Consider the following 65,746-nt stretch of genomic DNA (forward strand, 5'->3'; position numbering starts at 1 on the left):
GGACTGGGCGGAAGGCGAAATAATATGGTCCAGGGACTGTATCGCTATCGTGATCTCTAGAGGTATGCAATTTGAGCCATCTGAGACAGCGACTCGACACCTGTTTGCACCCATCAGATACCAGTCACTACTGTCACTTCTTCTCTCTCCCAACGAAAACAAATACAAAAATTGTCGGAAGCGTTTATCTTTAAACCTGCTAATTTACTATTTAGATACATGTTTGTCTTTTAAGTACTTATATGTATCTCGTAATCAAAAATGTATTATTTGTATCTGCGATGCTGGTTCAGTTATTGTCGCCGTTGTGTAGCTTTTGTCGAGGTGAGTCTACTTATACACACGTATTCTGAACATATACAGAATTTCATTGTTCATTATTCAAAATGTTCCCGTGAAGATTCGGGTTAGAATAGGCCTTCAGCACCCCATGCTTTTAAGAGGCTACTAACAGGAACGGGTGGTCAGACTCAATGACTTGGTTGAGGCATGTCATCGTATCACAATTGCGAAGGTCGATGCTCTTGATGTCAATAACTGGATTGTCTTTCCATGACTCGATAATTTACAAACCACCGTCATATAGCTGGAATAATGCTGCATGCGGCGTTGAACAACAAACAATCAAACAAAAATTATTTTTGAACACATCCCAACGATGAAAAATGAAACTTCTTAATTCTATATATACTATCCAAAAAAAGAAACGCATAGGTGTTACTGATATGTCAAAACGACAATAATATCTTTTGTATTCATATTATCGTCAAAATATGTATCAATATTGGTAAAAGCATCAATTGACACACTTCCGTTTGCAACGAATCGATTTTGCTTGAAAATGTTGACTTTGATGTGTTTTTTTTAGAATGATTAAGAAATGCATCGCCACAACGCAACAAGTGGCAATTGGGCAGGAAAAGCATGCAGTGTCTGGCAATAAAAAGCAAGCTTGCATTCGGAAATAGGCATTCGTTCAGAAGGTGTTTCCAAGCCAAATGAACATGCCACGTCTTGATGCTGCCACAAGGAACATCGCCATTGGAAGACTGCAGGCTGGAGAGTCCAAATCTTCTGTTGCCCGACGTCTGAATGTTAGCCAAAGCACAATATCACGGCTTGCAGCTCGTTACAAACAAACAGGCACAACAAATGACCGTCCCCGTACAGGAAGACCTAGAATAACCACGCCAGCCCAGGATCGCTACATCCGGGTCCTCCATTTGCGTGACCGTACTGCTACAGGCCAGACTGTACGGAACAGGCTTAGAGAACATGGACCGAGAGCCAGGAGACCCTACGTCGGGAACGTGCTACGTCGTCACCATCGTGCTCATCGTCTCGGTTGGTGTAACAATGTGACTGCCTGGAACCTTCGCAACTGAGTCCATATTCCTGTTGCAGAGACGTAATGGTAGAAACCGGGTCTACAGACGTGTTCATGAACGTTATGCCCCTAACTGTGTGCGTCAAGTGTAGGGAGTGTGATGATGTGGGTGGCAATATCCTACACTGATCGTACCGATCTTGTCCACGTCCAGGGAAACCTGACGGCTGTACGCTACAGCCATTGACGTCCAACGTGAGATTTTCCCGCAGGACAACGCCCGGCCCCACACGGCACGTGTCACAATGACTTTTCTCGCTGCTAATAATGTCAACGTGCTCCCCTGGCCGTCCCGTTCCCCGGATCTTAACCCAATAGAGCACCTGTGGGATGAACTTGATCGCCGTCTCCGTCAGCGTCAACATCAACCTTAAACTCTCCAGGCACTAGCTTCATATATGCAGGAGGAGTGGCGGAGGATTCAGAAGGCCGTTATCCAGATTCGCATCCACTCGATAACAAGGCGTGTGAGAACTGTTCCGTGCACGTGGTGGGCACAACAGATATTGATACTACATTCACGTTTGAGGAATATTGTGAATGCCTTACCTCCAGTTATGGACATCATTGTATAGACATTGGTCTCTCCTAGGCGGATGTAAAATTTCATGTACTCAAGTTCATTTCCTACCAAGTTATTCATGTTTGAATATACAACATTTTCTCAGAAAATACGGGTTATGCGGTTCTTTCTTTCAATAGTATATTTAGTTTTATTTATGAAATAATTAGATTAATAATTTTATCACTTACGTTGATTTCTTGTACGTCACACTATGCACATTTTTAAACCCCTAAACTATAAATATAGTCCCAGCCCAAATGCAAGAAAAGTGCCTATCTTTTAGAATCTCCCAGAAACAGTAAAAGTGTTTTCCAGTAATTTGTATGACATCTCCCACCCTCCAGAAAGTCCTCTTGATATGGAACTAGCCACAGAATGTATCAGGTAACTACAATAAACAAACAAGGTTTCTCTCATTGCTTGACCCGTGTTGGTTGAACATGTGGAGCACAGTCTCTGATGTTCTAGGGTGGGAGTTTTTTTTATGTCATCCAAGTTCAATAAAAATACTGTAGTTAATTTATGGTTGCTCGATTACTTACAGACCGCCGTCATATAGCTGGAATATTGCTGAGTGCGGCGTGAAACAACCAACCAACCAATCCAAGAAGATTGAGTTGGTATACCCATCCTATTCGTCTATTCGCCAAAGGTTGTGTTTTTTTACATTTTCCCGAGGCAAGGGCGTTAACTGGCTATAAACGTTCAGTTTCCACCCTTGCAAAACTAGGGGGGCACGGGTGGCCTAATCCTTAAAGGCGCCGCGATTCGCTGTGCAGAGTTGCGTCCCTTGGGCACGCCAGAAACCTATTATTGTGGGTTCGAATCCCGGTTCGCCCCGATTATGTTTCTAGGTTTATCAGCACCATACCTGTGTTCGTGGGTTTCACCGAAGTGGTAAACCTCTAAGACCTGCATCCCTTCGGGCTTTCCTCCCACATTAAGCTGACACGCCGTGATATAACTGGAATATTGTTAAAAGCGGCGTTAAACCCAACTCACTCACTCACTTGCAAAACTATGCCACCAATCGCTATTACGAGTTATGTCCCTTCTATGTCCCTCTCATTAACCAATCAACTCACTTGAGCACTTTAGTTAAGAACAAGGCGGTAAAATACTTCGCAAATCCTTCAGTCAATGATTTTCAAAATCTGAGCTGCAGTTTCTCGAGAATGAATGAATGAATCAGAGTTGTTGAGGGGGATTGATTCTACATCCCAGATTTCACTATTATATAGGATTACTGGCTCCATTAATGTTTTGAATAATAAGCAAGTAACAGCTGTAGGTTTATCTTGGTTACGAATGGAGACTGAAGCTTGTTGTAGTGCCTTTTTCAATAGAGGTTTAGCTCAATTTTCAAGTTTACCATTTGTTTCAAATGGAGTTCTTAAGTAATTATATCTATCCGTAACTAGTATTTGTGTATTGCATCATTTGTTTTGTCACCATTTATCTTTAGGTCTTTTGCTGCTGAAAATACACTCAGACCATCAAGTAACACTTGTATTTTGTTTTTGAATCGGCAAATAGTAGTGAGTCACAGGGAAACAACAACTGATAAATGTTTAAACCATTAACTGTTATATTATCACTTTCAGATTTGATATAAAGTGGAAGATCATTGAGAAGTTTATTACATAGTGTGGGAAACAAAATGCATCCATGTCTTACCCCGATGTTGGAGTTGATATAGTGATTATAATATTTGTAATACATTTCTTCAGATTTTGTTTGATAATATCTTTGTTAGGAGTAGTGATCTCTCAACTGAAGCAAATGCCTTTTGAACGCCCACAAAGCAACTGTATATTCTTTTTGTTTTACTTTTTGTAGAATATATTAATGTTTAAAGAACAAATACATTATCTGATGTTCGGTATTCCCTTCTAAATCAAGACTGACAGTGGTCTTGTAATACAGTTGTTTTTTCCATGTGTTCCTTGTGTTCCATTATTCTTTCAATTATGAAGTAGCAAAATAGTTTACCATGGCAACTGCTCAGAGCAAAACGCCTGTAGTTGTTTGGGTCAGTCTTATCTCCCTCCTCATGTAAGAATTCATTGAAATAGAGCCAGCTGGAGCTGGCTAGACTTACTTTGTATACATATCTTGATTGTTTGGTTATTTTTGCATAACATAAATATATTCAACAGTCATGATGCATGACTGAACTCTGTGGGAAGTGACTACTATAAGACATTAAACAGTTTAACCAACTGGTCTATCATTGTACAATATATTGATTTATAAAGTTCATAACTTATGTTAACTTCGCCTTGTCTAGAAATGTTTTGTAAAAGTGAAAATTTCATTAGCTATTTTTGGGGATTTTTTAAGACTGTCTCTTTGTTTTAATGTTGTAAATGTTCCTGAAGTGGTTTGTTAGTTTCTCAGGATCAGGATAGATGAATTCTAGTATCATTTAATAGTTTCCAGAATTGGTTCCTGTTTTGATAAATAAGTCTTCCAGTTGTTCGAGCTGAGTTTATTAATTCACATGTTTTCTTCTGAGTTACTTTTGTACTCATTTTTGTTGTCCCTAATAGATCCCTATTATTAATTGAAATTTGTTTTTGTATTGAACTCATGATATTTTCCCTCGACACTATGTTTTGCCTTTTAACATTCAACATCATACCATTGTTCTTTTTAGTATATTTAATTTATTTTTGCAGGGCTTTGTTGATAATTTGTTGACAGTTTGTAAAATAATCGAGAAGGAACGAACGAGTGCTTCACATTCACATTAAGGGCTGGAGGTTTACAAAAAAAATGCTTATGACAGTTTGAATATTTAAGCTAGAAGTAGTTCAACGCATATGTGACTGTTGGAATGCCAGCGCCTTCTACCCCTATATTACATAAAGGTTACATTTGTGGACAAATATGCCAATTATATGAAAACATATAATTAAAGCACTTAATGCAGAATAGAACATATAAATATTATGATTGTACTGTTAATAGACATTTTAACTTTTCATATCTGTCATTCACATTGTGAATATACCCTATAACTATCATTCACTTCGTTTAAAAAGAGCTTCTTACTCTGTGCTGACCATCAGCATAAATTTAAACCATGTGGTCTAACGGAGGCTGACAGGCACTGGTGCTCTATATGGTCCAGCTTATGGTGTGGGTGATATAACAGGAAGTGTTATATTACCTGATTTTGGTGGTATCGCTACATTTTGCGCAGAAGTAAATACTTGATTTTTCACAAACGGTTACGTTAGTGAGTTCCCTTGATCTATTTTTACCTACTCACACACACGGATTAAAATGATTTGTTTGTACTATATTTTCTTATTTTAGTTTATTTAATCCACAATAAGAAACAATAAGTAATAATTCAATTATCACAGTATGGATCGTATCCGTTTATATCACTATCTGATGTTACGCTTTTATTGCAGAAATTATACTGAATTCAAAATGTTTTAATTTGCCATTATTTGAAATGCAATATTTCCCAACATTTAAAATATACATAGTAAAAAAAAAGATTAGAATGCCTGTAACTTGCCTGTAACAAGAAGGAATTATTAGTTGATTAGTCCCTTTTATCAGGTATGTGTTTCAGTAGCATTATTGTATACCTCCAGGTGGATGTATACATTGTATTGCACATTTTTGGGGGATAATTCAACAAGCAACATAAAAAGAAATGTTCTACCATGACGAAATAATACAGAGTATACAATAATTTTGTTCAAATAGAGGTTTCACATCCAATAACATATATCTGTGTGAGGTGGTAATACATAAATCTCTACATTGTGCCCTTGTTCGTGTGCTTTTGTTCTATTCAACAAACAGCCCAAGCCGGAGACACCAGAATATATCCGGTAACACTGACCCAGGCTGGCCCTAGTGGGATTCTCCTAACACGTCAGCTCTTCATGCGATACTGACACCCTTGTATGTCTCCCAGACCATAGAAAAATTGATAAGGATCCAACTCAAGTCAAGAACAGTTTGGCAAGTCTATATTGTCTCACTTCTAGCCCTGAAAGCAAACATTATTCTGGACTCATTTACATTTTATTTTGTAGATACATATTTATAACTACGAAAATTTAATTAGTTTACTGACAATGATACTGCCACGGATAAAGCAATTTATAGCTAGAATAAAAATGTTGAAGTGTCGTCCATTGATGTCAGGATATCATATAGTTATCGTTGATGCTGTGCTGAATATAATAAATATCATAATCAAGTTTACTAGTATGTACATTACTACAATGAACATGTGCATGATCATGCACTTTGTAGTGTGAATGCTAATATTGTATTGTGGGATGAATTTAACTGGATCAGTGGTAACATGTGATATTAATGTTCCATCAATGTCTCTCCTGGTTGGTCTATCCCTGTCAAAATAAAAATAATACAATTAAAAAGGAGCACATAACAATTCGTTATTTCATGCTAGTGCTGAGGCAATATCCATTCATTCTAGACTTGACCTGGACTCCTTTTTTTAATTTATTCTCTTGGGTCTGGGGGACAGACTACATCACAGCTCCAACCACACAATAACAACTCCAGTTTGGCCCCCCGCTAAAAAGTGAAAAGGAGCGGTCGGGTAGCCTAATAGTTAAAGTATACGCTCGTCACGCCAATTCCTGACATGGGTACAATGTGTGAAGCCCATTTCTGGTGTCCCCCACCGTGATATTGCTGGAATATTGCTAAAAGCGGCGTACAACAACACTCACTCTAAAGTAAACATGAACCTAATTATTGAGGAGTCCTTTAGCATCCTTTTTTGACTGTTTGTAAAAATCTGATATCTCACCTCACAGCTGGTTAATATATATTTTGTGCTGAATATTCGAAACAGAGTGAGTGAGTTGGTACTACATGTATGTGGTTCTATTCATATGACTGCAGCGCTCCATTTTGAAAACAAATTGTGTGTGCTGTTTAACGCCGTTTTCAGCAATATTCCATTGATATGACGGCGGTCTGTTATAAGAAATGAATGACACTTGAAACTTGAATCTTGAATCTTGAAAGTTGTAACTTTTTCCGCAAATACGTATCATATACAGTATACAGTATAGCAAATGCAATATACTCTATTCCACATGCAGTATACAGAGTATGTCGCCAGCTCGGCACTTGACAGAGCACACATTTCCCACCCTTCTCCCTCAGACAAACATGGGCGGTCACAGTTCAGGCGTGCACTCCTCAATTGTCTTATACGTCAAGATCTTCCGGACGACCACTGCACTAGCTCAATGTGGATTGCGTATGAGGTACTACCTGAGGTTTAACTCTCTCATGGTATTGTGCGTATTGCAACTGTCAAACTTATGTGTAGTGATGTTATGTAATATGTACAAGAAAACATATTCAATTATCCAGTTGACTTGATTAGAATATACTTGCGTCAGTGTATTTTATTAACGCCCAAAACTGCATTTGTTAAACACATATAACAACAGATCAGATACACGCATGGTGCCTTGACTTACAACTATGTCCTCCAGTGGTGGGAATTTGCTGGGATCTGAGATTGTGGCGTTTCAGTAACCATAGTATTTTCCATTCACCTGCCCCGTTCTCGCACTGACGCTGGACCCATGCCACATGGTGACAGCAGATGATTAGGATGACTAGCAGACTACGCATACATGATTTTTTTTAAAAAGAGAGAAATGAGTACATTAGCACAAATAAATCGACTCATCTTGTAATTAAAAGAGTTTAAAGATACCAAACTGCAATCGAGCATATTTAAGTGTCTGAAATTTGGTTGCATTTAAACATTTAGCTTTTTTGCTTCAACCATATCTACAATGTATTTATTACAAAACAAAAGCAGGTCTCTGCAGCTCAGTATGATTCAGTCTACAATCGCCTACAGTCACTTTTGAGAAATAGTAATGCCGTGTGTAATTTGATAGAAAGTCAAGAAAGAAAAACTTTGAAATAACAATGAGTAGAGGATAAGTAAGACACAGTTTTTAACATCAAGATATTAAAAATGCAACTGATCTAATTAACAACAAATAATTGTAAGGGATTTATGAATATACAACACGGCCTCCTGAGTGGATTCCAATTGTTGTTCAGTAACACTAGATCACTCATCATGCCAAACACGAGGATTGCCAAACGCAACAATCAAGTTAATTATTTAACAGACTTTCTTAATTCAAGATAACATAAGAGGAAAACAGGCGTTAAGTCAATGTGTAAACACAGGTGAATCTACTGGATTTTAATGGTTGTATGTGCAAGGTGTTTGTTGGAACACGAGACAACATTTTAGCAAGAATTAAGACTTTTACATTTTTATCCACTGCCAGAATTTATTTTTTTCTTAAATGGTTGTGAGATATATCTTTCTTATTGAAACTGTGCATTTGATCCACTCGTACCACTTATGCTCTTTTTAAGATGAAATCCTCTCTGCAGAAAATCCAAACATATTTAACCAAACACATATTAATGATATGAATATTTTATTTAATGACAACAATCAAGTACCCACAATAGCTACCGTGTATTTTACAATGTTTATCCATAGAAAATAGTTTTACAAACCATAACTCATGTATTATGTCTCGGTATTTTAGGCCACAACATTTGTACAGTTGACATTTTCAGTTTCATTTGTTTAGTTAAGTGCTATACATGATATATAAAAACTATCTGACAGAGAATATATGTTTCAACAATATGGCTAATGAACGTATAACAGCAGAGTTCTTGGATTTTATAAGACTGATCATTAACATCTTGTTTTTATGCCTTTTGTTGAACATTGGAATATACTTTTCTCTAAGATGTTCATACTTATCACATACTTATTAAACATGAAATTCATCCTCAATTTCTCCTAATCCGCTCTGCAGAAAATCCCACCATATTTAACCAAAACTATACTACTGATATGAATGTTTTATTTAATGACAACAAACAAGTAACCACAATAGCTACCGTGTATTTTTAAATGTTTATCCCTAGAAAATAGTTTAACAAACCATAACTCAAGCTTCGGTATATCGATATCATTTAGTGTGTGTGTGTGGTGTGCTGGTAGGAGGGGGGGGGGGGGGGGGGGGGGGGGGGCATGGGGGGGCATGGGGGGGGGGGGGGGGGGAGGGCGGATGGGAGACTGAAATGAGTCTGGTGGAATGTATTTGTTTTCATATTATTCCGATTTTCCGATTTTTACATTAACATTACTTTGTATATTTTATGCTGTTAACGACATTATGTCTCTCATAACCCTCTCGGTATTATGGTACTTGACTTGATTTTGTTTGGTATTGTATTGGACTACATTTTTACCGGCTGCCCGGGGGAGTCCGCAATGTAACTGAAGGGGGTAAACTTAAAATATCAAAAATCACTGGTGCATAATGTTGTTTTGATAACACTGAAGGCAAAATGCACTGAAGGCGAATCTATACGACGCACTTGTGCCTAAAGCAGTGCACAAAGTCGTTTTGCTAACCCCATAGGCGAACTGCACTGTTGACGAAAGAAGACGACTCCCTCTGTATGGTTTCACAGGAGGGAAATCAAGCTTTGTTTGATTACACAATTCAAGGTCTGGAACGATTGACCAATGCTGCATTTGGCGTTGTAGGGCGGAGAGCGGTCAGGGGGTTGCAGAGAGTGTTTTGGATATTTGATCATGAGTTCAGATAATTACAATTACATACAAAACAAAGTCAATTTTGAGTGAAAGTAGGTAAAAGACACAAGTAATAACAGTTCATCATAAACGCTATAAGCAATATCTCATATTTCCTGACGATTTACCTTCACAGTTCATTTAAGAATTGACTTTCACTTTGTGTGAGTTCATTGGATTATGAACCTTCATAGAGTGAGGGCCAAACTGTATGAACGTCAGAGCGTCCACAAATTGAAAGTCAATTCTTGTAATTTTATACCTCGCAGGATGTAGCGCTAGATCTATACGTTCGACTTCTTGTTTACACCGACAGCCATACAACAAGAAGCTGTATCGCGGAATAAAATATTTCCCCCAAAAGAGAGGTTACATGAGCGTATGTATGCCCAACTTGCTTTTCAGGAACTTCTGTTTTAGTTTGTTTTCAAGAAATGTATTCCGATACCCAAGTACTAGCCCAGTAAGTCAGTCACTACGACAGAGCGTCGTGATACATTAACATCAAGCTCAAGACGTCAAAATGCTCGACACTATAAACGTGACGGGAGGGATTTCCGAAGTTGGTTATGAACCTGTGGCCATTTCAAGCGTTAGTCATGACTGATCAATTGGTCGAATATTGAAAGGTGATTGTAACGATGTGTCAGTTAGATACTAAGGTACATTCATCTAATGCTGTAGACTGTCACAGCGATAGTTCGGATTTGCTTTTCTTCGTTTTGTTTTCTCCGACGTATCCAAATGTATGCTAACGCGCTAAGTTCAAAATTAAATGGTCTAAATTTCGAGAAACGACGTATGTAATTCGTGCCAGGGAATTCCGTCCATTTTCCGCTGGGAAAAACCTCGACGCCTTTCCGGACGCTCTCCAATTAATCAATTTTAATTAATTTTTAGTCGTTTTCCTTTCAATGATCATATACGAAAAAACACAGCATCAACCAAGTCAGCAAGCCTGACCACTCAATCCCGTTAGTCGTCTCTTACGACAAGCATAGTCGCCTTTTACGGAAAGCACGCGTTGCTAAAAACATATTCTATCCCGGATCTTCACGGATCGGGTTGGAATATTGCTGAGTGCGATGTTAAACAAAAAACAAACGAACAAATATAGCTGTAAAGAGCTACAAAAGCTGTATCGACCTATCTGATATCGAGGATCTTGTCACATAATTTCCTTTCAAAAAGAAAATGACACAAATTCGCATTTATAAAATTATTTTATCATTATCTTGATTACAAAAGACATCAAATAAAATAATAACATCGATAAAAGTAAACTTATACATATTCTATTATTGGTATGTGTTCCTGTGTTACCATGCCAGGGAGAATATTAATTCTACAAAAACCCAAATCTAATCAAATATTGCATTTTTAATTGTCGTTTTCTTAATGCAAATGGAATCTATTTATTTGTAGACGGCTGCGGTATATTCAAACATAAACCTCCTACTATAATTGCTACTTTTTATTAATCTCAAACAAATCTGAAACTCTAAGTGATTTCTAATTTGGTTATTTTTTCGTGTTCAAGTCTTTATTGGAATCCGCCGTGATTCATGAAAACATTGAGCAACCCGCAGTTTTGCAGGGAAAATGATTGATCACTGCTGCATTGACACGTCTATGAGCACTTAGTCAGACGTATTAAAATCCCTCGGACACAACTGACAACATGTGAATAAGGCTGTTTGTGATAGCATACTGTGAGCACGTGGCTGATTGTACAATTCTCAGGAAAAATATGTTCATCAATTGCGACACAATATCCTTTGGGGTAAACTATATTTAAACAAACAAACAAACGAATGTCCTCCATCTGTTTCTACATTTTCAGGGAAAATACATAGACAGTAAACCATGTAATCACAATAACTAGAATAAATACATTAGTCACAGATTACATTTTACAAACTGTAAAGGAATGAGTGATAGTTAAATAGACACAATCAAATTTAACAAAAGTTCTTAATTACATAATAACTCGGTATACTTTATTTTGCCCCTCAGTTTATATACAAACTCTCTCATTGTCGCATATATCCATTCAACAGTGGGACAATTGTCAAAAGAAGCAGCTTCATTCACCACCACTGCTTCAGACAGCAATACATACTGCCAAGAATTCCAGTGAGAGAACCATGACCTTCAGTTTCGTGAACAAAATACATCCTCATCATCAAACCAGATAAATGCGCCTTGCCTCTAACTAACTAAAGGAGCAAATTATACGCATTTGGCGCTTATGACATCACTTGTTTCCAAATATCGTGACAAATATCGTGACATAATTTTCGTCTTGGGTAAGCACAATGTTAAATAAAAGATTGCTATGCCTCCAGCTATCTGAAATGAATGGTGTACACACTTCTGTTTGAATGGTATCACTTCGGTTTGGGGACACGTATGCACAGTGCAGGAAACGTTTAAATCAGCAATTCCATTCAGCCGCCTTCATAAGAAAGTTTCCACATGATGTATGCAGACTGACTTTAAAATAGTCCCACGCCTTCATTAGTCTGTTTATTTGTTGTTTAACTACGCACTCAGTAGTATTCAAGTTCCATGACGGCGGTATGTTAATAATCGACTCTGTAATTGATATCATGGGCATCGATCTACACAATTGGGATACGATGACATGTATCAACCAAGTCAGCGAGCCTGACCATCCGATCCTATTAGTCGCCTCTTACGACAAGCATAGTCGCTTTTTACAGCAAGTATGGGTTGCTGAAGACCTAACCTAACCCGGATCTTCACGTGAAGCCTTAAGAATGAAACATGTAATTTCGATTTGGGAAACGCATGGATGTTGGTTTCATTTGTATTTGAAAGTGATTAATAAACACATACTTATGATGTCGGGATCGTACTAAGAACAAAGCAGGTTTCTTGTGATTATGAATATGGTTTTGTCTTTTGTACTTATAAGTATTATGCCTCCCACTACAGTACGAAGATATGTACATGCACCTCCGATTGACTCACTTCCTTTGGTTGTTGTTGTTGTTGGTTTGTTGTTTAACGCCGCACTCAGCAATATTCCAGCTATATGACGGCGGTCTGTAAATAATCGAGTCTGGACCAGACAATCCAGTGATCGATATCATGAGCATCGATCCACGCAATTGGGATCGATGACGTGCATCAAACCAAGTCAGCGAGCCTGACCACCCGATCCCGTTAGTCGCCTTTTACGACAAGCATAGTCACCTTTTACGGCAAGCTTGGGTTGCTGAAGACCTATTCTACCCCGGAATCTTCACGGGTCCACTTCCTTTGGTAAACATACATGACACATATATTAGTACAGACTGTAACATACCTCTGCCTATATTAAGAAGAAAATTATGTGCACTATATGTTAACAATTGATTACATCTAGTTAAAACAGGGGAAGTAGCTCTTATAACTTGTTACTTACAGAGGTGTTGATACAGTAAAGCCGAACTACAACACGAATGACATTTTTTCGGTGTGTAGCCTTGAGAGTGAATCTGACCTTCAATATCAAGGGTCATCTGGTAAAAGCTCAAGAATGAAAAAATATCTGCATAATACGTCATTTTAGAGAAAACGGTCAACATAATTTATGAATGATCTTGATTGTGGCCTTGACAGTATGCGTAGGTCACTCATGACATTGCCAAGCCTAGGGCAAAAGGACGTGTACCAGGTTCCATTTATTACCATTACACCTTTCTCGAGTAGGACAGTAAACAACTTTTGTATAGCCTTGAGAGTGAATCTGACCTTCAATATCAAGGGTCATCTGGTAAAAGCTCAAGAATGAAAAAATATCTGCATAATACGTCATTTTAGAGAAAACGGTCAACATAATTCATGAATGATCTTGATTGTGGCCTTGACAGTATGCGTAGGTCACTCATGACATTGCCAAGCCTAGGGCAAAAGGACGTGTACCAGGTTCCAATTATTACCATTACATCTTTCTCGAGTAGGACAGTAAACAAACTTTTTTTTCAGACTGTGACTTTGAGGATGACCTTGACCTTTGTCATGACAAATCAATGTGTCAAAAGATGACACTGCAGTCAGCGGTGGCCAAATTCTGACAAAGCCTTAAAGCTTTTCCGATTATATGGGTCTGCCTAATGAACATGTTGTTAACGTGGACTGTATATAAGGAGTTTTTTGTTTGTTTGTAGTTTTACGCCGCACTCAGCAATATTCCATTATATGACGGCGGTCTGTAAATAATCGAGTCTGGACCAGACAATCCAGTGAATGACGTCAAGAGCATCGATCCACGCAATTGGGAACGATGACATGCATCAACGAAGTCAGCGAGTCTGACCACCCGATCCCGTTAGTCGCCTTTTACGACAAGCATATGGTCGCCTTTTACGACAAGCATGGGTTGCTGAAGACCTATTCTAACCCGGATCTTCACGGGTCGAGTTTTGTTTTAAAAAAATGGAATAAGAGTGGTCTATGGCTAGGTTGTAGTAGCATACACAAGAATGTCCTTTACACCTAGATTTGTAATTATTATGGCATGCAACTGGCAAAGTCCCAACAATCAAAGCATCAAACAATATATCCAATAATAGTGTAACATTAGTTGAGTCGTCAACGAAAAGTACTCACTGTACACATATAAATCTCATATCTCCTGACAATAAGTCTTTTGGCAGAAAATAATCATTCACCATTTTTGTAGTATACATTATGTGGGGTTAATTCTACATCCCGTGGTTATGTCATTTACCATTATATCCCATGCTTCAACAGTGTTATTCTGCTATGCTACCTCAATAAGACCAACACTTTCACGATCTGAATATAATTATTCCATTGCGTTAATCAAACATTTTTTTTTTCATTTACACAAATATTTGCTTGAAGTACATCACCAAGAACCTCCCCATGGATTGCCTTAGATGTATAACGAATCATCAGTGCCAACTTGTACAATGTGCTGATTGTGAAAAGACTATCATAACATATACTCAACAACAAAAGTTCCTGTGACACCAATATTTTAGTGTCTTTTTCAAACAAGTAAAGTTTGGTATTCAATATTGTAGTACATGTATGGAATCAAGTCACAAAAACGCAACTGCTACAGAAAAGCATGCATTCCATGCAAAAGTTGACTTTTATGGAAACCTCATCCATTTCACTACCCAAGAATGGGTATAAAAACATGTGCGTTAACGGGATTCCATACGCTTTGTTTAGCATCGTGCTGACAACAACCACTCAGAAAAACAACACAATTACGCAATTATTCGACATTACGAAATGCCACGCTTGTCCGAAAATGAGCGTCTCCGAGCCATTGGTATGGTTGAAGCAGGATCGAGTCAACGTGATGTTGCAAGACAATTTAACGTCCACAGAAACCCCATTTGGTGTTTATGGCAACGTAGGCAACAGACGAATGCAGTCAGAGACCATCCTCGGAGTGGCAGGCCACGCGTAACCAATAATCGACAAGACAACTGGATTCGAACAACACACCTACAAAATCGATTCCAGCCAGCCACATTGACTGCAAGAAGCATCCCCAAGAAATTACCAGTCTCAGCGCTAAGATAGCTTTAAGGCAAACCTGTGCACAGGACTTGATTCAACAGGCGCTAATTACGATGTTCACAACAACGCTTGGTAAATAAGAGATTTCTTTTTCTCAGTCATGGTGATGTCCTCGCCGCTGACCAGTTTCATCCTTACACTGTAGAAATCCGACTCCGGCAGCACACTTAAAACTGGGAAGAGAGCCTCTCTGAACTCGACATCAAACTTGGCAAGAACAACCTCCCTGTCCAAATCAATAAATGCGAGTCTCTTTCTTTTCACATCCAGAACAATACCATAGTGGAGGGTGGCCTGGTTGCCTGTTGTGTCAGACATTGTTCTAACCCAGCAGTTACCATCTTCCCACTCTTTATGCACCCGGGTACAGATCTTTCCTCGGTGTCTATCACAGCTCCTGACACCAACACACCAAGAGCGGAGCTGATGACAAAGCCATGACTCACTATCCACTTTGCCTGATTCTGCAAGCCCCATCTCCAGAATCGGCTTACTCCAGTCTCCCCTGCCTACACCCACGTTTGAGCATGTCTCCCAGTATTGAGTTATGCTCTGGAATGGGGTTTGTATTGGAGGGATGGGGAAAGGTTTGGAGATACAGATGCCATTAAACTTGTTCAGCCTTAGTCTTCTTCCATGTCCGGAGGCGCGTGGAGAGTTGACCAGCTCAGCGCCTTTAGTTACATGGCACTTGTTTGTGTTGGTTCGAGCATCATTCAGATAAAGTGAAGGACCTGGAATCAAAGTATCTGTACATCATAACCGTTAAAATGTGCCTTCATATTTTCAACAGTAAGTAGCTAAACACTACCAGGGTAATGATACTACTACTACGACGACGACGACGTAGTAGTAGCAGTAGTAGTAGTGTCACTATTCCCGCTACATCAAATATACAATAACAGCAGAAAACTGAATTCGATATCCTAGCTTTTCCATATTGATATAGATCATAAACATCAATGTTTGTACAAGGTTTAAGTCTGACTTCCAATCATTAGTTACACAAGTACTTGCTTAAACCACAAAACGCTTAAATTCGATGGAAGATCACAGATAAGAAATTATGCCCGAATGTCATATCTGAACGCAACGTACTTCATCGTATTACAGGGGCGGTCGGGTAGCCTAGTGGTTAAAGCGTTCGCCCGTCACGCCTAAGACCCGGGTTCGATTCCCGACATGGGTACAATGTGTGAAGCCCATTTCTGGTGTCCCCCGCCGTGATATTGCTGGAATATTGCTAAAAGCGGCGTAAAACCGTACTCACTCACTCACTCACTCATCGTATTACATGAGGAAACAGGATCATCATAAACAATACATTTTCTATCAAATATTCAAAATACAGGTGTACATTTCTTGTCGTTTTGTTGACATATCACAATATATAACTTACGTTTACTTCAAATGACACCTTCAGTACAAACATTTAACATTTTGTGAATAATTTGGTAAATCACATCAATCAGAAACGACATTTGAAAACTACTCACAGATAAACAATCTGAAATTGGTTGATCCTATTGTATATATCCTGTCGGGAGCCACTGAAATGATATTGAATACAGTTGACATTTCTGTTCACCATTTGGTAAATTATTTTTCCTACATTTATGCTTCTTTCAGACATCCTTTTAAAAGGTAGGGTCACAATAGAAGACTGGAATGCCTGCAAGACAAACTTTTTGTGTGTCTCCGATCTTCAGTTCAAACTGATGCTACCTTAAGATATTATCTCTGGCACTACAGGGTTTGTATGATACAGTTACATTCTTAATTTACTGCTACTCGGAAGGAGATATTAGATTTCGCCTACCAATTGTTTTCACCTTGTTCCATCTCTGTTCTTGTAATGAAATCAACTGCAGAGTAAAATAAAGGATGAGAGAATGAATGTCCAATGAATAGAATGATCTGTCTCAAAACATATGATGAAACAACACAACTTCGTAATTTTGATTCATTAATACCATTGCTTTGATTAATGTTTGTTATACAATAGAAATATATAGCATGTATACATGTGTTTACAGGTTTCTCAACAGTGTGGTCCTGCACAAGTTAAAGGGCAGTTTTAATATATATAAAATACTAATATCCCATCGACCTCATCCTTTGCTTTGAGCATTCCTCTCAGTTCAGTGATTTCCTCTGACTGCATATTTCTTTTCATTTGGAGATCTAACAACACAAAATAGAAATATGCTAAAAAAACGTTTGGATTGGTAATATATAGGAAATATGTCAAATCAGGAAATATGGGAAATCCTTGAAATTTAATATAGCAAAATATATATTTAATATAATCCCTAAATTTTTGTGTGAAAGATTTTGTTTGCACAAAGGAGTTTTGACAAGGACAAATGACCGGACTCTACATATAAGCAAATAATGTTTCTTTAAAATTAAATAGAAACGTATACCTCCAATAGTAGCCTGTGAATCTGTTAAAGATGTATCAGCAAGGCACGTGACCTGGGTCCCGAATGTGTCTATAAGTTCTTCTAGGGCCTTCTTTCCTTGAAAGTAGAGCTGAAAGTTCGGGGGAGGTATTCCGACATAAGAGATTTCTGATGACTTCAGGTTTTCTCCCATTTTCCACTGCAATGTATCACTGAGGGCAATGAGTTCCTCTTGTCTTGATGACCTCAGTGCCCTTTCGGTGTAGTCTATTGTTGATTCTAAAGAAGCCTCCGCAGATTGCAGTTGTTTTGTGTTTTCTTGAACCGTAGAAAGTGGGTCTTTAAGATTTTCGGTGATTTCTTGCAAAAGGTGAGTATGTCTTCTTTGGAGCCTTTCAGCAACAGACTCATACACCGAGAGAGCTTCAGCTTCACGTTTGTCCCTTGTTTCAGTTAACATATTACAATCAGAGGTGACTGTTTTCATTTTTTCTTTGATATCTTTGAGTTTTAACTTTTGCTTCTCCAGGTGATCACCTAGCATTGTCCTAGTCTCATCATAAAGACACTTCAGGTCATCCTTTCTGTGATTCTTGTGGGCCCCATACAAACAAACAACGCAAATGGGTTTCCCACAACTGTGATCATACAACTGCACTTCAGTGTCAGAGTGGTCTGTACAAAATGACTCGCCTAGCCAGTTTTCAATAGGGAGATCTTCTGTTGAATTCATATTTCGGATTCGGTGCTTGCTATTACATCTGATGGTGTTGTGTAGGGTGAAACATTTTGAACAGAGATAGCCATGACAGTCATGGCAGTAGACTTTGGCAGGATCATCATGATCTCCTGAAAGGAACCCACACTTCTTTTCTCCCACATTGCTCGCAACATAGGCAGCTTCGTTCCTTCTGACATGATCAGGTGATATCTTCTCCAAGTCAAATGCTTGACCACATGGGCAATGGAGAACAGAGCTTCTTTCTTGTGCTGTTTGGTCAATGCATGGTTTGCAGGCAGTATGGAGACAGGGCAGAAGAAAGAGTAGAGTTTCATCACATGTAGTCATTGAAAGATGGCATGGTCCTCGTCCTAAAGAGAAGAACAAATCAATTCATGTTCGTGTGTTATCTTGTTTGCTTTCTTGTGCTATCACTTTACAACAGCTGTATATGGAGTGATAGCTATGGCTATCTTCCTAAAGTAAAACTTTTTTTTTTTGATACATGTCTCCAGATAAGGACTGTATAGACAAATGCAAATATATGATGTATGAATTAAGGAAAGTACCTGATGTCTGTGTATGGCCAAAGCTTTATATAAATGTTACTTTAATATTTTGAACAATATTCCCCTCAACCTCATATACATCATCATGATCATACGTGCTCACTGCTCCTACACAAACTTCAGTATATCTTATAAAGAGTAACAAATAATATTTCTTTTTAAGAAAACCAGACATTCAGCCATTGCCTGTTGGCAAAAATGGATGAGCTGAATGAACTCTTAGCAGCTTTTCCAAAATGGAGCAACTGAGAGAGCACTGGTGAGTGGATTAAATTTCTTTGGATGGGAAATTATGGATGGATTAAGTATGGGAAATTTACTCCAAGTCTGATACATGTTCCTGATTGAAATATCTATAAGCATATATTTAATATCAAGTTTGACCTATTAAGGTCCCCTGACACTTACTATGGTAATCTTCCAAAGGGTATTTCATGCTAACCTATTTCTGATGGACACACAAGATTGATTGCACACTTAAATCTGTTCTCCAGCAAGATTGGGGGGAGGGGGTTATCATGTGGTTATTGGGGATGTTTGATGGGATAATAAATAGGGTTATATGTCAATTAATTTTTTTTAATTGACATAAGAAACTGATTCCAGACCTACCATGCAATATTGGGAGGGGTTATGTTATTGGCATATAATTACACATAATTCAATTTACTTATTTACACATATTATAAACTCAACTGTTTACTTACCGATAATTTTAGGGTGAGGCCTTCTGCTTTTAGCTCCTAAATTTGGAAAAAGGCCCACATTTTCAAATACAATGGGGCATTTTAACATTGTGCTGTATGGGCAAGTGTGGGTGTACCTAGGGGATATATGCCATTTTCACATAAAGGGTCAATGTCAGAAAATTCCTATATGAACCCTATATTTAATAACAGGTGTGACGACTTGAAATAATAGATACACAAATATGTATGGAGGTGCATGTCCACATGGTTTTACTTATTCTATTATTCCATTATGTAATCAATAACTTGTTTTGACTCAGTTGTGATGTCCATCACTTGTAATTGTCAGAGTACATGAAATTACTTATACTATGCACACTGACATTTTTTGCTATCATTTGTAAACAGAAGCTGAGGAGGAAACCTGCAGCTGGGGTCTTTAAAGCCACTGACAAGTACAAGGTGACCCGTGTTATAGAATGGCTTCGAGTTCCAGGAGAAAGACTTAGAAATGGTTCAAGGTTGTCTTGCAAACTTATTTGAAGCCAGGCCAATATGTGGGGTATATGTTTCGACTGAGTTTTAAAACTGGTATTGAGAATATATGTTTCACACCCGCCTTGTTGCAGGTAGTAACACTGTTTTCCTGTAAACATTAATACATTAATAATAAAGTTTATTATTCTATTCTGCTCTTCATGTTTAATTATAAGTATAAACTACACATGTATTAGGATAAATAAAAAACAGTACTGTAACTAGTGTAAGCATTCAATTGTTTTGTACAGCTAGAAGTATGCATATCACTTACAGTTGTTTTTTTAAAGTATTAACCATGATCCAAAATTATGATCTTTTTAAAAATTCAGTATTTTTTAGTTTTTTCTTCTATCGGTGTAACTTTAACATCAGTGCTGGTTGTAGCTTTGGAAGTGTTTAGCTTTATGTACCCTAACACTTCACTTGGAAAAGTTCTGTTGTGGCATCATTTACATGAAATATTAAGACGAGATGTTGTCAGCCTATTTAAGACAATGCCAGATGAAAAAAACTAACGAAGTGTTAAAAATTAATGTTTGAATGTTTTTGACTATTTTAGAAGATATCGATAATTCTAAATGATTATTACAAATTGTTAGCCATTTGTTGCATACATGTATTTATTTGAAAAAAAAATCAGGAACTGCCATTAAATATTATGAAAGGTAAAAATGCTGAACATTCCAGCTGCCATTGTAAATGAGCAAAGAAAAGAAAAGGTGATGAAGTCTGAATGACTAATGCTTGGATGGTGATGGGGCTGGAAAGGTTGGACAAGGCTGATTCTAAACCTATTATTACTGTCAGGCCAATGTCAACCAAATGCTGCCCCGATAATTATTGTCGATGTTGGGCCGATGTCCATCTGATGAGCAAAACTTCATTGGCCCGACGATGTTTGCCAACGCTGGGCTGGTGCGGTGCCGGTGCACGGCCGATGAAGTTTGCCGACGTTGGGCCGATGTCGATCTGATGAGCACAACTCCATCGGCCTGATGAAATTTGCCAATGTTGGGCTGATGATGTAGCCGACGGGCCGATGATGGCACGCTACCTGGGTTGTAACTAACGGGATTGGGTTTGAAAATATAGTTTCAGAAGCAACACTTGTGTAATAGGGTTGACGATGGACGTCATATGTATGCATGTCTCTGTTACCTCTTTCCGGGTTCTGTTGCTCAATTTCCGTTGTTTCAGAAGGCAGAGGTTTTGGCTTGTCCATGATTGCTTCCATTGATTCCAGTGTTTCCCTTTTCTCCAGCAGTCCCTGACAATAAACAAGTATTATGTCAACATTTTTGTTATGCAATTATATTCCCTAGAAAAAAACGGATATTGATATACATACTGTAAATCTTGAAATTAATGCGTCTCCAAATTAATATGATTGCTGACCCCTGTGCGAGTGCGGCCTGAAACATGAAAATGGTATATTTGGGACCAAATAAAAAATGTCACTGTTGGGAAAAGATGAATACAAAAATAACCGAATAATAACCCAAGCATAAGAATAAAGAAAAAAGTATCCTCTCATGATAACCACGGAATCAGTGCAAGTTCTTTCACTTGTGAGTGTGTGAGCCTACATTTTGCTTTCATACAAAATATCACACAACCCTTTCACTTGACGTTAAATCGTTCATTTCTCTAAGAAGGGCAATATATCGATACATTGACAGCAACATTTATTTGGAATACCAATCTAATGCTGTCTCAGCCAATAAAGTAAAACTTTGGTCTTACCCGCAAGTACCCTTTTCTCGCTTGTATTGACTACCACCATAACAGTTGAGAGCAAAGTGCAAGGGGCGTATATGTAATCATGCTGCATTATCACGTGTTAGATCAGGTGCACCATATCGTGCAGTATGGTTGTATTGCTACATGTCCATTTATGTTGATAAGTTGATCAAACACCGGTTTAGGGGCAAGACTTCTAACCCTAAGTTAATTAATGTGTGGCACCACTGATTACAAATCTAGTGATCTATGTATCACTCGTACATACTTACACGATGCAAAGTGATTTTTGTGACAGTTTTTGGTTCACTTTATCTATTGATTTGTAGAACTTGATAATACTTGTTTCGGGTTATTTATGTTTGCTAAAATGTAATACGTAAGATTAGTTAAAACTATTAGGAATACATACTTTAAGAAGAATCTAATAGATGTGTAAACGAGCGGACCCATTTCTAAAAAAAACAGATGCAGGGTTTATCATCAGCTGTGTAAGTGCATTTTTTTCCACATCACTTGACTGCATTACCTATAATAGTATCTTACCTGAGATAATATCGTCATGGTCATAGCGTGCTGTACAGGGAGTTTTACAATTGCTGACATAATGTTTAACATGCATACTTATTTCATTATGCGTTTGATCGGAATGCATTTACTAGACATGTCATCTCCTTGCACCGTCTTATACAAAAGATGATAAATAAAGTACTTGATATTATGTTCTTGCCCTTATATAAAACTGACGAAATTTACCTTACCTGGCTGGCATTTCGAAGTTGGAAGCAAGTGATAACACTGTTAGAATTCAAACTGAAATGTCACAACAATTGCATCACAAACATTGTATCTATCATCCCTACTATCTTTTTGTTATTATTAGTAATGTGATGTTATCTCAGTGACACTGTAGTTGAGCCACTAACGTTCTTGTCGGCAGATTATCAGTGAGATACTCTACATTCAAGCGATCCTGAATTAATGACAGGAACTCTAAAATGGATATCATCAGATGTACTTGTAGTTGAAAGACGAAGTGAAGTGTTGTGGCATATAATGGGCCCCATGATATTTTAGGAAGTATATGGATGACCTAAAGACTGCTATTACTGTTTGTCTGAGTATAATACTCTAGATTACCTTAAGTAAAGATTGTGTTTAAAACGTTTTCTGTGTTCCATTTTCTATCATGGCATACCCTCATTTTATATGGGAGTGTAAAGGGAAGACTTGTCAGAATATTCTCATGATCCGAGAGTGTACATGTACCTACAAATATTAAGATTTTTGTCTTTGAGGCAGATGGCCTATTGCATTTTGACAAACATACAAGTATGCACTTCGGACATTATCAGACAGGGAAACTTATACCTGCTGAGATCATGTCAAAATACTGTCAGTCTGACCTGCCCTCAGTTAACATTGCCTCAATCTTATGAATATTAAACGAGGGCAAAGGCAATATACATTTGTTATTCTTCAATCAAAAATCTTTGATGTCATTGGTTCATACATATCACGTGACAAAACAATAAATTTCCATGCTGACATAATAGAAAACCATAAAAAAAATAAGGGAAACTGATGATAGTGAAGGGGAAATTACGATAAATGTCTGTAAAATAAATATTGGCCGTATGTACCAATATCTCGTGTGACAGGACACCTTGATGGCATACTTTTGATTAACTAAGTCGCGGTATGTGTGCCCTCCCTAAGCTGAGTCACATTGGAGATTGTTGGGTCTCTGTGTACACTCTCTGCTCGAGAACATCACATATATGCTCTATTGGGGATATGTCAGGGGACATAGTTGGCCAGGCCAATGTCCGTATGCCTTCTCGTCGGAGACATTCGGTGACGACCTGGGCCGGTGTTTCTTCTGGCACTGCCATCTTGCAGTTCAACATTTCTACCAATCATTCCAGTGAATGGAACAAAGACAGGACGCAAAGTGTCGTCACTGGCCAGTCAAACGTCCTTTAACAACAATCAAATCAGTTCGCCCGTCATGTGTGATACCGCCGCCATACCAATCATTGTCAAGAATAATTGCCCTGGCATACCGCTCCCCGCTACGTCGCAACAACGTTTTCTTCCATCTGTGAAACGGAAGCAAAGCTTTGAATCGTCTGTAAACACGGCGTAATGCCACTGGCAAACAGTCTGTCCCTAGGGACACACCCGATATTGATCTACACTTCCGGGATGAATTTTACAGACATTTATCGTCATAAAACCTTCACAATAATTTAATCAGTTCCCCTATATTTATCGGCAGTATTTTTGAGTGAATGGTTGTTTTTTACACATAGAACAGTATCAATAATTGTATATGTTTTTGGGTGCAAGTAACCATCCATATTTCAGTATTAGTATGCACACTTATATAATAACAACAATCAGATTGATGGATCAACGTTGATCTGAGAACATGCTCGATCAGCTCGCTCATGATGCTGTGTCCATTTCTCCTGGGTGGGGGGCACGGTAGGCCCAGTCGTCTGAGGCGCCCCGATTCGCTGTGCAGAGTTGCGTCCCTTGGGCACGCCAGAAACCTATGATTGTGGGTTCGAATCCCGGTTCGCCCCGATTATGTTTCTAGGTTTGTCAGCAGCTTACCCGTGCTCGTGGTAAACGTCTGAGACCTGCATCCCTTCGGACTCTCCACCAACATCAAGCTGACATAACTGGAATACTGTTAAAAGTGGCGTTAAACCCAACTCAGTCACATCATTACCTGGAAGACATCATCTACTATTATGAGTAATAATGCTCAGCAATAGCACCTGAAAATAATTTCACCTATACCTGTGCCCATATATGACAAAATATCAAAGCCCAAAATAGACATAGCCATAGCAAGTATCGTCTCAATTTAACCGTTACGTAGCAAACTGCTTGATTGGCATTCTAGAAAATGGTGAATAAATAAGAAAGCCAACAACTTCTAGTTTATTGCATTTAGCGACAGCAACCATTTTTTGGCATTCGATCGTCTGAGGAGGGTATTTGTATTCCCAAGAAGGAGCAGCAATTCTGTTGTCGGACGTCCTGAACATGCATCCTTTAGATTCTCGTGGACACTACAACAGAATGCCACTTCAGTGATAAGGTGTGTGATATGAGACATAAACATGCCTTTCAGATGTTCCACTGTGATAATATAAACATATTAAACCTGATCCAGTTCTTAGTCGTTGCTCATCTTAGATTGTAACACATACCGTTCAAATGAACTTCAAATGTTCCACTGTAACAATATTAACATATTAAACCTGATCCAGTTCTTCGTAGTTACTCGTCTCAGATTGTAACACATTCCGTTCATATGAATTTCAGATGTTCCACTGTCACAATACTAACATATTGAACCTGATCCAGTTCATAATCTTTAGTCGTCCTTAATCTTTAGTCGTCTTAGATTGTAACACATTCCTTATCAATGATTGGTTATGTACAAGATGTGTACAAGAAATAGTCTCATACTCCTAACGGACCCGTGAAGATGCGGGGTAGAATAGGTCTTCAGCATCCCATGCTTGCCGTAAGAGGAGGCTATGCTTGTCGTAAATGGCGACAAACGGGATCGGGTGGTCAGGCTCGCTGATTCGGTTGATGCATGTCATCGATCCCAATTGCGTGGATCGTTGCACGTGATATTAATCACTGGATTGTCTGGTCCAGACTCGATTATTTACAGACCGTCATATAGCTGGAATATTGCTGAGTGCGGCGTTAAACAACAAACAAGCCAACCAACTTCCTAACGGATCGGTTCTGATCTCATGGATGAATATGCCATATCTATCTCAATATCTGTCTCACGACTATTTGGGGATACCCAGAAAGATTATTCAGGGAATATTACTGATAGCCTTTATATTTGCAATGACATTAAACAGTATGGCTTTTTTCATATTATCATGTGCTCGGAGTAGTATGCGCAAAGCTATGTGAAGACCAGCAGTACTATGTTTGCCTCCTGTGTGACTCATCCTTGCTTGAACTAGAACTTCGGTCACTTAAAAAGGCATCGAGTTAAGTTCTCTGCTATTCGCTTTGTTCACTAAGAGTGAGTGAGTGAGTGAGTTGGGTTTAACGCCGCTTTTAACAGTATTCCAGTTATATCACGGCGTGCCAGCTTAATGTGGGAGGAAAGCCCGAAGCGATGCAGGTCTCAGACGTTTACCACTTCGGTGAAACCCACGAGCACGGGTATGGTGCTGACAAATCTAGAAACATAATCGGGCCGAACCGGGATTCGAACCCACAATCATAGGTTTCTGGCGTGCCCAAGGGACGCAACTCTGCACAGCGAATCGCGGCGCCTCAGACGACTGGGCCACCCTGTTCACTAAGAACGCTTTACAATAATTACAGGGCAGTTATTAAGCTATTGTCTAAAATGGATGCAGTCATTTCGAGCGTTGTCCTTTTAGGATTGCGTGGCGCATAAATTATGTTTCTTATGTGATTAAAGACTACACAGTTTCAGAGAGCTTTGGAAGATTGGCTGTTGGAAAAAGGTATAGACAACAGCAAGACATGTTTTTCGGAATGCACTTTTATTTATCGACTTTGCTGGTACTAGTATAGAAAAATCCATAATTGTATGTATTTTCTCCTTCCACTTGTTTTACATTTTTAACCGTTTTATGCATGATGCAACGCACATATTCTCCCCAAACAGTAGGCATATTTTCCCTAGAATCACAGTCACCCACATTCATTTCACAGTCAAATGAATTGTCTTTAGTGTTGTCACTACCCCTGGTGTGTAGTACATACATCATGTGCACTCAAAGAACCCACTCGTTCGATGGCAGATGACCAGATGGTGGAAATATGAGTACCTACATACACCTGAAAGTGTCAATGCGTATGCTGTCAGCCTGGGCTTAGACCCGTGAAGATCCGGGGTAGAATAGATATTCAGTAACTCATGCTTGACGTAAAACGCGACTACTCTTGTCGTTAAAGGCGACTAACGGGATCGGGTGGTTAGGCTCGCTGACTTGGTTGATGCATGCTATCGTATCCCAATTGCGTGGATCGATGCTCATCGTATCAATCACTGGATTGTCTGGTCCAGACTCGATTATTTACTGCCCGCCGTCATATAGCTGGAATATTGCTGAGTGCGGCGTTAAACAAAATAACAACCAGATTGTGTACAGAAACGTATTAACGATCACTTTCGGAGAAAGATGCATTGTCTTTGCTTTGATAGCCAGATCTACATGCAGAGGGAAGATGACCTAAATAACATGTCTGATGGAACCTACCCACATACGGTTGACCACGGTTACAAGAGGACAATGTTTATGTACTATGAAGACAAATATATATTTGAACTATTTGCGCCTCATTTGTGACTCACTCAAAACAGTTCTTGCTTTCTTACCCTTAATTGATAACTGTGGGGTTCCGGTTTAGCATAGGACCCTAGCAACCTATACTGGTCGGAAGAGGTGTCCAAATGAATCGGGTGGTCAGGCTCAGTGACTTGGTTGATTGCATGTCATCGTCAGCGGACGGTGTGTATCTTACCGTATTCTATATGTATCGTTGTTCACAATACAATCACTGGGTTGTGTGGCCCAGGCTCGATTTGTTGACGGGCAGTCGTAAAATAGCTGAAATATCGCTGACTGCGGCCTGCGATAACAGGCACATCAAGTGCAAACGATGACTATCGAGCTGGTCTTCAGAGATTAAATTACCTATTTATCAAATAAGAATGAAGAAGGGTGTAAAAGACATCATTGAAACAACTTCTTCGTTACACGAAACCATAGACATTAAAGCAGAGATCAATACATATCCATAGTATATAAGTATATACATACTGTATATACATTCCTGTGGACAGTAATAATTGCCGCCAAATGAACACTTCTATTGTTCAAGTTTGCTCTGTATTATCACCCCCACCCCATCAGGAATAACATAACCCTAATCACTGACAGTTTTTCTACGTTTGATAGTGTGCAATCAAAAAATGGTTAATTATGTAATTATACTTGCATAACCATTTTCCGCGAGTCCCGCGAGGTGATATTGCTGGAATATTGCTAAAAGCGGCGGACATCCATACGCATTTACTCACTCGTTGTGTTTTTGGCTTCACAAAGCTTATACTTAAAACAAGCTGTGGCGTGGATATGTCAAAGGCCATCTGTTCCTGTAGTGAAATTGATCATGTGTACTATTTTCTCTTGGAGAAATATCCCCTGTGGAAAATTGTAACCAGGAAAATGTTATCTCGAGTGGGCATTGTGTTCCCCCTCATAACCACCCTCATGTCTCAGCCATCCAAATAATTTTTCTTAGGGTTTGGGTCCCGTATAATTTCCCGGTGAAACTGTTCTACCACCATTTCAATTTAGCAAAATATTATAAAATATCTCATCACATGAAACAACTCTAAATTATTACTACTGTTTTCCTACATCTGTGAACGTACATGTAAGACTGCCTCTGCGGTCTAATGGTAGAGCGTCCCCCGTCAAACCAAGCCATATTGGCATCATAGGTAATACGCCTGGCCATGTTGGCATCATAAGTAATACAATGGCCGATGCTTCTGCTAAAGCAGCACTCAACAAATCTGTGACACCACTTCCTATTCCATACACTGATTACAGGCATGTGATTGGATCATATATATATATATATATATATATATATATATATATATATATATATACGATATATGATGCAAAAGAAGTGGGAAACCCAAGTAGGTATCAATAAATTACATGACATAAAACCAAATATCGGTTACACCTACTTCGGTTGTCAGTCCAGATTCGAAGAGGTCATTTTACGACGATGTCGTATTGGCCATTCGCGTTACACCAATGAATATTTTTTGAAAGATGAGGATCCTCCGTTCTGCATCCCTTGTGATGAAAGAATCCCGTCAAGCATGTACTGCTTGACTGTAGATTTTTTCCATCACAAGGGATAAATATTTCAAGGTTAAATCTATGAAGGATTTTTTAACACTATTAGTTCTCATTTAATTATTGGCTTTTTAAAAGAAATAGAGTTGTTTAATGAATTTTGTTAATTTGCTTTTTAGCATTAGTGGAATAAATCAATATCTATGATTGATCGTGGCAGTATCCTCAAAGTGGGTTGAAGTAGTGTAAATTTATTGTCCCCCTGAGAGGGTTTCGTAAGTCCATATCATTCAAAGTATGTTATTCCAACAACAGTTTTAATCATAGAATATGTGTTCTTTTAGTATGGCTAAATTTGTCAATAATCGCCAGCACCTGAAGGGGTGATGTAAATCCGGTTTGGGTCCATGCAGGAAGTCCCCATGGCCCCTAGTATGGTGATCTACCTTCAGTTTTTATAAGGTAATGTTATGTGTAGTGCTATTGATTTTATGATTACATACTAGTTTTAAATTTTTTTCTGTGATAAGTCTAGTTATTTTACTGTCCCTCGTTGGCAGGTTTTTATATAAGTTTCAATATATGTTTTATATTTAACTATTGATAGTCACGATATGGCTGAAATAATGCCGATGTGCCTTAAAATTTTAACTCACTCAATTAACCAAAAGACTTTGTAGGTTGTGGAAATCATCATGGGCAAGGGCCGAATGAACATTTGTTGTATGCCACTCTGCTGTAATGTTCTCTTTTACACATTAGCAGATTTCCCCATGTGTATAATTAGTATGAACATGCATAATGGGTGTGTGTGTGCATGTGTTTTTAACGCCACACTTGAATAATATATCTATTTGATAAGAATCTAACAAGACATCGACACACACCAAGTTACTGTTTACTGTCATGGTAAAAATGCTTTTTAAGAAATAGTTCTTCTAAATATCCCATGGGTCAAACTTTCGACTAATAGGAAACTAATGTTGATTTTATCAATTTAGAAGATGACAAGAGAAAATGTCCATCAAAATTAAATATTTTGATATGGGTTCAAAATATGTCATTTAGAATGATAAAGCAATCATTTGTCCAATATTCATGTGGAAAACCTGTGTGTGTATTGAAATCAATAATAGCAGATTATGGAAGAAATATATGCTTTCAGACAAAATGTTCAAATGATATTTACATACCTCTCAGAGATGCAATTATGTTAACCAGACATTTGGTACAGATTTATGGTACAGAAGACATTATCCAGGAAACACAGGATGTAATAGAATGTACATGTTAACACACTTCTTTTCACAATCAACTGACAATACTGAACATGGCCACGTGGGTAAGGGGTCATTCTTTATAGTGACACCTGATATTGAAAGGCCATCAAATGTCTGAGCTATTAGCATTGTTTTCATCGTCCACACTGACACGCAAACTCATGCTTTAATGCAGTATCATTGATTGGGAGATTGGGAATGCGTCGTCTACAACGTGATGAGGCCTAATGGCTATTGGCATGCTTCAAACTAAGTTATCAATTATGTTCAATGTGTCTGTGATTTGCAGACTTTGGATCAATGAGTAAGTGAGTTAAATTTAAATTCACATCGGCAATATTCAGACATATTGGGACTAAGCATTATTTTCTAAAAATCCTGCCTTCAAAGGACAGTAAGAGTACCATAAATGTACCACAGATATATATCAAAAACTGACGTGATAACTATATTAAGATCAGATTGTTAAACGACACAATATTAAATTCAGGCTGTTGACAGACAGCAACCTAAATTAGACCACCTTATTTGGGAGGCTTTGGAACACAGGTCCATGATTGAATATTGATAAAACGCTTCCCCCATATTCAGGTAACTGTCCCGGGCCCCGTTCCACAAAACAGTCGTAAGTAAGGAAATCTTAAATATGCTTACGACTGTCGTAGGGCTACAATCGCTTGTTGAACGGGGCCCAGACGATTAGAAATCATCTGCATGCTAAGCCACCACGTCGTGTACTACCATCAACAAATGGAAACAATTTAGCCGGGCGCCAAGGGTGTTCATCGTGCACAGAATGGGTGAATCGCCAGTGGTGTCACTTAATGTTTCCAGATCAGTCCACGTTCACTGTAGGCGTGGACGTGTCTGGAGGCGTCCTGAACAACGTCATGCGACATGATATGGGATGGGATCACTGTGAGTGCCAGAACGAATTTGCATATCGTCCATGGAAGAGTCACGCTACAGTACCACGGAGGCAACATACTGGCGCGAAAGGTTGTGCCGTTTACGCGCCATGATGGCCAATGTTTTGCTTTTCAAGACAATAATGCACGTTCCCACAGTGCGCTTATTGTAACTGCCTACCTCCAGCGACAAAACGTCACCAGAATACAATAGGGAATGTTTGACCATTGTGGAGGCACGAACCATTATTGATTAAGTCATCACAAACGTTCATTCTTTTATTACACACCCGTGCCGTCTTTCTTGGTTGCCGTCTTACACATAGACCTTACTTTTTATTATCCATCCTTTGCCATCACTCGATGTATTTCTTTAATCATCTGTTATGATCCACTATTTCTTTTGGAGAGTATATATGCACACAACACAGAGCGTAGGGAATCCATTGGTAGTAACGAAGGTCTGGAAAAGAAACTGGAAGTAATATCGTGTGAAATGTAAAGTGAGATAACTATGTCATCGTGTAAGGGGTTGTCAACTCGAAATAAAGGACAGTTTGGACGTTTTTCTGATTTTTTGTGTTTACTTTGTCCTTATTCCGAGCATTTGGTTTCCTTTAATGTCAGAACAACGGAGTAGCTATGAATAAGAAAGACACAACTTCGTATAGCATGATATTTACTGTAGCTATGCAGTCCATGACCTATATTGCAGGCACACTCTGCGAAGGACATTCTGCTCAAATGTGATGTCATGATATGGGAAGCAATGCCTACAAAACAGAAAGTTTTTTTGTTTTGTTTTTAAATATTATTCAGTTCAGTATATGATACATGTGGTATACTTATTAGGTGTAGGTTACATACCTATACATCATACAGCAAATTTATGTTGGCTACAGGTGTCCAACAATGTTTACAATTGGTGAAACGGGCAGGCTACATTTGCCATGTTTATTAACTAAATGTGAAGCTAAATCCTTACAGCACAGTAGTGGAAATTGTTCATTTTAAAAAAAAATAGAGACATATTAACCAGACAATTCATTTCCCAAATCTTTCCATTTTCTGTCAAACTGTCTTATTGTATTGTTTTTGTGCGCAACTGATTTCTCTATCTGAAATATATCAATTAGAGTCTTCAAAAACTTTTCAAGTGACAATTTGTTTTTCTTAATGCTTGCTACATGTACATGTATATATCTTTTGCATGCCAGTATGATGTGAGTTGTACCCAAGTACAACAGAGCATTTTGAACATTTTGCATTCAGAAAACATTCAAATTTAGCCCAAAACTCTTTAACAAGCTTACAATCCTAATATACATGAAGTAAGGATTCAGTATCAGTTTCACAAAATAAGCACAGATCAAATCGAACATTTTCATTTTAAACAATTCTCTCTTTGTATAGATGATGCGATGAATACATTTATCCATCTTTTGTACTTTTTCTGTATCTAATAAAAACATCTTTCCATGATATATCTAAGTCGAGAATGGTATCCCATTTTTCACATACTGTTGGGAGATTTGCGGTAGTTATAGTCTTATCATAAAAGTATCTGGAGCCTTTGGGCGCTACCAGTAAATCCATCAAAGTTGTATTTAAATGTTGATTATAGAAGATAATGTGATTATTTCTAATAGTATCTACCAGGATTTTGGGGTATATTTAATAGAACTTGTAAATTGTAATGAATTGTGCCTATAATTTAGTATTTTCTTTTCACTTCATTAAAGAGCATTATATCATCTTCATTACAGAGATCTTTAATAGTGTAAATTCCTTTGAAAAGAATTTCCTAAATGAAAAGAGTTTCCTATGGATACATGACACTTAGGGTGGAATATGTCAACTGGTATTACCTTTAATGTGCCTTACATTCAAACACATATTCCACAGACTTGCATCAAGTGTTAAAGTGTTGATTTTACTGATTATTTTCATGCACATTGTCTTTCTTATTTTTATTCTGACTTATCAAAATTGCAACATGGTTGGAAACGCAATAAAGTATTTCACACAAATATAAGACCAAAATCTGTATTTGAGATAAACTGTTTCTCGACATTAAGAAATACGTCCTTTCTTCTGGAATGAAAGTTGTGATAAGTTGATGAACAAAATGCCATTGTATAATAGAAACACAATACACGCTTTCGGTAGCGTGTGGACATCAATGTATTGATTCATTAAACTGAGAGTATTGTAGGGCCTGGCTGTTAATGATATTTACCAGCACATGTTTACATTCAGGAATGCATGCGATGTGTTGAAGTGCAACTCGACTTCATAAAACCTGTAATGTGCACTGAGTAATTATGATTTATACGATCAAGTATCACGTGGAGATGAAACGCCCATGTTGGGACTGGTTTGTTGTGCGCACCAGATGTTGAATAGCGCCACAACGGTTACGACCTCAGAGATTTCGCCTATACCTAGTACTGGACTTGATTCTTGATTACAAGTTGCCTAAACATGAGCAAAACTGCAGTGATAGAGAAGATATAGTTGTACAGGAAGTGTGATCACCGTTTGATAATGCCTCTTAACACAATACACGTACTTGCAGATAATGAAGAGGAGGGTGACAATTCCATGGATATGACGCCGCTTGGATATATGGAAATTTCAGTAAGATTTGCGGGAATGTACTTTGATCCCCGTGGACATAACACTGTCGTCAAGGGGAAAACACGGAAAATGAAACTCTTCAATTTAATGTCCAGCATTGAAACTTTCATTTATCTTGCAGGTTTTTGCGTGTGGGTCATAAAGACGTCACTATTGTTTACACCAAACGGCGGTTTCACTAACGCAAACCTATTGGTGAGTTGCTTTTTCATTCAGTATGTATGGATGTTTGCACTTGGTGTGGTAGTGAGCTTTCTTCTACCTAAACGCCTGCCTCAGATTATCCAGAAGATCAACACAGTCTGTTCCGATGAACCTCGCTCTGGCTTGATACATTTGCCACTGATAATGATTTTTATTTTTATAACTACTGCATCGGTCGTGGTTTATGCCCACAGAACAGTATATTTGAATCTCGCAGACAGAAGATCTTTGCGCGATTCTATAAGAATTTACCCGTTTGAACTTGGAACGACTGAGGGTCGGATTCTTGCTTTCATCTACACCTGGATTACCATTAAGGCTTTAATTGGCTTTATTGTCACGGCTGGTTTGATGGTGATGCTATGTGTCATTCTTGGAAGAGAATTTACTATTATATCAAGACGTCTAAATGTGATCATAAGCGACAAAACCAATCAGGATATAGATGGGGATTTGAAGTCGAAGAAGCTTGAGGAATTACGTCAACATTATGAGAATGTGTATGATGTCGTCACACAGGCAGATGGGGTCATCAAGTACACAGCTCTCATCGGCTTCTTCTTCGGAATTCTTGTGTTCTGCTTTGGGCTGTACAGCATCTGCAGAGACAATCTAGATTTTGAGGAAAATGGCTCGATTCTATTGATGCTAACAAGCGTGCTACAGATTCTGGCGTACACTATATCAGGGTGCTTTCTAAATGATAAGGTGAGATGCATTCCAAATCCCGTGACATTAGTTTCTGTATTTATGAAAATAAAAGCAACAAAACCCTTTCCATATTCATAAGAAATATCTGCCCAAAAGATTCCAACAATATCATGAGCTTTTGTTTATGAATCACTATCAAATAGTGATGATACCAGGTGTTCGCGAAAAGGTGAACATATCCTGTCCCACCGGTGGCACACATCACAAATACATGCTGAAAAGAACATACGGTACAAGTCAAAATAGGGAATTGCATCGAACAATATATTTATCACTGATGCGTCAAATTGTGAAACGTCCTCCACAGGTCCACCTTAAAACATTTTGAAAACTTTACTGAAGCCTTGATTGTTATAACCTTGATCAAACAACTTTGGACAAACGTTGTATGACTCCCCTTAAAATATTGGTAGAAAGAGCATGCTCGATTGCATCTCAAAAGTTGGGAAATGTTGGGCTAGAGCTGCAGGAATATTGACCATGGAAAAGTCATCCTTCTTATCATACAATCTTGTGGAGAGTGTTTTGACACACCGAATCTTTATTCAAACATCCAAATATAAAACATATGAAGTAGTCTCACTAATCCATTTTTATAAGAAATACACGATGAGTGGGAGTTGTTTATCGTACAATAAAACCATGAGGGGAGTAGCTCCGAGAGTTTTATTCTCCCTCTAGTGCTTTTTATATGACAAACAATGACTACGAGGCGGTTATGTCTTATATGAGATATCGACATCGTGTACATCCTCTTCAAGGATGATGATAAAATGTACAAGCTTTATTTATTTTTTACCCGTATTTAAATAATGATGACTCCTTCAATAGAATCCGATCTCGGCAATGTGCGACAAGTCCATTGTTTTCCACAGGTGGATATTTCCCGCACATTCTCACGTCGATTACTTGTACCTTTTCTCACAAAACCGATTGCCCCATCTCTCCCGCTTTTGGATGCGCTAATTCGTCCATCTCATTTATCTGCGTTGCCAAGCTACATCTATGGGAACAACTCATGAGACACCTTCCTCTCAAAAATATTGCCGTCCAATAAACGACAATGTTTTGTCGTGAAATAATAACGCATGCTGCGTTCTTCATTGTTCTTTGCAGTTTATCGCGTAGCTATCGTATATATCTTGTTCAGGTGGATAAATCAGTGGAAAGGGAATTGGCTGTTTGATGGTTATTGAATAATATCAGATCATCGATATATGTAAAGCTTAAGTTAAACGGCTTGGCCCAATTATCTTGCTTTGACTTTGCCAATCCCAGCAAATATTCTGATTAATATGCATTAGATATAGATCAGCAAGAAAGAGGAAAAAACTCAGTGCCCATGATTATACCCCAATTTTTTACATAAGTGTTATGAATAAGGAAAAAAAGCATTTCGCATACTTTTGTCTTAATGAACTTTACACTGACAAATTGACGAATTGACCTGGACCGCAGAAGATAGATATGTAACTATATCTATGGTCACCACATTTCGTAGCAAAAGCCCCATGCATCAAGGAATAAAGAAAAATTATATTCATAACAATTTATCATCGATCCTGACAGTGTAACAGGGCAGTACATACTAATCCACACAACAGTCCTTACTCCTGTAAATTTATGTATGTAGAGGGATTCCAGTCATATCTTGTTTTTAACTCTATCTACTGTAGAAACAAGATAAACGCTAGCACGCTCTTGGCTGACGAATGCTGTGAATACATCAGTGTTATTTTATGTAGTATTAAAATATCACAGGTGTGACGAACATTAACAAAACATTAAGAAGTTAATTAATATGTGTTGTTTACCGATCACTTTCGATGTTTTTACTCCAGCTACTTTAGGATAGAGTGAGCGAGAGATACACAAAGGTTTGACGCTGCTCAATCAATATTTCCTTTATGTTAAAGCATGTAATCTTTTATCCCTGCCAGGGCTCTGTGATTAATGACTTGAATCTCCGAATTTGCATGGATTAACATTTTGGGGTTTCTCAGCACCAGTGTGATTCACTTTGAGTTTCAAACCATATGAACATATGGTAAACATTTTGAATCAATATTATGTTTAGGAAAGAAGATTTTTCAACGACAAGGGCACCTTGCGTAGTTGGTATCGATGTCTGTTTGCGAGGAAAATACAAGCTTGAAAAATCAGTTTAACCTAAACATGTGTCTTCACTTTTATTTCGTTGGAAGGAATAAATGTTTTCTGATAAAATAGTGTTATGATATTTACTTTTCTCTCACTAGTCGGGCATAATAATGTTAAACGTACAAATCCACATCGATTCATGTCAGCACATTTGACTTTCCGCTATTACTTCTGTGTGCTCTCGTCATTCTGAACATACCAGTTATTTGATATTCGTGTAGGTTACAAATCAGATGAATGTCATGACAAAACCTCCTAAAAGGTGACTCCATTAACGTATTAGTTGCCTCATCTACTTTGTTTATGGATTTCAGGCACATTCCATGAGGGATATTCTGCTTAAATATGCTGTTACTGACATGGGAGGAAATGCCTACAAAACAGTAAGTTTTGATTTGTGTGTGTGTGTACTTCCGACTCCCCAAACTGAAAAATTCAGATGACTTCAATTTATACATTTATAGTTTGAATTAAAGTAGAATGTAAGGACAAGCTGATAAACATTATAGACAGTTCTGTAAATAATATTAAGTCACATTACATGCAAATGTCATAAAAAAAAGATAATACCATCAAACCCCACGAATATGGTTGTGCGTCTAATCAGCACCTACCTCTGAAATATGACTATTGGTAATGTTACCTTCAATCATAAAATAAAACGTCAACGTCAGAGAACTATTCCCGATTATTGGCCAAGACAGATAGCGGTACGCGTTATATACAAGGATCACTGAACATCACTGGTACTGGGTGTTCGCGAAAAGGGTAAGCATGTCCAAAACATGTTTGGCCGCAAGTGTGTCAACTGATCTACTGCATGTGTCACTACAAGCTCCTCTCGCCCTCAAAGGTGTGTTAAATGGATGCTTTGGCTTATCTTGATATTTCTACATTATATACGATATTTGAACCCAAGCATCAAGACACATGAAGATCCGTGGTAGAATAGGTCTTCAGCAACCAATGCTTGCCGTAAAAGGCGACTATGCTTGTCGTAAGAGGCGACTAACGGGATCGGGTGGTCAGGCTAGCTGACTTGGTCGATGCATCTCATCGATCCAAAATTCGTGGATCAATGCTTATGATATCAATCACTGGATTGTCTGGTCCAGATTCAATTACTTACAGACCGCCGTCATATAGCTGGAATATTGCTGAGTGCGGCTTAAAACAACAAACCAACCAAACCAGCCGAGCATCCAAACATACGTATTTTAATTGCTGTCGATGATTAATTTCAGATACATCTGTTCCTTGCTCGAGCTTCTGGTAATCCCATCGGAATCACTGTGCTTGAGACCTTCACCATAGACAGGACATCCACACTGACGGTTGGGAATATTTTCATTCGGTAGTGTTAAGTTGTAATTCCACGCCATGCTCGAAAAATACAAATCTAGCTTACGTCACATTTAACCCTGTCTAATGAATGTTCACATCTATTTATATTGTACTATTTCAGGTGTCTGGAACAATCCTCTCGTATGCTGTGTTGGTCCTTCAGCTTGGGTCTACGTCTCCCGGCATAAACAGCCCCTGCTCCAATGTAACTGGTGTCTGAGACCCGTGTTGCACAAAGAAATCAACGTTAGAACTGACAATTATTCACAAAGGTGTTCAAGGTGTTGAACCTATATCGGAGGTAGGAAATGTATGGACAAATGTAATGTTAATGCAAGAGAACCGGTCTTGACGAAATGTACTGTGCGTTCGTGTTGCCTCCAGAAATAATAACAATGTTCAGCCTCTGATATTAGTTTTTTTATGCTGTTTAAGAACACACCCTCCACAAAATGTCATAGAAAACTGAATGCACTGCAAAAATACTTGAACCTTTAATAAGGATATCCTTATTGTATCCAGTGTAAGTATTTACCTGTCACATTACGATATGTTGTAATATAAAATAATGTATTAATTCATATAAACGATTAACAAATCCAATTTACTTTGCCATGTTCGTTTCCCATGGAAAGTTGTTGTCAACTACCTGGGGAGAGAACCACTTTTGTGAAAGTGTGAAAGTCTATAAACGTCTTATTTTCTTTGGGCATAAGATTGTTTCGACAAAAGTGTATCATAAACCGACCCCAATACAATACAATACATGCATTTCCTTGAAGAATAGCACATGGTTAGAATGTATTAAGAATGTATTTGATAATAGTGGTCTAGCATATATATTTCAAACCCATCAGTATATTCTATGCCATGACTGGCTTCAATAGTGAAGTTAAAATTTATGTTCCCATTGAATTCTGTGATAGTCATATAGAAGTTGGAGGAACATGAACACATGACACTTTCTTATGGATAACAAGTTATTTTATTATTTGTAACAACGGTTGTTCTTTGTAAGGACGTTTCAGAGATTCTTGTATCAGATGAATACTGATTAAGCACAAAGAGGTAATATGTATATAAATCACAGATCTCAATCTGCATTTAATTTTGTCATGTTATATGTATTATTGTTTGTATTTTCACTGGAAATATTTTCTGTATCAGTTTAACGAGTAGCTCAGCATCGGCAGCTATTTAAAGACAGCCTGTCTGCGGCCAAATATGTCTTCACTGCAATACACGCGAAAAAAGAAATGCACACCAACTTGGCGATGTGTTTTTAATAATGAATTTTCAAAAATTGTAACTGCACTATCGGGAAACGCTGTCGATTTTGTATTTTATGTTGAAGAATAGTCTATAAAGATACAGGTATTTCAGTTGCAGTCTCATACATTAATAAGTATAATACTGCGAGTTACCGGCATTTCTTTTATAAACCCTCGCTTATGTTATGTGTGATTTACTTGGAATTTGCAACCGTTAGAAATTGTGATTAGTGTTAAAATGTTTAATCGACGCACGCTCAGCCATCAGCCCATTGTTCACTTGATCCACGTCTTGTGACGCCCGACGCACGCTCAGCCATCAGCCCACTGTTCACTTGGTGCACGCCCTGTGACGCCCGGCTTCCGCCCGACGCACGCTCAGCCATCAGCCCATTGTTCACTTGGTGCACGTCCTGTGACGCCCGGCTTGCGCCCGACGCACGCTCAGCCATCAGCCCATTGTTCACTTGGTGCACGTCCTGTGACGCCCGGCTTGCGCCCGACGCACGCTCAGCCATCAGCCCATTGTTCACTTGGTGCACGTCCTGTGACGCCCGGCTTGCGCCCGACGCACGCTCAGCCATCAGCCCATTGTTCACTTGGTGCACGTCCTGTGACGCCCGGCTTCCGCCCGACGCACGCTCAGCCATCAGCCCATTGTTCACTTGGTGCACGTCCTGTGACGCCCGGCTTCCGCCCGACGCACGCTCAGCCATCACCCCATTGTTCACTTGGTGCACGTCCTGTGACGCCCGGCTTGCGCCCGACGCACGCTCAGCCATCAGCCCATTGTTCACTTGGTGCACGTCCTGTGACGCCCGGCTTCCGCCCGACGCACGCTCAGCCATCAGCCCATTGTTCACTTGGTGCACGTCCTGTGACGCCCGGCTTGCGCCCGACGCACGCTCAGCCATCAGCCCATTGTTCACTTGGTGCACGTCCTGTGACGCCCGGCTTCCGCCCGACGCACGCTCAGCCATCAGCCCATTGTTCACTTGGTGCACGCCCTGTGACGCCCGGCTTCCGCCCGACGCACGCTCAGCCATCAGCCCATTGTTCACTTGGTGCACGTCCTGTGACGCCCGGCTTCCGCCCGACGCACGCTCAGCCATCAGCCCATTGTTCACTTGGTGCACGTCCTGTGACGCCCGGCTTCCGCCCAACGCACGCTGAGCCATCAGCCCATTGTTCACTTGGTGCACGTCCTGTGACGCCCGGCTTGCGCCCGACGCACGCTCAGCCATCAGCCCATTGTTCACTTGGTGCACGTCCTGTGACGCCCGGCTTGCGCCCGACGCACGCTCAGCCATCAGCCCATTGTTCACTTGGTGCACGTCCTGGGACGCCCGGTTTCAGCCCCAGGTTTTACCACAGTTATCCTGGTTACAGCAGTTATATTAGCATTGTAATATTTACTACAGTGTGCAAGTAACGTACTTAACTTATCTTTCATTTGTACTTCTAAATTCAAATCATGATGTAATTAAGTTTAAGAATGTTCGGAATGAATTATCAAGTGAAAGTATTTTACTATGCTGTAATGTTGAATTCATTGAACGAGAAGCGCATTTAAAAATGATCGTTTATGTCCATATTTTAATTTAATTTATGAATGATGTAACTCATGAATATGATCATCATTCATTGCTACGTTATATGGGCACAATGTTGTAGGCGACTGTGGCGCTCAAAATGCTTTGCTATTTAATTGCTCATTATCATGTCTTAACTATTAACTATGAAATGGAATACCTCGATGCTATTTGAATGTATGTTTGTTGCTTTTTTCATATAATATATAATAAAGATTTTTGCATTTTGCCTGAGAACCTCTCCGTCTGTTTTTGAAGGTGTAGACATCCCGAAGTTTAAACAGTCCTTAAAACAGACTGTTTCAATTGTCGGAGCTAATCCTAGCATATCCACGAGGTAATATTATTCTCAGAATGAATACCCTACGCAATAGAGACACGTGCCTGATCATCAGAGGTCAGGGATCAGGCATTAAATGCACTGCCAACACCAAAGACAAATCAGTTTTAGTTGTGTCTTCCTCTTCTTTTGTACCCCCTGCAACCCTTGAAGTGGCCGACACTAGGTCCCCAAACTAACCACTTCTTTCCACATCAGCCTCCTACTGTCCTTCCCTCAAACGTCCCACCTGATTCTGTCCAGGATCCAGATGCTCATGTTCCACCAGCTGTTGCTTTGTATTATGCAAACAAACTATCACAATCTGGCCCATCTGCCATAGTTGCAGCAGTCGACATAGATGATGATCATTTTGTTACACAATTCCCCTGACCTCAGGCCCATTATTGACTATATCCTCAAAGGTGAAATCCCTGCAACTTACAATGATGCTCAAATCAAAGGTCGTGTAGGCCGCTCACGGGAATATTTTGTCAGGGAAAGCATTCTCTATAATGTTTATCAAACAAAACAGAGGTGACAAAGCCCCTAGGCCTCCTCAAATCACCCATCTTGTTGTTGCACTTATCAAGTGCAAGGATGTTCTATTTGCCTATCATGACTCCAAAGTAGGTGGTTGTCATCTTGGAAGGGATTCCACTTTTCAAGCTCTCCTGTCTAAATACTACTGGCATGGCATGTATCAAGACATAGATAATTACATTAGGTCCTGTGATGTATGTCAGAAAATTAAACCCAATTGCAACCCATTACTCGCTATGGGGCTCCCAAAACTCATCATTCTGATAGAGGTCGGCAGATCACTTCCAAACTTGTCAATGCCCTTTGTGAATTGTTGGATATCAAGCATCATCTGACATCTTCATATCATCCTGAAACCAATGGCATGTGTGAAAGATGCCCCACATGTCATCTAGATACCCCCTATCTTTGTGACGTGAATTGCATTTGCCATAGATATGACCATCCTTTTATGTGTCTTCTCAGCCAGGTCGATTCTTCTAATGGCTTCCTGTTCAGTTCATCAAAGGTTCATCCTGGAGCTTGATAATCCTGTGGCTTATGGCTCTGTTTGTCCATGCTACCTTTGGCACCAGCCCCGTTCAGAGACTCAACTATGAACTAGTATTTAAGTAAAAACACAAGTACTTTTTTCACCTGAATACTGGGTCCATACGAGGTCAAGCTTACCATTGTCCCCCACATTCCCACCATGAGGGGATGCCATCAAGGCAATGGAACTTGTGCTTTGCCGCACCAAATCCAAAAGCACCTTAACGTAATAAAAACCAGTTGTGTTTCACAGCTCAATGAAACTAGGCGCCAAATTATTAAACTCATCCCTGAACCTTAGGTCCCCTTATTAAGTCACTCCAAAAGAGCAGTTCTCGGTTTTGTAGTGTCCCTTTCCAAAAGATTGTTTGGTACAGCCATCATTGACTCGTTAGGTCAAGCAAACTCTTTGATCACATTTAAATGAAATTTTGTGTATTATTTTGTTTTCAGAGACTCATCTTAAGTTGATGGCCTGGCATATAAACTATTATGCCACATGTGCCTGACCCACATGACAACCATCAGCTTGCATAAAATTGAACCGATAAACTTTCTTTCATATTTTGCAAGTGCCTGACTACCTGAACAATGCAAAAGAAAGAAAGAGCCCAAATAAGGTGTGCTCAGGTTCATCTGTTTCTGTTTCTAAGGTATAAATAATATTGATGGTCAGAGGCAACGCTTTGCAACCAAGATAGCCAGTTATTATGCTATGTGTTTGCTACTAAACTATGTCAAGAATGCTTACGTTGACTTAATGCCTCTACAAATAATTCCTACATATTGATTAAATAAAATAGCAACAACATAAACACTACCAGTGAAAAAGGCCATTTCGGGCGTTGAGTTCGTCATATAGGCACATATCTAGGCAGATAATGAAAAGGGGCTATGAGTTGGGTGGGGAAAAGAGAGTGTTTGATAAAGAATGTTTGTGAAAGGATGTTGACCATGACTGTGATAAGTTGAGGACGATGATTTTATTGGAAGATTTCAAGAAGTGTGCCAATACTTAGATCGGGACTTGAAAGGGCAGAAAGTACATCAGTTGCAACAGGCTGTAACCTTGGCAGATGATTACTCAATTACTAACAACAGTAATAATTGACAGTACAGTTACTTACACAGCTATAAGGAATGGTCATGGTAGCTTCCGGTTTAGTCATTCGGCTATGTTAGGCCAGGAAAGTTTCAGACAGGTTCCCGCAAGTCGGCTAATGTGTTTTACAAAGGAAAGAATTACATCAGCAGTTCATGAAATCCTCAGTACAACAATAATCACAAACACTTATGACGACAGAAGGAAACATCTCAGTTATCCTCCTAAACATTATTCTATGTGATCATACCAATGACTTTACATTTGATACAAGCCACAGAGCGGGATAATTGCCTTCTCCACCCAGTCCCTGTTTATATTCTGCTTATTCCATTATGTTAGCACTAGTTAAGTCATGGCTACATACAAACATCCATAACTACATTACAAGCTGCTAATCAACTTTTTCTATGTGTATTTTCCCTTTTACAGACAAAGATGCATTTAGAAACATACCATTGCAGACTACATTCATTTATGAGCAAGATATCTTGAAAGCTTGGTTTTATAGAACTGATCCTCATGGCAATCTGATGCGTGTGTGCGGGTGTGCATTTTCAATGCTTTGTATACTGAAATACACACCAGCTTTCCACAGCCATTAGGCATGAATGCCATGTGAAAAGTAAACATGTCACAGTACACTGTCTCACATTGCTGTTACTGTGCTGGATTGCAATTCCATCACTAAAAACATGCCATTAGTGAATACAGGGATCAATATTGGTTGATCAAATCCAGTTTCACCCACACATGAAACACCAACCCATATTTTCTGTATTGCTACTGGTGTTCATAAGCTGCACAGTCTCCACATGACTTCATGTGTGTTTGTGGTAATCCTGGTAAATTTATCCTTCCTGACAAAGTGTTAAAATTGGTACTAGTACTCGAGCAATAGAGAAGGTTTAACACTACAGGACGTGTGCTACCAGTTGCATTATGCCTCTAAGCACAATACACGTACCAGCGAACAGTGAAGATGAGGGTGGCAATTCCATGGTCATGAAGCCGTTTGGTTACGTTGAGATTTTAGCAAGACTTGCAGGAATGTACTTTGATCCCCGTGGTCATCATACTGTGCTCAAATGGAAGCTAGGGAAAATGAAACTCTTGAACTTCATATCCAGCTTTGGTATGTTCATTTATCTGACAGCTTTCTGTGTCTGGAGCATAAAGACGCTGCTACTAGTAACACAAACTGATGGTTTCTCTGAAGGGAAGTTACTAGTTCTTTGCTTTTTCATTCAATATTTTTGGATGTTTATTTTTGATCTTGTTATGGGCTTTCTTCTACCGAAACGTCTGCCTCTGATTTTTCAGGAGATAAACACTGTGTGCTCTGATGCATGTCATACTGCCATTTTATTGATGTTGATAATTCTCACTTTCATGTTACTAAGCGGAACATCGATCATCATATATGCTCACAGAAGTATGTATCGGACTGTCACAGATACAACACTAGCTTTCAGTGATTCCATCAGACTCTACCCATTTGAAATTGGCACCCCAGAGGGCGGATTCCTTGCTGTCATCTACACCTGCATCTCTATAATGGCTATGATAGGAGTTGTCTTCACGGCAAGTTTGATGTTTATGGTATGTGTTATTCTTGGGAGAGAGTTCTCCGGCATAACAGCATGTCTATCGGTTATCCTAGAAGACAAATCTCACCAGGATTTAGATACTGACTCGAAGTCGAAGAAGCTTGAGGGATTACGTCAACAGTATGAGAATGTGTATGCTGTGGTCTCACAGGCTGATGGAGTCATCAAGTACACAGCTCTCATCGGCTTCTTTTTCGGCATTCTGGTGTTCTGCTTCACCCTGTACTGTATCGGCAGAGGAGAACTAGATCCTGCGGAAAGTGGCACGATTCTAATATTGATGGTAGTTAGTGTGTCACAGATTCTCACTTACACTATAACCGGATGCTATCTGAGTGATAAGGTGAGATACATCTGACAATCTAAGGCAGACGCTCTTTTTGTAGAAATAATGTAATGGGTGCAGTCTGGGCAATTAAATGTGTCAGGGCAACCAGGAACTTATACATAGTCTGCTGTTTATAAATGTACTATGTCATAACATTTCTAGCTGAGAAACAGAAGCAATAAAGCTGAAACCTCTTGTTCCCATAAACAATGACACCCACATTTTTATAAGTGTTTCAAACCAGACATTCACTATAGCCAGTGTTGTTTACATTTTATTGACTTTTATTGTATGCTTAGATGATAATCTGACCGTTCCTTGCTGATTTCATTTTGACCATGTTTCATACATTTTTGTTTTGATAATGCTCTTAAATATGCTGATAATGCATATTTGCTCTGACAATTAAATCTTTTCAGAGATTTCCAAACTAGGACTGCTGAAAGTGGACATTTTTGCCTTATCTTAGAATCACATATTATTTTGTTAAAACCAAAAGTCCTCAGTCTTTGTGCAGACAACATTTAATGCCACTGTTGTTCGCAACTTTTCCAAAGTTTCTTTTATTTTTTGCATTATTTACTGTTGACCATACATCCAGTTTAGCTTTTAACGTCATCATACAATGTGTATAGTACCTGTTAATATGACTTGTAAATTCTGGGTTTTAGAAGCATTGCTTTTAAGTTGTGGAAATTAGCATTTCTCTGGACATTGGCTGAATGAAAAAGTAAATGTGTCCATGTTTTTATTTTTTACACACCAGTAGTTGCTGTTTCATGTTATCAACAGTATTTGAGAACTAGTTTTCATAAATACGCTGTGAGTCATACCTTAAGGAGGTTCAAACCTACCTTTTGTAGAATACTGGAAGCAAGGAGACAAGGAGAGTAAAATTCGTATTAGTATTACTCTTCTTGTTATGGGTAAAACATGTGTCAATCTGCTTACACATGTTCATTGGATAATGTAAACATGTGAGTGAGTGAATGAGTGAGTTAAAGTTTAATGTCACATCAGCAATATTTCAGCCATATCGTGACGATGAAAACATGCAATTGTGTACTGAAATCAATAACAGTGGATTGGAAGGCATATATGATTTCTGATCTAAGCAAATACTGATTAACAGACGAGGGTGACATTTTCCGATATCAGTAAAACAATCATGGTGAATTGTCTGTATCATTTCCACCTTAAAGGTTTCTCCATTTAGAACACAAATACACCAACATTGTTAAACCTTACTGCAATGTGAAGCAAAACACTTAACATTGTTATACTCTGATTGACCACCTTCGTGGTCTTAGAATAGAGCGTCTTCCCATTGAATGGAAGGTCGCGTCTTGTGTAAGACGCTCGGCATTACAGTTATAAGACGCTCGGCATTACAGTGATAAAACAATGGCTGACAGCTGGGAGTCTGTATAATGAGCCTCACCCGTGGCCACAACAGTACATTCTACTCTATTCATCATCGACATGTGATGAAAACACAGTCAACTGTAACTTCGATACCAATTCAAAACCATATTGTAACCATAAATAGTAATTTGGCAAAACTGTATCGTAATTATCATGTAGCTAACTAAACCATTATTACCGATAAATGAAACAATGTGCACGTGGTTTTAATTCTCAGCTCTCTGGAGAACATAAAACCCAAGCTACCTGTGAAGCTCACATTACCATCTCATCCTACCAGGTACACTTCCACTGCTCGGCCCTCAGAGGCATATGTCGTACATAGTCAGTTGCCTCAGGAGACGCATGTGCTTCAATGTGAGCTACAACCGCTACCAGCCCTAGAAACTATCATGAATGAAGCTGACACACATGGTCACCCATCCTTTGACTATCACTGACCCGAGTTCCTTAACTTTTCCGGATTTTTTACCTGGTCACTTAACACAGGAACTCGTGCTACCATTTTCTCTGTTAGTCATGTGTTCCTCTTTCCTTATTCATTTTATGTTAAAACAACTGGGGCATGGTGAATAAGACTGAAAAAACAACTTGCAGATAAAAAGTGACTTTATTAAAATGATGTTTGCATTATCAATGTAGCCCACGATCTATTTCAGGCCCACTCTGCAAGGGACATTCTGCTAAAATTTGATGTCACTGATATGAAAGAAAATAGCTTCAGAACCGTGAGTTTTAATTAATTTGTGTGCATGAAGTATCTTAAAACTAGAAAATGATAAATGTAATTAACTTTTAAAAGCACTAGATTTCTAGTCCATCTTTTGTTTTTTGTTTTAGTCTTGTTGAGCGGGATAACGAGCCCTGACACTTCCGATGTGACATTTCCGATGTGACACTACTATTGACGGCTGTGGAAACAAGGCATGCCCAGTTACAAACACGGCGGGGAAACGGGTGGCCCAGTCGTCTAAGGCGCTGCGATTCGCTGTGCTGAGTTGCGTCCCTTGGACATGCCAGAAACCTTTGATTGTGGGTTCGAATCAGCCGTGCCCGTGCACGTGCTCGTGGGTTTCACCGAAGTGGTAAACGTCTGAGACCTGCATCACTTCGGGCTTTCCTCCCACAATAAGCTGACACGCCGTGATAGGACTGGAATGCTGTTAAAAGCGGCGTTAAACCCAACTCACTCACTCATTCACTACAAACACGGCTATACTATAACAGACCAGTTTCAACCCTTGCCGAACTCGCCTCGAATGCCGGGGTTACATTTTGGCCGGACGAACGAGTCTATGCATAGTCCAATCCAAATGATGTTACATTTTGGCAGTTTTCACACACACACACACACACACACACACAAAACACACAAAACACACACACAAAACACACACACACTAACACACACACTAATACACTACTGAACGGTACCAGCACCAGGTGTTAATGAAAACATTTTAGGCATATCTGTATACATTACTTCCGATTCAGGTATTCAAACATGCATTTTTTAATTGCTGTGAATGTTGTTGTTTTTTCCAGATACATCTGTTCCTCGCACGAGTTACTGGTGCACCTATTGGGGTCACCATGTTCGGCATCTTCACCATAGACAGGACATCTACATTGACGGTGAGAACAGTTTCAGACCCTTTTGTACTGGAAACTTCACTACTTTATGTTGACTGGAAAAATAATATGTTGATACATTTAGATTTTTACGAATTTGGAGTTTTGTAAGTATAAAGCTTTTCACATATCAGTTTGTAATATTTCAGGTTTTGGGAACAATACTCTCATATGCCGTGCTGGTCCTTCAGCTTCATCCTTCATCATCCGACACAAACTGCCCCTGCTACAATGCAACAGCTTTTCAAGACGTTAGTGGTTTTGTTTGATAAAGCGGAGAAAAACTAAACTTGATTTACAGGTCAATGTTGCACTTTCAATATATCTATTTCCTGGGTTGTGTTGAACATGTATTACAGGAAATATTTGGTGGTAGACGTTTTGTTAGTGTTTACGTAGCATTTATTTTAACAAAACAAATCGTAAGTTTATTAGTAGAAATGTGACATGTCCATAAAATCAGTATGACAGTCTGCCAAACATTATATGAGGTTTACCAAGCAAATCCATTTGATACAAAGAAAGAGGGTGATCATGACGATGCACCAGTATTTAAACGTTGACAATGTATTGATGTCTTGGTATACAAAACTTTCAGCAGTGTAGAGGCCTATGAAGGAAACGACAGATACTGTGTTGTATTTCTACACATGCATATATCATTCCTCAGGCAAAAAGGGGTTCCTTGCCTCACAAGGTAAGGAGAAGGACCAAGGTCCTTCTGATTTTGTCATAAAAAGATTCAATTTCCTACTTGACTTGTACCATATGTTTCTGTGGGTACATTTTTCATGTGAACATTTGCTTGTCTATCTTTGCATTCTGTTTGTGACGGGTGCCAACGTCATGCTACAGTTGGTTGATACCACTGGCTGGCCAAACATAAAGCAGGATTATAAAAAGCCTTTGTAAAATAGACCCATAACGCAAGCGTTCTGTGGACCATGATCTGTTGGTCCATTAAACTATTGTCTTTTAACGTCATTATACAATGTGTAGAGCACCTGTTAATATGACTTGTAAATTCTGAGTTTCAGAAGGGTTTTAGAACCATTGCTTAACACTTTTAAGTTGTGGAAATCAGCAATTTTCTCGACATTGGCTGAATAAAAACGTAGATGTGTCCATGTGTTTAATTTGTTTGTGACGGGTGCCACCGTCATGCTACAGTTGATCGATACCACTTACTGGCCAAACATAAAGCTTTGTAAAGTCTTTGTAAAATAGACCCATAGCACAAGCGTTCTGTAGACCATGATCGATTGGTCCATTAAATTATTGCCTGTTGAGTGTATTGTTGGGCGCGGCTTTTCATGATATGTACACATTAAAACATGGACTCACTTTGTTGTATTGTTATTCTATTACTTAGAACATCTAAAGTAGTTTGAGAGCAATTATATACTGATCTGATCCGATATCACGCACAGATAAAACACCCATCTTGCAAACCAATGCTGATGTTTAATTACGCCTCAACGTACCTCAGTAGTTTAAACAAAGTTTATATATGTACCTAGTACTGGGCTTACAAACAAATCTATTCTTGTTAACAAACGCCGAAGGCCCGGGTCCGATTCCCGACATGGGTACAATGTGTGAAGCCCATTTCTGGTGTCCCACGCAGTGATATTGCTGGAATATTGCTTAAAGCGGCGTATAACCATACTCACTCACTCACTCACTCACTCACTCACTCACTCACTCACTCACTCACTCACTCACTCACTCACTCACTCACTCACTCACTCACTCACTCACTCACTCTTGTTAACAAGGTGCCCAAACACGAGAAATACTTCAACGAAAAGAATGTTTAATGGTACAGAAATTGTGCCTCTGGTAATGCCTCTAAACACAATACATGTACATACAAACGGTGAAGAGCAGGGTGGCAATTCCATCGACATGAGACCCGTGTAGTATAAGGTCTTCAGCAACCCATGCTTGCCGTAAAAGACGACTATGCTTGTCGTGCCACTATCGGGTCAGACTCGTGGACTTGGCTGATGGTTGATGCATGCCATCGATCCCAATTGCGTGGATCGATGCTCATGATATTGCTAAATGCGGTGTTTAACAACAAACACACGAAACTATACATGCTGTTAGATTGTGTCAAATATAAATGACGGTATTATGTCACGTGACACTCCCACAACATATTAATGGACAGGATATTTAAGTCTTTGCATGCCTTATCAACTCTTGTACAGATACTGCATAAACGTAAACACCATAGGCTGGTCATGCCAAGAGAAGTTTCCAAAGTTTCCAAAAATAGAGAACCACACAGTTAAAATTATTAAACTCCATATTGTAGCCTTATGTGAACTGTGAACTTATTTCGTATTAATTACGCAATTTACGTATGTATGTAATTTGTAAACGTCCGACATGGGACTTTTCCATACAATCCAGGGTTATTTTTCGTGCTGTTTTTCTTGTGAATTTATCCCCATAATAATTGCTGTTCACAGAACTGCAATCATATTTTCGAAACTGGCCTCGTCTTATCATTGCCTACGCCTTTGTCATTATAATAGGTTTATCTCCAAGAAATAGTGTACACCACTAATCAGATACATGATACTACCAGTGAGTGAGTGAGTATGGTTTTACACCGCTTTTAGCAATATTTCAGCAATATCACGGCGGGGGACAGCAGAAATGGGCTTCACACATTGTACCCATGTCGGGAATCGAACCCGGGTTTTCGGCGTGACGAGCGAACGGTTTAACCACTGGGCTATCCGACCGTCCCATAATACTACTACAATAACATACGTCGAAGATATTTCTGTATGCTACATGTATGGTCGTATACGCCATGACAAAGCCATGGAACATTGACATATAATTGAGGTTACATGTCCACACACTGACATCATCTCTATGTTCAGCAATTAGCAAAAGAAACCCTTTCCATTATCATAAGAAATCTCTGTCAAAGGCAGAGTCGACTGCAAGATTCTGACCGCATCATGAACATGTCTCCAGAAATCAGTATCCAATAGCGATGACACTAGGTGCTCGCAGAACGGCAAGCGCACCACGCACCACCGGGGCCATCCACCACAAACACATGCAAAGGTGTGAATCTATTTTTGTGTGTTTCAATCAAATGTGTTAATTGTCCATTGCTTTTGTGTTGTTATTTACTGATTTCACAGTGGATGTATCTTATTCTGTATTAATCTTCGCGTCTCAACTTGGGAATCAACTCGTAACAATATGATTAAATCGTTATTGCAGATGAGATCCACAAATACTCTCCCTTTTGATAAGTGTCTGTTCTACTCCAGAGATGGTTGTTGCCATTTAAATCGCCTTTGATTGGTTAAGTGGAACAAGTATATAGAAAGTACTGAGAGGCATCAAAACGCACACCCATTATCATGCTGAAAGCGGGCGTTATCTGTGTCTGTGTGTCTTACAATTGACATGAAGTAAAGGGGTATACAGAACAATGTCGAACTTAAAATGTTTGAGTTTGAATCTCAACTGCCATGTACGCAGTGGCTTTACGTCTAAAACGCAACCATGACGGTGAAATGTGGGAAATCAGGAAGATCATAACAAAGTCATGATGCACGTGCAAAATGTGGACGTTGGCCCTATAAAAAACGCAGTGCGGGCAGGGTATCATGTATATTCACGAGGCCATGGAACGAAGGAACCCAGCCATAGGAATGTTGGGAGCTGGTCAGACGCAGAGAGACGTTGCTGCGCACTTCATTGCCCATCGATCAACTGTTGTCCGAATGCAGCATCGTCGCAGGACAACTGGTAGTGTTGCCGACCCTCCTCTTCCAGGAACACCGCCTGTGACGTCACGGAGGCAGGATCAACTCATCATTGTGAGTCACCTCAGGGATCGCTTCAGAACAGCACGACAGACTGCCATTGGCATGATGGGGAACAACGGGACGACCAATCAATGATCGCACAGTCCGACGTCGCCTACTGCACGAACCATCCAGTGCCGTCTACCCTATCGTGGCCAGATCGTGACTCACGCACACCATCTTGCACAACAACATTGGGCAGCGGCACGTGCTCATCTTGCTCCAAGGCAATGGAGAGATTTTCAGATGAATCACGCTTCAACGTCAGTTTCCAAGATGGCCGCATCCGTATATACAGACGGAACCATGAACGTTTTGCTCGAAACTGCATTATTGAACATGATATTTTTGGAGGTGGAGTTGTCATTGTGTGGGGTGCAATTAATGCCAACTTACATAGAACAGTATTGCACATCCGTTCATACCACCACGGATTGGGATACATTACATACTAGTCATGCCCAAATCGGTCTTATGATGCAACTGTTATAGCAGTTAGTTAACCCCAGACTGAGACTGCAGAGTTTACCTATCAATCCAAGTACACCATTTCCCATTAGACATGTAACCTGATGAGAGGGGTTTCAGAATGACACGCGACATGATTCCTGGTGTGTGTCTCTTTCTATTGGGTTGAAATACACACCATTGCTATGATTTACATAGTTTTGACATGTGTCATCCCGTTATCCCTTGTCCGTTCGTAATGTCCACTCCAGAGGCTTTCAATATTTCATCGACAAGAGAGCAATGTTTTGATCTGTGATGCTGTTTGCGGAATTCACGACTGTCTTATACAACTTGTCTTCATGTGAGCTCTGTTCGTTTTTACTGAAGTAGCACTGTGGTATTTCGAGCAATTCATACTTTCTTCAAGTACCTCGCGCGCATACCTTGCATCCATATAAGGTACATAGCAACCAATTCTCTGCAGTATTCGAAAAGCTGCTATTGGGTTCAACCCACCAAAATAGAAACCATTTCTATTATTCACATGGATAAGTCGACTGTTTTTCACATTCGACTGTTCCAGGTTTGAAATATTGTTGCTTATGCATACTTCAACATATGCCACAGAATGTGTGTGACGATCCAATCTTTCATTCTACCAGAAACATGAAGGCCCAGTGCATAGTATTTACATTGCGAAAATACTATGATAGCTCTTTGTTTATATCACGGACACGGTGCCATAAACATTCGTAATTATGAGTAATATATATATATATATATATATATATATATATATATATATATATATATACTCACGCGCAAAACACCTTACACAGTTTCTGGTCAATACCCAAAGTGCCAGTCAATACCTGGTGTGACCAATATTAGCATTGATCACCGCCACACATCTCCTGTACATTGAGTGGATCAGACGATTTGTGAAGGCCCTAGGGATCCTCCTGCATATTGTGACGATCCAATCTTTTATTCTACCAGAAACATGAAGGCCCAGTGCATAGTATTTACATTGCGAAAATACTATGATAGCTCTTTGTTTATATCACAGACACGGTGCCATAAACATTCGTAATTATGAGTAATATATATATATATATATATATATATATATATATATATATATATATATATATATATATACTCACGCGCAAAACACCTTACACAGTTTCTGGTCAATACCCAAAGTGCCAGTCAATACCTGGTGTGACCAATATTAGCATTGATCACCGCCACACATCTCCTGTACATTGAGTGGATCAGACGATGTGTGAAGGCCCTAGGGATCCTCCTGCATATTGGGCGCATATTATGCAGACGCTTTTGAACCTCATCCTACGAGTGTTCGATGGGGTTCAGATCAGGGCTGAAGGCTGGCCACGGTAGAATACGGATGTTGTGTTGTTGCAGAAAGGCCATGGTAGCTCTGGCTTGTTGATGTTGTGCCAAAAATGGGACAACGTGGGGTCTGATCACTTGGTCAATATACCGCTGAGCAGTGACGCCGTATCCCCGACCTTGACCAACATTCAAAAAGCACATGGGTCCAAGTCTCGCATTAAGTCCAACCCCTGCCAATATCATGACGCTAGATCCACCCTATGGATCCCTTTCCACAACGTTTATATCAGCGAACGCCGCCACATTCTGACTCTTCCGTCTGCATGGGAGACGCAAAAGCGACTTTCATCAGAGAAGATTACACGCCTCCACTCACGATGACGCCAATTGTGATGACCCTGTGCCCACTGAAGTCGTGCTTGTCGATGCCGTGGTTGCAGAACAGGACGGCGTGCTTGGTTGTTGTTGGAAAGGAGACATCGGATCACAGTGTCCCGGCTAATGTGTCGATTATGTGTTCCTATGGTCCGTCCAGCACTTTCACTTGCAGTTAGGAATGGATGTTGCTGATGTTGACGGATAATCTGCCGATCTTGTCGAGGTGTGGTGACCCTAGGACGACCAACAATATTTACACCTTCAGGCTTCTGTACATGCTAAAACTCGTATCAATTTATGGTTCCGTGTTTGTTACCTATTTGCTGGAAACCACTTGCGTTTCTTTTGCGTGTGAGTATAGCTATTGTGATGGGAAGCAATCACAATGGTTGTCTCGTCTCCTTGCAGTTGACTCGGATAGTTATCGATCCAATGATAAGCGCAGGCCGCAACCAAAACAAACAAGCTGACAAATGAGGTCATTGACGTGTAATGTAAAAAGCCAGGCAGATAACACGTTCCTGGCCGACACCTCGAAAAAAAGAAAATACACCTGAACATGTGACATGAAATTACATGGACGAATAGGCATTACACAACATATTCCATGTGTCTTAGCAGCGACCTATGTCATAAAACTTAAAGAATAAGTCATCGAGTCATACTCTATCAAATTCCTTTGCCTTATCAAGAGAACAACAAAAAGCAACTGATTTTCTTTCTGTATAGCTTTGATGTTTCAAGTGGGCTTAAGCTGGCCGCTGCACTCCTGTGGAATACAAATTGTAATATATGTGAGAAAACACACTTTCTATTTACCCGCATTTCAATTCTCAAAAGCAGGAGGAGTTTAAAAAGCCTACTGAGAATAGATGTTAACGTAATTCCTCTGAAACTATTTAGGTCAAACATGTTCTTACCATGGCCCTTGTAAACATTTTGTTTGTTTTGTTTGTTTGTTGTTTAACGCCGCACTCAACAATATTCCAGCTATATGACGGCGGACTGTAAATAATCGTGTCTGGACCAGACAATCAAGTGATTGAAAACATGCGCGTCGATCTACGCAATTGGGATACGATGACATGCATCAACCAAGTCAGCAAGCCTGACAAGCCAATCCCGTTAGTCGCCATTTACGACAAGCATAGTCGTCTTTTACGGCAAGGTTGCTGAAGACATATTTTACCCTGCATCTTCACGGGCCCCCTTGTAAACTGGTTAAAATCTTATCTGATAAGAAGCTGGTATGAATTCATACTTATTAATAGCATTGAACATTGTGGTTAAATGGCAAGATTATGATCTACCAGTATATTTAAAGGGCTCGTAAGGCCAGAAAATTTCCAATTTTCAATGATATAACAGTGCCACAAATGTAAAGGGATCGCTTAGAGGTGAATCAAGCATGACCGAAACAGAAATTTTATGAAATAATTAAGTTTATTACTAATCAATAAAATGCATAATTTTGGTAATCTTACATTATTCTAATTCAAGGGGGCTTTTTTGCCCTGCTTTTCTGTTCCACGGTTAAAGGGACGCTACCCTTCCTGGTTTAATAGTGCAAGGAACCTTATGAGTGTATTATTCAGTCTTTGTTCTTCACATGCACTAAACAAAGGGAAGTAATCCATGTCGCAGCTGAATTTAGTTGTTACATCCTCTTTTCATTCACACAACCACACCAGTCACACGCTTTTTTACTTCCGCACGTAATTTTGTCAATTTTGCTGGGAAGAAAGATGTCGGGTCGTCGGAGAAGCAAGCGGAAAGGTCGTGCACCAAGCAGGGAGTCGTCGCAAGCAAGGGGGTCTGCTTAGAGGCGTGGAGGGTTGCAGCAAATTGCTCCAAACAATGCGACGTCTGAGCAGGTCGGCGATAACCACTAATCGGCGTATAATAAGCCAATCGACGTAGTATACGTCAATTGGCGCATATAACATACGCCGATCGACGTTTGTGAAGACATTTACAGCGCAGGCCATGCAATAAGTAATTTCCGACTGTGCGCTAGAGCGCCAATTGAGTGTGGACAACCCCCCGCCTCGCTTGCGACAGAAATGTCAATTTACTCAATAAAACTAGAATTTGACCACACATACAACCCCCGTCAACTTACTTGCAGACATATCAGGGTCAACCACAGTGTTATACTTCTGTTTGCTCAGTTTAATGCACATACACCGAATTACAAATTGAAATGGAAAATCAAACCGTAAACAAATAAAAATTGAGGGAAAATTGACATGGCAACAGTGTACACGAATAACACATGCAGTCTACCATTGGTACATAAATAGAACGAGCCATCTGAGTTGTTAATAATCGTTCGTAAAGGTGTATTTAAGCCATGCCATGATAGCTGAAGTCAGACACAATTACTAACTGTAGAGGAAATCATGGAACATCAGGAGGCTAGTGGATAAGACAAAGATACCATAGAGGTGAGTTGAGACAGTAAACTGTAAAGAAATAATGATAATCGAAGCATAAATACTATTTTTATGAACAAGGCTTAGAAAGTATTTTCCGACCCTCACCCTTTACCATCCGGGCTTGGGACCGGCAAAGGCGGGCTTAAATTTAAAACCATAGGTCGTTATTGCACATCACAATGAACTATATCACAGTAGATTCCCACGAATATATCACAGATGTGTCACGGTCACTCCATCTACAATGAGGAATGAAATATCACAGATGACTCGGGGTATACTAGAGTCACGGTCACACCATATACAATGAGGAATGAAATATCACAGATGACTCAGGGTATGCTAGACTCACGGTCACTCCATATACAATGAGGAATGAAATATCACAGATGACTCAGGGTATGCTAGTGTCACGGTCACTCCAAATACACTGAGGAATGAAATATCACAGATGACGCATGAATACTTCATGTGAGGGGCGTGCAGGTCAAGCAGTTGAGGAACCTGTAAATATAGAAAATACATTTTAACAGATGCCGGAAACCTACTGATATACAAAACTTCGACAAACACAGACCAAAAACCTACATTGGTGAAAAATCGTCCCAAGGGACCAATGCCCAGAACATTTGTGAATGACGCAAAAAATAAATCCAGCAGCCTCTTCTCCAGAAAGCGAAACACTGATGAAGAAGGTATGGTGACATAATGTACAACATGTTATCAATATAAATGGCCATGTAAAAGCAAACGTTACCTGAAGTCGCAATCCATCACCTCCAGAAGGCCTGCCAGAATGTCACTGGCATTACGTAGGAATGTGAGCAGCACAGACTTAGTGCCAGTCCCGCCATGGCGGTGAAAGTCCTTACGCAGAGATCCTCTCACATCCTTCGATCCAAGGTCTTCAATCTGATTAATTTCCGCTGTGATCATGTCAACCAGTCCTCTCGTTGACATCTTGAGACTTCTCACGGTCCTCTGCCAAATGAACACCCGTGGCAGCTTCACCACCCATCCCAGTTTCTTGCCCGACAAAATGGCATCAAAATACACAGATTTATTGTTAGTACACCTTCTTGCGAACATACATAGTTCCGAGTCCAGGGTCTCTCCTTGAGAGGGACGTGTGTGAGGGACGGAACTGCACTTGGCCAGACTGTCGCACACGATGTCGCCAGTGACGGATGCTAGACATCATCGCTGTCGTCTGGGGCACCTCCAGACATCTAAGACAGATGCGATCGGATCTGTAAATAAATTATTGATGTGCTGATGTTTGAAAGTATTACTACAAATTTAAATGTTTTCAGGTGGACGAATTAGTGAGCCGGACGCCATTCAGAGGCTTATCTTCACATTGTCACGCCATTCAAACAAAACTGGTCGTATGGATCACAAGAACGTAAAGTACGACAGATTGCTTGTAAGTAAAGCATATCTATCAATAAACAACAGAACATATATAAACATTTCAGTCTACGCAAATAAACAGTCATTGTTACATATTACATATGATATGCATATTATTATTTTTTTTCATATGAAACAACATTGACCTATGGGAACACAAGGGATGCTGGAAATAGCACAAACAACAAGTGATAGTGTCGTTACCGCCCCCTTCTCTTCAACCACTAACAGGAAAAGAACGACTTCTGTTCACGTTCAGACCAAAGTATCAATGTTTCGACAATCTAGTGCTAATAAATGTGCCATTTGCCATATTGAAAGAGATGGTGATGGCGACACAGAGAGGGGACCTTGGGGAGGATATGATGCCCCAAATTGTGATTATTGGGTGCATTTCCTATGTCAAGGTTACATAGTTTCAAAAAAAACACCTGAGCATAATGAGACAAATACCTTTCTACTGTGATAAGCACAGACATGTAATAAAATTCCTATCAAACTGTTCTTATTGTTTACATTATTGTAATACATGTACATTTGCATAGCAGTATGGTTTACTCAAGAAGGGCCATCATTCAGACGTGAATACAACTGTTAAAAATCCATTACAATGTCGTCACAAACTAAAAACCCTCAAAAACTTCCCTCAATTGTATTTGTTTACGGTTTGATTTTCCATTTCATTTTGTAATTCGGATTTCTTCAATTATGACCAGCCACTTGGCCTCGATAGAAATAGATTGTTTGGACTTGTGCAATCATTTCCCAGTCAACATCTCGTTTTATGGTTTAGTGCTGCTTCCAGTACAAAGTAACATGGTATTGCAGATATACGATTTAGCGGTGTATGTGCATTCAACTAAGCAAACAGAAGTATAACATTGTCGTTGAGCCTGATATGTCTGCAAGTAAGTTGACGGGCTTGTATGTGTGTGCTGCATATGTGGTCAAATTCTAGTGTTGTTGAGTAAATTGACATTTCTGTGGCAAGTGGGGGATTTGGCCACTTTCAATTGGTGCTCTAGCGAACAGTCGGATATTAGTTATTGCATGGCCTGCGCTGTGAATGTCTTCACATACGTCGATCGGCGTATGTTATATGCGCCAATGGACGTATAATACGTGGATTGGCTTATCATACCCCGATTAGTGGTTATCCCCGACCTGCTGAGAGTGCTTTTCATAGAGACAGGGAAAATGGGGACAGCTGCATGACAGAAGCAGATGTCCACGTGGTCCAAAAGGCTATCAAGGAGATAGCGTCTGTTACCACTACTCCTTCAAGAGGTGAGTCGGTGCAAATTGGTTTTTATCCTATTAATGCATATACCCCATCAGTTAACTCACAATTTTATCCTCCCGGAATTTCAAATCATGTTCCTCAATCCCAGTATTATAACAAGGTTCCCAGCATGGTAAGTAACCCAAATCATGTCCCTCAATCCCAGTATCATAACACTGCTCAGGGAATGGCTAGTAACCCAATTGCTCCTCATAATTCCCAAGGCATTCCCATGTTTCAAAATGTTGACATGTTGAACATGCCACCACTTACAACAACACAAAGTGTGGATGATAACCTGGGTTGTAATGTCCCTGTCAACATTAAAAACAAAATATGGAATGGTGAGTACATCAATTTCGCACTATTGCTTAAACCAGACAGAGATTTGATGGATTTTATGACAACTTCGGCAGTATTCATCAGTACAGATGGACAGCTGGAGTTGAGGCTCAAGTCTCAAAGCAAGAGAGTTGAGAACATTTTTGATTGGACAATGGCTTTCACAACTTACATGAGTATTTATGTCCAGCGTAGGATGGACATGGTTCAAGGTTTACTGAAACACATGAATACTGTCCGTATAGTAGCGTCTCGTCATACTGGTTTGGAATGGAGAACCTATGATGAACAATATCGTCTTCGCCCGGCTCGTGACCAGTCTCTACCCTGAGGAAAATTGAATGTGGAATTGTGGATGTTGTTTGTACAGACACCTTACCATCAACAGGTCAGTTCTGAGTTTTCTGGATTTCAAAAACGACACGTCAGCACATTTCAGGGCAAATTACAACGACCGGCAAGCAACACATGTAACAACTTCAATCAGAGCGAGTGCTTTAGACAAAAGTGCATGTACCGACACAGCTGTTCTGCATGTTGAAGCGATGCCCATCCAGCCTGCAGATGTACATCGGCACTTCTTCCAGAGTTATACAAGCTCGGTCAAACACCAGTCAAGACACGGATGATGGAACATATGGCAAAGCATTTTCCGGGATCAGACTCAAGCTCAGTTTCTCGTTAATGGTTTTAAATATGGCTTCAAGTTAGTATATGATGGTTCAGTGGAAGGTTCTATGGCAGGAAATCTCAAATCAGTTTAAAATAATAAACTTATGTCACACTTAAAAATTCAAAAAGTGCTGGATTTGGGTAGAAAAGCTGGCCCATTTGACTTCCCTCCTCTACCGCATTTTAAGTTTTCACCGATCGGATTGGTCCCTAAGAGCACTCCAGGAGATTATAGATTAATACACCACCTATCTTTTCCAGAAGGTCAGAGCATAAATGATTTTATTGATGAAAGTTTGCCTTCAATTCAGTACACTTCATTTGACTTGGCAGTTAAAATGGTTCAGCAGCTAGGACAGGGAGCTTTGCTGGCTAAAGCCTATGTAAACAGCGCTTTTTGCTTAATGCCTATCTGGCCAGGGGACTTAAGGTTATTAGGTTTTACTTTGAAAAACACATTTTACTTTGACAAATGTTTACCAATGGGTTGTTCAGCAAGTTGCTCTTTGTTTGAAAGATTTTCAACTTTTATTGAATGGGCTTCAGCACAAAGATTCAGCAACGAAAAAAGCATGCATTACCTTGTAGACTTCCTTTTTGGGGGTAAAAAAGCCGCAAACCAGTGCCAAATCGCTCTTGATTCATTCATTTCGGTATGTGTTGATCTTGGTGTACAAATAGCTACAGAGAAGACAGTTGGGTCAACAACAAAGCTGGAAAGGCTTGGAACTAGACTCAGTCAACATGTGTGTGTGTGTGTGTGCCTGAGGAGAAGCTCTCTCATTCATTAGATGCTATAGATCAATTTCACGATCAAAGGTTAGATTAAAGGAAATGCAGTTGTTACTTGGTTTACTGAATTTCCTGTGCAACGCAGTTCCATGAGGCAGATGTTTCCTCCGACGAATGATTAATGCAACATGTGGTAGGAAGCCTCACCACCACATAAGATTGACAATGAACATGAAGAGTGACCTAAGAGTTTGGCAGGGATTTTTGTACGAGTTCAATGGAGTTTCCGTAATCAAGGTTTTGGGCTTTTGATACTGATAGTGCTGGTGGACAAGGCAAAGGTTTTGGTAATTATCTTGCCGGACAATGAATCTGTGGAGCGTGACCGAATCATTGGCTACAGCAGGGTTTGATGACTAATTGTACCTTCCTTGAGTATTTTCCCATCGGAGTTGCAATTGCAATATGGGGTTCTGAGTTACTCGGGAAAAGGGTCATATTCCATTCTGACAACCAGGCAGTATAGTCAAGATCATTAGCAAGATGACTTCAAGATCAGATCCAGTCATGTCTTTGGTTAGGCACCTTGTCTTGTGTTGTTTGGAGTCCTTATATCACAATAAGAGGCGAGTACATTGTGGGGGAAAAGAATGTACTTGCTGATGCACTTTCACGTTTTCAGTTAGAGAAATTCCCGATAGCTGGCTCCAGATGCAGATTTGGCGGCAACTCTTATACCAGACACAATTTGAAAGATTGTGGAAGAGAAGTAAACCGATTACTAGTGGCAGTTCAACTTTCCTTATCTTTGGCCGGCACCGTCAGGACAACTCACAACATATATTGCATTTTTGTCCCTAAAAGGTTTGGCCCACTCGACACAGTGTCAGCACCTATTAGCAATTATCTACCAACATAAACTCACAGGATTGCAAGATACCACAAGCAATTTTATCGTCCGAAACATGTTGGAAGGCTCCAAACGACTCATGGGTCATAGGGACAGTAATAAAAGTACAAGTAGTGGAAGAGATGTGTATAGACACATCTCATGGCGGAACACTTTTGGGCTGGGAGTTGTGATTTTGGTGTTTTGGGGGTCTTTGAGGCATGCCCTCTAGGCCCTATTGTATAATGGTGGTTGTAGAGCCTACATCAGATCCCTATGCGCTTTCCCTGGGGGTCCCATCATTTGGCTCCGTATGGATTACCCTCGGAGCCGCGTTTGCTGCTCTGTCCGGGCACCTTCGGGGTGACATGCAGCCGTGTTTAGCGTTTCCCAGCAAAGGAGTGTTCTCCAGTCCTTGTACTTTTCTGTATGAAAACCTGTGGCCTTACATGCAACTAAGTCTTTGTGGTTTTTTTTGCAATGGTGCAGCATCTACTTCTGCAAACGCATTATCCTAAAATAATTCGATGTAATCTATTCTTCTTCAATGACGAAGTTGCCTGTTCTGAGTCATTTTGCTTTGAAAATGTCCCTAACAGTTTCCTAAACATTTCATTTGTATGCAAAAGATATGCCTTAGCAAAGTCTTGTAATCTCATCATCGAATCAGTCAGGATTATGGCCTAGAACATCATATCATCGCCAAAAACATCAGATGTTAAACTACCGTATTTCCTTTATTCGACGCTAGGCCGACTATTTATTTCGCGATAGCCGTTGACCCAGCATGTATGAGAGACTTGGTTTGTATTTGAGACCAAGCGTGTAATAGAAGAAATGTTGATACGTTTTACACTTCCTATGGGTGATCGATCGGTAACCATTTTGTATGAGTCGATATGTAGGCTATCGATGTATTCATGTGCACGTTTTTTGTGTGAAAAGGCTTGAGATATTTAAAAGGATCAGAATCAAGCATTCTTCAAAGTCATGGTAGAATCGTTAATGTCCACTCTAGCAGCTTTCAATATTTCATAGATTGTATGGCCAAGAAAGCAATGTTTTGATCTGTGATGTTGTTAACGGAATTCACGTCTTGCTTTTTTGTAGTTCCTTTTGCGTTCATCGTCTCTTATGTGACATTTTCCCAAGTGACACAAGAATCTACACCTTGTCATTATGGAAAGGTTTTAATCCGTCTTTTTTAACAATATTGTTTTAGGCACGAGCGATATCTGGTGCATAACTCACTCTTGTTTGAGAAGTCTTTCAGTACCTGCACGATAAAGGCGTTGTAAGAGTTGATATATTCTGCAGGAGTTTAGTAATATGAAGATGATGGTTCTCAGTCTCAAACCAGTATAGCATCAAGCCAAGTCGATTGCTTTTCCCCCGGTAATCCCGTCATCACTGCAGTATTTACTGGACGCGGCGACGTAAAGATACACTACTATACTCTACTGTAGGCAAGTGATCAGACATGCTGTAGGGCACACTCAATCATGTGACTACTTTCACAATGGAGGTAATATATGTGCCCAAGCATATAATCAATTAAAATTCTTGCAGGATTACACTGCAAACACGAATACGTCCGGTTTTTTTCGTAAAGAATTCGCGACAAAAAATTCATTAAAAATGATAACTTGGTGAGCCTTTAGAAAGTGTCCGGAAAAACGTCGAGTTTTTCAAGCGTAAAATGGACGGGAAAACGATGCTTTTTGCTCCGCTTTGTACAACTGTTAACGGCCAATCGGGTGTCGCTGGTCCGCCAACGCACGTGATGACCAAGGTTTCCTTTAGGGAGCATTAGGTTTTGTATTTCTGGCACGCCTCAAGTCACTGTCGCGCGCAGTGCAGCGAGATTCGCTGATATGTTAGTTTTAGGATATGTGACCTGTTAATGGAATTCAGACACGCGCCAAGAAGTCAAATCAAACCATGTTATTAGTGTATTGAGATAACATATCCCTCCGCTAGGCACAGTTACATGTACCTCTATCGGATAATGGGTTGTGTTTTATTTGGTTGTGACTGTACCATTTTAGTTAATGTGAAGTTACCTCGATATACGGCTTTTCCACTGGACAAGAGGTCGGTCACATGACCGCGACATTGAAGGTCATAAGTGTATGAATGACACATCTTGACATTATAATCTTAATCTGTTCTTGTGAGAAGGTAACCGGAAATCGAACCAACTCACTAACGTAACCCTTTGTGAAAAATCAAATATTCAAAGTTTAGGGGTTTGAACATGTGCATTGTATGAGAGACAAGAAATCAATGCAATGCTTAAATTATTAATCCAATTAGTTTATAGATAAAACTAAATATATAGAAAAAAAATTTTTAAAAATGTTATAATTGAAGGAAAGTGTTTAATAATAGTTTTGTTTGATTGTTTGTTGTTGTGAGAATCAGTGACAGTTGTGACTGGTATTTGATGGATGCAAACCGGTGTAGAGGCGCTGTCTCAGATGGCTCAAATTGATAATCTCTTAATATCACAACGGCGATACAGATCGTGAAGTAGTTTGTCTCACAGTCCCTTCCGCCCAGGCCTTACTCTAATGCTTTATCCCCAAATGAAACAAGTTCAACAGTTTCAGGCTGAAATTTTCATCCCAGTGGGTCCCCTTTTAAATTTACATATAGTTTCTCGTTTTTATCAAAATAATTTATTTTCAGAGATAAAGCGTTAGTCTAACCGTGGAGTACAACTATCCAAAAGATCCCATGCAAGTCCATATTTCTTCAGACAGACTCTCCATGTTCCTATCGATATATATTAAAAGACAATTAAATACTGTTTTACATCACTGCTGAAGAGGTTACATGCATGTCAGCCTCGATCCTGCCATATCTTTTTGCGCAAAACACATATATACTGATTAATTAACGTGGTAATGCTACGCAAATATAGGTCCAAACGTACACATCAGTTTCATCTCGTGATCTTTATTCATGCATTAGCTCTTTTTCACTTGGAGATTATGTGGTGTTAAATCACACCAAGGAGCCATGTCCAAATCCAAGTCATGATTTTATGGTTCGTCTTGTATGTGGGAAACCAATATCGCAATATGGCTGAATATTGCTGAACATCGTATGAACCAGATTACTCTTTCTCTTTATGCACGCTCTACCATCATCTATGGTCACTTTCTATGAGGAGGTATATACATATAAATGCCCATACGTAAATGTCCACATATATATGTATTAAGCAAGTATGTATTTCCTCTGTATTTATTTACATATGTAAATATCATTTTAATGTCAACACTGATGTAGTGAACGTACTACAGACCTGATGTAAGAATAACATCTAATCTCTGAAATGAACATATTTTACTGAAAAAAAGTTGTTAAATAATAGTTGTAAAATATAATAAAAAGCAGCCAAGAGACTTTCTTCCGTTTGTCAAATATTGGGCTGTATTGGACATATTTGTTTCAGGGTCTGTATGACAGACAAACCTAATGCTTTTAAGTATCAGGAGTAACGCTAGTTGAAACAAATACTTCTTATGATGTTTTCTAGTGAGTGTCATCTTTTACACAATGTCC

General features: G+C 39.4%; 3 protein-coding genes and 1 pseudogene across 3 annotated transcripts; 3 read left to right on the forward strand and 1 right to left on the reverse strand.

Annotated features, from left to right (window-relative positions):
- Positions 1-1,004: 1,004 nt before the first annotated feature.
- Positions 1,005-1,385, forward strand: LOC139448852 (paired box pox-meso protein-like). The gene has a single exon (XM_071230377.1). It carries the CDS (start codon positions 1,005-1,007, stop codon positions 1,383-1,385), a length of 381 nt encoding a protein of 126 aa, XP_071086478.1.
- Positions 1,386-15,252: 13,867 nt separating this feature from the next.
- On the reverse strand, positions 15,253-21,356 carry LOC139447327 (E3 ubiquitin-protein ligase TRIM45-like). The gene is made up of 6 exons (XM_071228629.1): positions 21,278-21,356; positions 17,622-18,692; positions 17,306-17,379; positions 17,015-17,060; positions 16,692-16,745; positions 15,253-15,929 (listed from the first exon to the last, which is right to left on the reverse strand). Exons 1-6 carry the CDS (start codon positions 21,351-21,353, stop codon positions 15,253-15,255), a joined length of 1,998 nt encoding a protein of 665 aa, XP_071084730.1. The 5' UTR covers positions 21,354-21,356.
- A 12,803-nt stretch (positions 21,357-34,159) lies between these two features.
- LOC139448853 (uncharacterized) lies at positions 34,160-38,237 on the forward strand. The gene is made up of 4 exons (XM_071230378.1): positions 34,160-34,510; positions 36,988-37,056; positions 37,918-38,007; positions 38,139-38,237. The coding sequence occupies exons 1-4, from the start codon at positions 34,160-34,162 to the stop codon at positions 38,235-38,237; spliced, it is 609 nt and encodes a 202-aa protein (XP_071086479.1).
- A 17,913-nt stretch (positions 38,238-56,150) lies between these two features.
- On the forward strand, positions 56,151-60,565 carry LOC139447312 (uncharacterized; annotated as a pseudogene).
- Positions 60,566-65,746: the final 5,181 nt, after the last annotated feature.

This window comes from Haliotis cracherodii, unplaced genomic scaffold, assembly GCF_022045235.1.
Source record: "Haliotis cracherodii isolate W230 unplaced genomic scaffold, xgHalCrac1.p SCAF_7, whole genome shotgun sequence".
Classification (NCBI taxonomy): Eukaryota; Metazoa; Mollusca; class Gastropoda; order Lepetellida; family Haliotidae; genus Haliotis; species Haliotis cracherodii.

Excerpts from the sequence above, each read along its gene's own strand:
- LOC139448852 (XM_071230377.1), top strand. The coding sequence starts at position 1,005 with ATGCCACGTCTTGATGCTGCCACAAGGAACATCGCCATTGGAAGACTG.
- LOC139448853 (XM_071230378.1), top strand. The coding sequence starts at position 34,160 with ATGCTATGTGTCATTCTTGGAAGAGAATTTACTATTATATCAAGACGT. Across the intron at positions 34,511-36,987 it reads GGTGCTTTCTAAATGATAAG|GCACATTCCATGAGGGATAT; the intron begins GTGAGATGCATT and ends TATGGATTTCAG. Across the intron at positions 38,008-38,138 it reads ACAGGACATCCACACTGACG|GTGTCTGGAACAATCCTCTC; the intron begins GTTGGGAATATT and ends GTACTATTTCAG.
- LOC139447327 (XM_071228629.1), bottom strand. The coding sequence starts at position 21,353 with ATGGAAGCAATCATGGACAAGCCAAAACCTCTGCCTTCTGAAACAACG. Across the intron at positions 18,693-21,277 it reads GCAACAGAACCCGGAAAGAG|GACGAGGACCATGCCATCTT; the intron begins GTAACAGAGACA and ends TCTTCTCTTTAG. Across the intron at positions 17,380-17,621 it reads TTCACAGGCTACTATTGGAG|ATCTCCAAATGAAAAGAAAT; the intron begins GTATACGTTTCT and ends TTGTGTTGTTAG.